The sequence below is a fragment of the Papaver somniferum genome, chromosome 6 (genome assembly GCF_003573695.1).
Source record: "Papaver somniferum cultivar HN1 chromosome 6, ASM357369v1, whole genome shotgun sequence".
Taxonomy (NCBI): domain Eukaryota; kingdom Viridiplantae; phylum Streptophyta; class Magnoliopsida; order Ranunculales; family Papaveraceae; genus Papaver; species Papaver somniferum.
The window spans coordinates 15880479-15934722 of record NC_039363.1 but is presented as its reverse complement, the minus strand read 5'-3'; the positions used below and the strand labels follow the sequence as shown (position 1 = coordinate 15934722).

Here is a 54244-nt window from a genome sequence, read left to right as displayed (position 1 = left end):
CTGGGCTGAATCGAACGACTACGATAGAACGTGCTCTGACTGACCGTTGGATTGTGTAGCACAACAAAACTGATGGATCCAGATGGAGTTAGGTGCTGTAGTATGTGTCGAGAGCAGCAAGTTTGATGTCCAACGAATACGAAACCGTAGGATGCGTAGATGATGGATCAGATCGGACGGATGAGAGCTGAGGCGGGCTTTTGGGCTTGGTCTTGGACTTAGGTTTAGAATTTGAGCTTGGGCCTTAATTTTTCTTAGCCCACTTCTTCTCTTAAGAGTAATTTCTTCCTCTTCAAGCCCACCTCTAGTTGATCCGGCTCTTGCGAACATCATTCTTCGATGCCTTTCTGCGGGGAGCCTTTGCCGTTTCTTTGCTCTTTTTGCTCCGTGAGTTAACCAGGCTTTATTTGGTACCTAAAAATGCAAAATTAATTAATAAAAGTAATTATTCTTGAAAACAACGAAAACACAGAATATGGGATAAAATGGAGCGTTAGTGCACAAAAGATGAGTTAAATGCCAACAAAAAGGGATAAATATATACAATATTTGGCACTCATCAAATACCCCCAAACCTGAATTTTACTTGTCCTCAAGTAAAACAAAACTAAGGAAATCCTAACTATACCACTGTCGCTGGTCTCTCGAATGCATTTAGCGTATGCACTAAGCCTTTTAAACCACTAAGTGTCCCTAGTGGACGAGTTGAAGTCTCGTGAAGGTTTACCAGAGGTGTGCCTACAAAACCTAAGGACAAAATATGAGCTCAGATTCCATCAAATGTGACATGTGCAAAACAGTTTAAGCTCACAGCAAAATGGAGATGTCAATCTAGCTATCAAGGCACAATCCTAGCACTGATAACAAATAAGGACATGTGATAAGAGTGTAAAGTGTATCTACACATGTGTAAAGAAAGATCTGAAGTTATGACTACTAATCACCAAGAGATAGTTTCTCAGGCTAAGAACTGAGGTCGAAATCTAGCTAGCTGTCCGGACTTTACGAGAATTGTGAATGAGTTGGAGGTATTTCACAATTACTCGCGTTGTACATCAATGGCATACACCCTCCTTGCTTATTACAAAAACAACAAAATAACTCTTTACATGACTCTTATTTACATTGACAAATCTCTTTTTATTTTTGGAACAAGAGATGGAATTGATAAATACTTGATTTTTTTGGTATTTTTTTTTTTTTTTTTTTTTTTTTTTTTTTTTTTTTTTTTTTTAACAAGGAAACACTTTTGATACATAACAAGAAGAAACAAAAAATTACATGACACTTTGCAAGAGGTAGCCCTTTTTGATGCACCCAGTTAAATTCGATGGTTGTCTTTCTTAATGTAACCTCCACCTTCTATCCCAACCAACCAAAGAACAAGCTAGTCAAGTTTCGTTCAGTATTCTAAAGTGATTGGCAATCGTAACTTCCTATCCAACACCTTGAAGATCGAGGCCATACATGTATTGGTAGATCGTGCGCGTGCAAATTTCTTATCACTATGTGAATTGTGCTAGAATCAGGGTGCCTAAATATCTAGACTAAGACTCCTAATAATAATACATATTTGCACAAGAGTCAACATTTCAAGGTAAATGAGCTCCATTTTTTTTATGATTTTTCATTTCATTTTTTAATTTTTTTTGAATTTTTGAATTTTTTCAAAAAGATGGAGTTTTGTTTTCAATTATAGCAATTATCATGGCATCTACTCTATACCCCCAAACCTAAACTAAACATTGTCCTCAATGTTTCAAAATATGGAAAGATTAAAATGCAACATATGGAAAGGGACATGCTGAGTAGAGTAAAAGGAGAGAGAATACCCGATTTCGGCGAAAGCAGAATTAAAACTCCGTTATTCAAGGCAAAAATCCAACATATTTCAGCCGAGATCATATTGGATTAGTAAAATATATACAAAAGGAACAAAAGTGTTTTTTAAAATTTTATCTACTGGATTATATACAAAAAATATTCACCATACACTAACAATCTAAAGAGTTGAGGATCAACCCAAAAGACGAAGTGTAGACATTTCAACAGCTTCACACAATAATAATAGGAAAGAAACGACAGTGAAACTGTGAAACAAAATGAGCTACCCCCAAACCTGGATTTTACAGAAGATATAGTTTTGAAAACAAAATCGCGCAGTTTCGGGGGTTCATCATGCACAAGGTCTAGCTCAAAATGAACTGTGCTAGGGACGGGCAAACATGCAATTTCCAACTGTGGTTCCTCAGATGTATTATACTTAGAAGCAAAATAGTCCAAGAGGACTTGGGAAGCACACAGTTCCAAACCTAGGTTGGGATTCAGAAAAATTGGTTTTCAATATTGGGTACAAACCAAATCTAGGTTGGGTGGAAGGCCATCAGATTGTGACTTAGTAGGACGATAGGCACATCATTATCAATCAAATCAAAATCTCCTAAATCATCTACACATGTCACATCATGCTCACAATCATCAATCAATTGGCAAGTTCACACTCAGAATCATCAACATCATCAACAATTTTTCTTATGCATTGGCAAATCAGGAGAAATATCACAATGTGACCTAGGTAGAGAATCAGACACATCAAATATATTTTCATGCATATTAGTGTCTACAGAAGATTCAACTATTCCTATGTCATGCTCATCTTCACAGAATAATTGTACGAATCCCATGTCAATATCAAAATCATATGAATTACAATGAGTATTAGAAAAAACAACATTCATGAAGGTCGAGGGCGAGAAGCCATATGTTATTGAACCAACAGGTTCCACAATATTTTCATGTTCTTCTAACACATCATCATAATCATCATAATCATCATCATGGTAGCATGCATATTGGTCCTCATTAAAAGTGGTGGTCGTTAGTCGATTCATGTTCCTCTAAATTAGGTTCATATTCAACATCATTTACATGAATGGGACTAGACACTTCATTAGGGACAACATACATTTCCTCATGAATTTCCTCCTTTTGTAGGTGAAGCAAAATCTGATCTAAATATGCCTGAATTCGTGATGTAGATCTATCGAAGTTTTGCTCACTAAGTCTGAAAGCTTCTGTGGTGGAGTCTAAATTCATGGGAGTACAAAATTCTTCATGTTCAAATTGTGGTGAATGGTACATGTATGCATGGTCATTAGGGTCTACAAAATATTGATCGCAACCCTCAAAGGATTGATTATGGTCCCAATGACTACCATTCTCACAATTCATGGGCATTTCATACCTTGGATTTTCTCTAGATTGCCTAAAATTATGCAAAATATGACAATTCTCAACAGGGTGGTCTAAACTACCACATGCAGGACATGCATAGATTTTAGGTTGCCTAAGAAAATTAGATGTGACAGATTCCTCATGTGATTGCATTTCTAAAGCTGCGATTCGAGCTTCTAATTGATCGATCAGTGATGATTGTGTGAGTGAGGCACTAGCAAAATGTTCATTTTCACGTTGTGGCGAATGATGCATGTATGAATAGTCATTAGGGTTCATGTATTGCGGCTCGGGACTTTGAAAATGTCCATAATAATTCCTATGACTATTGACATCATGGTCTATGGGAGGTGCATAACGTGAAGTTTGTCCACACGCAAGTTCTCTAAGGGATTTGTTGTATTCCCCAACTGTAGAAAAAGATCTATACATGATTGGGCTCAAAGGCTAAGTAAAGAGTTTACAAAGCTCAGAATTTGGTTTTTAAAGGGTTTGGATTTTTGGGAAAAATTTGGTTTTTAAAGGGTTTGGATTTTTGGGAAAAATTTGGTTTTGGTGGGAGACATTTGAAAATTTGGTTTAAAATGGGAGTAAAAATAAAAATTTGGTTTAGCAGTAAAAATTTGGTTTTAAAATTGGGAGCAGTTTTTTTTTTTTTTTTTTTTTTTTTTTTTTTTTTTTTTTTTTTTTTTTTTTTTTTTTTTGGGAGCAAGCCCACTGTGCAAGCCTCTAATGAAATGGAAGGAAGGCTGCGGCCCACAATCGGTTATCAGCTGGGTTTAAACCCAGAGTCCAAAATACAAGTCCAATGGAAAAATTTAAACAAGCCCACACAAAATAAACAAGCCCACAAATTAAACACAAGCCCACACATAAATTATTACAAACCCAAAATAGAAAAATAAAAAGCCCAAAAAATTGGGTTAATTATTACAAGCCCACAAATAAAAAAATTGGAAGCCCACAGGTTGGGTTCTCTCAATGAAATGGGTTTAGGCTTACCTTTGTAGCACAGCCCAGCTGCTCTGATATTGTTGCAAAAACCCAGTTGGGTTTTGGTTCTTTTCCTTGGTGGCGTCCCAGCAGAGGAAAAACAGGTTCAGAACAGCAGGTCCAACAGCAAATGAAGTGAAGCAGATGCAGATGCAAATGCTATGCAGTGAAATGCAAAATAGCTAAAAAACACAGATAAAACACAGCACCAATCCCCGGCAGCGGCGCCAAAAACTTGGCAGGCCAGGAAATGTGTATAGAAATTGATGCAATGGAAACGCGGGCCTACAGTAATACCGCAAGTGCACGGTCGTCAGTTGTAGCTCGTGCAAGTACGGGTCGATCCACAGAGATCGGGTGTGTTTCGGAAGTGTTTTAGCTAAATGGGTTCCTAGATTTGCTTTGGGCTTAGAAACCCTTTGGAAGTGTTGGGCTTAATGTACTATTGGGTTTGTTCTCAATAAAAGGAACTGAGCTTGGGCTCAGTATGTTCTTTGAAGTGCAAATGGGCTTAGGACTTAAACTTAAGCTTTTGATTAAGCCCACAGTGGAATTGGATTGGGTCTTAACCTTAACCTAAACTGGGCTTTGAGCCTTAGTGAAATGGGCCTTAGTGAACTAAACCTTGGGCTTTTGTTTCAGTCAAGAATCTGGGCCTTTGGGTTCAGTTGGCTTGGTTTAGCTAGGCCTTTGGGCTTCACTAGATTGAATTTGGGTTCAGTTGAACTTTGGACTTGGGCTGAACTGTGGACTTGGCTTGGCAGGCAGCAGCAGTAGTAGTGGTTTGATGCAGGAACTGCAGCTTTGGCAGCAGCCTTGGCAGGAGAAATATCAAATAAGGCAGCAACAGTGCAGCAGATGAAAGTGCACAGCAAGGCAAGTGCACTACAAGAAAAGAAGTAGCAGCACAAGCAGCAGGAGAAGCAGCAGACAGTACTGCAGGTCTGCACAGCAGCTGCACAAGCAGTGCAAGTAGCAGCAGCAGTCTGCAAGGCCAAGAGAAAAAGCAGTACTGCAGCAGCAGCACAAGGATGAGGCAGCAAGAATAACAAGTAACAGCAGCACAAGGCCAAGAGAAAAAGAAAAGGGAGCAATTAACAGGAAGAGAAATAGCAGCAGGGGAAACAAACAATGAAAGTGCAAAACAGAAAATGCAGGAAAACCAAACAAATGAAAGAAAACAATACTAACAGTTGAAGATGGATGGCAAACTAGGGCATTGATTCCACCTCTTAACCTAGACTAAGTTGGATATTCCAATTGCAACCAAAATGTCCTCCCAAGGTACTAGTTATCTGATTAAAGCATAACTAGTCTGAGGTTTGGACCATAAGCAATTCACATGGGTTGCTGCACTTTCAGTCACAGGGGGATCCTAACTACACTATATGCATGACATACAATGTGAGAGCAATGTGATGAGAGGCCAGAATTGTAGTCTCCTACACAGTGGCATTAAGGTTTCATCTTCACCCTAGTGGTGAATTTAGAACATTAAACTAACAAACATCAAACAGATACACACAACAACATCATACACAGCACAATAAAAACATATGCAAATGATTAACAGTGCAAGAACAATTGAAATTAGGCTAACCCAAATTGGGTGGAAACTTGGCTAGTCCAAGAACAGTTTTTACATCCCTAACACTTCCCTTTTATAGTTTACAAAAAATCCTAATTTTTCGAAACCCTAAATTGAAATTAGGGTTTTCTCAAATTCCCAAAATTACTCACTGATTTCGTTGTCCCCTCTGCCTTTTGTCGACAACCCATGCTCCCAATTGCTCTGCCACTCGTCTCCATCGTGTATGAAAGCCATCTGCTACTCGTACTCAAACCCTAGTTCTCTTAGATTTATCTCATAGGGTGAATGAGATAGAGGTGAGAGAAGTAGAGTGATGAGTGATGTTTATGGGGGAAGGGTAGAGGGGTTGTGTGGTTGGAGAGGCTCGAGATGGTGAAGTGGTACAGGAGTTCGAGAAGGAGAAATTGCAGGGGTCTGCAACTGTCGGGGGAAGAAGGGTTTTTGGGTGAAAACGAATGTTTGGCTCGACTGGTGTAGGTGATGGGATATTTGATGATACGGTGTTGAGCGGAATCATCTGAAGTTGATGCGCAGCGAGTGGATGATGATGGTTCGTCACAACTGGGCTGAATCGAACGACTACGATAGAACGTGCTCTGACTGACCGTTGGATTGTGTAGCACAACAAAACTGATGGATCCAGATGGAGTTAGGTGCTGTAGTATGTGTCGAGAGCAGCAAGTTTGATGTCCAACGAATACGAAACCGTAGGATGCGTAGATGATGGATCAGATCGGACGGATGAGAGCTGAGGCGGGCTTTTGGGCTTGGTCTTGGACTTAGGTTTAGAATTTGAGCTTGGGCCTTAATTTTTCTTAGCCCACTTCTTCTCTTAAGAGTAATTTCTTCCTCTTCAAGCCCACCTCTAGTTGATCCGGCTCTTGCGAACATCATTCTTCGATGCCTTTCTGCGGGGAGCCTTTGCCGTTTCTTTGCTCTTTTTGCTCCGTGAGTTAACCAGGCTTTATTTGGTACCTAAAAATGCAAAATTAATTAATAAAAGTAATTATTCTTGAAAACAACGAAAACACAGAATATGGGATAAAATGGAGCGTTAGTGCACAAAAGATGAGTTAAATGCCAACAAAAAGGGATAAATATATACAATATTTGGCACTCATCAATTTTGTCATTGGAAAGCATCACTATTGGTATTAAAACCAAATCCAATAACCAAGAACCGTCGTTAAAGGGAAGACAAGCCTCTACATAGTACATAAAACCACCATAGTAGTATAGATAAGTAAAAAACATAGCAACAACTAAGATAAAACTACTAACATACCTAGAAAAACAAGAAACAATGAAGAAATCTTCTCATATTCGTACCAAAATGGATCTGATCTGAGCAATGAATGGTTATTAGTGATGGTTTTGTTGAAGAAGAAGGAATGAGAGAGACGGAGAGAGGAGAAAATATATAAACATCTTCATAACAATGCCAGTGCTTGCTATAAGAACCATACATGAAAGAATAATTCTACATTCACCGAAAACTAATATTTCGTAGGAGGATCCAATGACGGAGAGAAGAATGACTCTACTGTTAGGATTGGGAGTGGTGGAGTGGGTTCCACCATTTCTCTCACACGGTAAAACATCCCGTGATAATCTCCCGATATGCTAATCATTTTTTCGTACAAAAATGAAAAGATAAGGAATAAATGCAAAATAAAAGCATTTCAATATACATTTCATGTCAAGTTACAAACCTTAACTTTTATTGGTTATGCTAGGCGGATCGCCCTTTTACTCGCCACTAGCTCGCAAGCTGAGCTGGAGAGTGAGAATGTGAGATGAAATGGAAATTAAAACTGAAGTGGTTACACGTCAGTTCTTGAAGAGAGAAATAAAGCTATTTTTTACTTTGTGAAATTTAAAGAACTCCTAAATCAATATCACAGATGAAGCTTTCCTCTATAAAAACAAAAACCTCTCTCCTCTTTAGTTTCTTCCCAAAATCAAAAATATTTTTCACCACCATTAAAACGTGCTGCCCAAATCTATTCCATTTTAGGCTAGGTCTGAGCAGGTTTCTTTCTTTTTTCTAGTTTTTTTTAGTTAGTAGTCTAGAATAGATTTATTTAAGTTTTTGTTTCAATCTCTATTGTTTTTAGGAGATTTTAATGGTATTTTTGTGGGTGTTTTTCCCATTTTGTTTGTGTTTTTTCCTTTAGATTTTAATGGTATTCTTGTGGGTGTTTTTCCCATTTTGTTTGTGTGTTCTTCTTTATGGAGAATCTTTATGCTCTCTTATGGAGTTTCTTTGTGATCTCAATGGAGATTTTAGGTGGAAGTTCAAGTATGGTGATCAAAATTCAAAGCTTTGAGAATATCACTCTCATATGTTTATGAGAATATCTCTTTTTCAAGAAAAAAAACCTCTTTCAAAATGGTTGGATTATAATTCCAAAACCATTCTCTCAATCTTAGGATTGCTTGGTACTCTTGTTGATAGTTTGTTACTTCTCTTCACAAATTACTCTTTGATCTTAATGTACTTGAAGTCCATGTAATCTCTAGTTTATCATGAATGAAATTTATGAGATTTATCAAAAAAAAAATCAAGTTTTACTTTGTGAATTTAAAGAACTCCTAAATCAATATCACAGATCAAGATATGAACTTTTTCAACAAAACGTTACTTAATCTTCGAACTCAAAAAACTCAAATTCCAGAAACTTGATCACTATTAAAAAAATATGATAATGATTTTAGAACGAATTGATAAGCTTTTCTATGGTGAGATTCACTGGATGACTCAAGTATAAGATCTAACTTGATAATAAATAAATAAAAAATGCATGCTTTATCAGCATATCCAACTATCGATTATTTCATATTGGCAATATCTGATGGTATGATTACACGAGTGACATCAATTTATTGAAAATTTAAGATTGAGTAGATGAAGGAGAACTGGGTTTCCAAAAAGTGAGTAGAGAGAAACGGTGATTCGGAGAGATGATCCAAATGAAGGGCTAATCATGATGAAAAAGATGACAGGTTTAATTTTACAGAATCATATATTTTGTCCAAAGCAGTGCAAATCTTTTCCGCCAAATAATCTAACATTTTATCGTGATAAGGGGATGGACGTTCATCAGTTCTTCATCTTCTCCAGTGTTTATCTTCTTCTATTGCTTCATCTTCATCATCAGCTGAGTTCCTTGAGTAAAATTATGACAGTTCTAAATTTCTGTTTCATGTTAATTTAATCAGAATAGCTATAAATTAAGAGATTTCGTATTAGGGTTTAAGAATAACAGTAATATTCCCGAATAAGAAAATAAAAAACAGAGAAAAATTAAGATGGTTAATTTAAAAAAAACATTTTTTTTTTTTGGAATTGGGGGTTAAGTTGAAGTGAGCTTATCAATGGGTAATGAGAGATTTTAAGAAGAACCCATCATCATGTTTGTAAATTAAATTCTTACCGCTGCCGGAAGAGATAATAGAGTCAAATGTAAAAAAAAAATGTGTTGTTTTCATTCTTATGATTTTCAAAAAAAAAACATAACAACATCTTTGAAACCGAAACCTATTATCAAGTTTCAGTTCGCAAATCCTTACACACGAAATTAAATGCAGGGGCTGAACTACAGTCAGATTAGGTCTAGCTTCAGCCACCTTTAGAAGCCCAAAAAATCTTTTCTTTCACTACCTATTTTAGTTAAGCTGATAAAAATAAACCCAAAAAATAGACTTAAGCCACTCCTAAAAACCCAAAACCACTCCCAAATTAGATTTCCAGCTCCACCACTTAAATTAATTAACTATAAGAACCATCAACAATTGGATCTTCTTAGATGGTTTGAAGCTAAAGTGAAGAAGAAGGGCCGAGGAGAGATTAGAGAGATAGAGAAAACTACTCAACAAAGAAGAATTTTATAGTAAAATAGAAAAATCAATCACATGGGCACCAATATTTGTCTTTCCGAATGTAGTGACGTGGGATACTAGAAATCCACGTCTGAAGGCGTGCAGGAAGGAGCGCATTTTCCAGCATCTTCAAACTTTAATAACACTGATATTATTCAAAGATGAATAATAGTGGACGATAGTACAATCGCACTCGACGATGGCATTTTTACCGCCCGCCCGGTATGTCTTAGCACTTATAAACCCATGGGCATGTCGAAAATATCCGGTTCCGCCAAGTCTTGAATTTGGGTCTGATCTTTCAGTTAATGGGTTATCCATCATGTACAATTCCCCGAAACTTGTTGCAGAAATGTTAGCTCCCGGTGCAATCTTAAAAGCTGTTGGATAGTCGCCTGTGATGTTTTCGTGGAGGTAAAAATGTAACTTTGTCATCATCTTCTGCATACGCATTTCGTATGGAACGGTTTCACTCCACCAATTTACATTCTGATCAGCCTGTGATTGTGTCATGGATAAAACCACAACAACAGCAAGAAATGAGAAACACTCCATGGCACCCATTTGATGACTTTCTTCTAGCTTTCTCTCTCTCTCTCAAATTTCTTGAATAAGAAGTTAAATAGGAAAAAGACAGACCCAATGAATTGAGAAAAAAATGGTGCGACTGAGAGTATAATGTGGGAATCGGCCCAATCAAAGTTTTGGATGGCCGATGGCCAAATCCAACATTCGAATTAATAGTGAACAATGGTAGAATTATAATCGACAATAACATTTTTTAATAGTAGACGAGTATGTTTTTGCAGTTACGAACCCACGAGCAAATTGAAAATATCCGGTTCCGCCAATAATCACAAATTCACGGTTGGTATCAGCAATCGGATTCCGAGTAAACACACTGATGGTAGAACCATTGGACTTCTTGCTCCCTGTAAAAACAAGATTTATTCCCATGGTTAGAGAAAATACGTTCCTATTTTAATAATTTTTTGGTGGTAATGAAAGAAGCAGTGGGTGGTGAAAACAACGGCGGGTATTTGTGAGCGGCGGAGGTGGTAACATTAATTAATAAATATAATAAACACATATTTCTATTGATAAACAGGTTTACTAAAAACTATATATATATATATTAATCGGTAAAAAATTTGTTGCTGGCGAATTTCGAGCTCAGGTAACTAGTATCATCACCCAATAATTTTACCACTGTATTACAGTGATCCCAATTAAAAATTATATTAATAATTTTTAATGGTGATATAGTGAAAGAGGCAGCGGGTGGTGGAAACATTGACGGTTTGTGAGTGGTGGAGGTGGTAAAATTACTGGTGGTGGAAAAAATAAGGGGCGTGGCTGGTTTTTACGTATGGTGGTGGATGTTAGTTAATAGTAGTGGATAATAATAGTTTTGTGTTTTTACCACTGTACTACAGTGATCCCAGTTAAAAATTATATTAATAATTTTTAATGGTGGTAGTGAAAGAGGCAGCGGGTAGTGGAAACATTGACGGGAATTTGTGAGTGGTGGAGGTGGTAAAATTACTGGTGGTGGAAAAAATAGTGGGCGTGGCTGGTTTTTACGTACGGTGGTGGATGTTAGTTAATAGTATTGGACAATAATAGCTTTGTGTCTTTACAAAATGGGCAACATTTTATTGTGATAGATGCAGTTGGTTGTTTTTAGCACAACTGAAAAGGAAAAAACACAAAAATTTTGAGGAGGATACTAAATCATATAAGACAATGTGATCATGACCGCTGGATCACACAAATTGGATCCCAACTATTTATAGTACCCGATCGCATAAATCACGGTTTTTAGTATTAAAATAAAATTGATTACAATTCCAGAATACAAAACAAAGTTTGGACAAGTCAGGCTAGATAAAGAACGATCAATTTATACTTGCAGAACATAAATCTACTGCTATAAATGATCACGTTTAATTAAAATTTAATTATAAATGTTCAATTGATATTTCATAATAAATGTTTCTTTAATTAATCAAATGGATATATTTTTGTTGATACATAATAAATTTATTTGATATTAACCATATCAATAAGCATCAATGGTGGTTGTGATGGTGGGCAGTGGTGGGATAATGATGGTGGGTATTGCTGAGACTGGTGGAGTGGTGACGATAATGTCGTGGTGGAAGAAGTAATGGTAGTAGGATGAGAAAAGAGGTCCTAAGATAGGTAAACTAAGCACTAATGGTGGTTTTGATGGTGGGCGGTGGTGGTGGATCGACGGTGGGGATAATGGTGGTGGGTATTGGTGAGACTGGTGGAGTAGTGACGATAATGTGGTGGTGGAATAAGTAGTAATAGTAGGGTGAGAAAACGTGTCTTAAGATAGGTAAATTATTTAGTCACCCTTGGTTAATTTGTTTTGTTTTAATTTGATTTTAGTTTTCAATTTACTTTTTTTTATTATTTTTTAAAATTAAAACAATTTTTAAAGGCCAGATTTTTCCAAAAAATAAGATGTTGTGATTTTAAGATTTGCCGAGTAGGGGGCAGGAAGAAAACTGAAACCTTTAAAAAAAATTGACCAAACACAAGGCTACACGCGAATTAATTGTAATCGGTTCAGTTTTTCACATCTCTCTTTATTCCCCCTTTTTGTCATGGTTTCTGTTTCTGTCATTATTTCTCCCCTACTTCATGGGATTATGCAAGGCTACGCATGAATTAATTGTAATCGATTCAGTTTCTGACATATCTCTTTATTCCCCTTTTTTGTCATGATTTCCGTTTTTATCATTTCTCCCCAACTTCGTGTAATTATGCATGCTTGAGATATAGTTCATGACAATAGATAAAGAGCCAAGAAAAGAAATGGATCAAGAATTAAATATTATTATAAATTTTAGAAAAATGAATAAACACAAATCTATGTAAATTGGGAACCCAACAATTTATATCAGAGAAAGATTAAATTCTAATGCTAACAGATTTTTGTAAGATTAATCTAATTGATTTAAAAGTAATTTTAGGTGTTTTTAGTTTTGTAACAAGTTTAGTGAATGATATTTTTAAATTGGTGAGACCTGGTGTATATATATATATATAGCGATTCAATAAATCCCGATTGTTTAACTAATAAATCAGCACCAAACACAATTATCATCGTGATATTATCTTTCCCTCCGTGCTACCAAAATTCTTCTACTGTGTTCTTTGAGAGCTAATTAGTTTTTACACTTATACAAACATTATTCGCGCATCCAAACATGGATTATCGTGTTGCAAAACGGGAATACCACAAACACTCACATTCGACCGGAACTGGACGACTAAAGATCAGAAATTATTTTTATTCAAATCATTTATAGACGAACCACTACAAATTTTAATAAACGTTCAGCGATCACGACTGAAACTCCCACAAACCGTTCATTCAAAAATTAAAATTTAGGTTTAGTTTTGGTTTTGATTTTGCTTGAACATTCTCTATTTCGTTTGGAGGGATCTTCTTGGTAAAAAATCAAAAAGGAATCTTCATGATACAAAATCAAAAAATAGAAGAAGAACTTAAACAAAACACGAGTGAAGGGTGTTGATCCATAAGAAAGATGGAGTAAAAGAAGGTGCAAGCTGGGTGATTAATCTGTGACTTAGGGTTTTTATTTTGGTTTAGTATTGGGTGGTTTTATTGTTGGGTGTAACCAAAAAGTCCAAGAGGTGGTATTTAGGATATCTGAAAAAATAGATGAGTGGTAAATAGGATAAATAGGGGTGGCAATTAACGAGAGTGGCAGATAGGCAAAGAGTTGGTGGCAAATAGGTGAAACCTTTTCTAATATTTAAATTTAATGTTAAACTCCAAACTGCAAATTGTGAAGATAAACAATTCCAAAACCGCTCCATGTCATAGCATTATCACTGTGCCCGATTATAGCACATGCCGGGCTAGACGGGCTTGTAGTCCTTACTACCCATTAAGTTTAACAGGCTAGGCCGAGCCGGGCAATTACAAAAATTTAATGCCCATGACCCGTTCATACCCGTGAAACAATACAGGCCAGGCCAAGTTGGGCCGGACAGACCTCAGGCCCAAGAGATAATTCAAAATTTTAAAAAATATATAGGTTTGTTTTCTGGCTTGATGAATGATGATATTTGTAACTTGTTCAAATGATAGTTCAAGCAATTCATATTCATTACTAAGAAATGTAATTCAAAAGTTTCTCTAACCCCAATAAATTAATCAAGTATGAAATTTAAGTTCTTGAGAAATCCATCACACTAGTAGAAAATTTTATTCCATACTATCGGAAGTAATGAAAGCCGGGTAACTAAACAGGCTACCAGGAAGGCTAACAGACCGGATTCCAATATTTGAACAAAAACCCGGGTCCGCCCACTTATAATTATCGGGCAGGCCGGGCAATACCATGACAGGATGTCTGGTGCCCATGAACTCCTTCGGACCCGGGCGTTACATAACAGGCTGTAGGCTTCCGGGCATTCTGTACTATCAGTGCGCACATAAATCACTGCGACTTACAAAATAAAAATCAGAAGCAATTTTTTTTTGAAGCATAAATTTTATTAAACTACTATCAGACTATTACACGAGGATATATAATACCCCAAGATTCATCAATTACAAAAAGATTGGCAAGCCATGAATCTCCAGTAACATGATATTGGAACAAAATAGTTATCTTCGGATCTGAGTTGCATCGGGTACGAATGTTGGTTTCGAAAGTCAAAAGACCTTCGATCAATACTTTTCACAAGAAAAATTATACTTTTGATGGATACGGCAGTGTCCATAGGAACTGAGGTGGTGGTAGAGGTGTTCGATGCAATTGATTGAAATTTCTAGTCATGCCTTTGTGTCTTGATGCTGCGGTGAAATGCTCGTGTGATATCTGCCTATTTCTTTGTTTTTGGGCTTGAACGATAATACTAATAACACTATTACACTCAAAGAAACTAAAAGTAAAAGTTACAGAAAATGGGAGCTACTAACTAAACTTAAATGAGACACTAGACTAAATTAAAGATACAAAGAAAGGTGGATTTTCAATCGTCCCATGGAGATAGTTACAGAGCAACTTTAGCTATATTTTTGATATTAGAACTAATTATCCTCTATTAGAGTTCATTCTTCTTGATCATGTTTCTATGGTGATGGAGTGTCGTCCTTCAGCAGCTTAAGTTTCCGAATATCCCAAGTGCTTCATAATCTACTATAGTTGATTGAGTTGCACAGGTGTTAAAAGATAGCTCACGCAGATGTACCTTAAAGGGTTTCCCAATCACAACACTAAATACTCTCCTTGCTACTCTCGACCATTTCAAATAATCAGAACATAATGAAGAAAAAAATAAAAAAACCTCACAGAAAATCCCGTCCGAACTTCCAATTAGAAAACAAGGTTGGCTAAACAAGTGCACAGCTAAGCAAAGTGCAATTATGAGACCACTAATCAAACAGTAAAACCAGCTATTCAGTGCTGAACAAGGGTATACGCAGGAAATTGAAAACTTTTTTTTTTTGGCTTTTCTTACAGTAAAGAGGCTCAAGTTCGGTGAATGGTTTAGGGATAAAGATGATAAAACAACCTCATCATTTCAAGAGATGGACATAGTGAGTAGTATTCAAGTTAAATCTGAATAGAAAGAAAAAGGAAAGTTCACTGACAAACAACATACAGGTTTTGAGAGCAAGGTTTTAATAAAAAAAATTTTTTTTTGATAAAATCAGATTATTAAGTTAAATCTAGAAAAAAAAATTGCAAGAAGACTACAAATGTTTGCACCGAAATTCTCATAAAGTTCAACATCCATCTCAGAAGTTCTAACTGTCTTAGCAACTTCATCTGCTACTTGATTGTCGTCTCTACTAATGAAAGTAAAATTGCATAAACTAAAACTAGAAGATGAATGTTTTATCTCTTTCAAGATATTCCTATTTTCCCATTGTATTAAAGAGATAGTTCCTGCAATTGATTGGATGACAAGCTTTGCATCTGTTTCAATGTGTATTTTGGTGAATGATTTTTCATTTGCCTAAACTAGTGCCTCACGAACTGCCATACAGTCTCTTTCTTTTGGATTTAGTTCTCCATTTGCGAAACTTCCTTTGATCCCTCCACATGCTCCTGTTTCATCAAGAATAATTACTCCGGTGCCTAACTTTTTAGAATTGTAGTCAAATAATGCATCTACGTTTATCTTAATAATGCCTGGTAGGGGTGGACTCCAGTGCGAAGTAATGCATTGTGTGGGTGCAGATGCAATGTTATGTGCCTTTAAATGAGAATACAAGTAATAGTTGTTCTTGTGCACAAAATTAAATGGGTTTAAGGATACTTCCTGAAATATTGAATCACATCTTTCTTTCCAAATGATCCAACCACCAATCATTAAGGTGTATAACTAATGTTCATTTGAAATTAACAAAAATTACTTGTAGACGGTTGTGAATGGGATTATAGGTACTAATTGGGGTATTGAATTTCTTTTTTTCATGTAGTGGTAGAATCAACTCTAAGAGGAAATTAAAGATTCGAAAAAGGTGTGAAGGTATAAAGGATTATACACACCAATTGACACATAAAGAAATTGTTCTTCAAGAGATAATATGATGGTGAAATCCATTTTAGGGATTCAATTGATTTACCTGATGATGAAGACCCATAATAAGGTTGTTGCAGTTGAAGTAAAACTACCGATTTTGGAACGATTTGATCATCATCACAAAGATCTAAAGACAAATCTAGGAATATATACAATTATAAGCCTGTTCTGGACCTTCGTTTTCAAATCTAAGTCTCTTTTTTTATTTCTTACAAATCTAAACCTATTGAACGGATTCCATCCAAATCCGTTAGCTTAGTCAATATCTCATGTTGACTTTTCAATATTTCGCTAAAATATCATGTACAGATCTTGTGAGAAGATTACTAAAAATGCCCTTTTCATATTGTGTAAGTAGTATAGTGAATCTAGCCCATGTGTGTCGACCTAAACCCCTAATCTAAGATCAGGAAATCTCGATGATAATTGAATGCTAATATATATCCAGTATACATCATCACCTTAGAATCTCTTCATTCAGTTCCCTCTTCCATATCTGTTCTTTGCCAGCCGTTTTTGAAAATAAGAGAATCAGAACCAGTGAACTATCCATGGTGGTATCTGTTATCAGCGAGAAATAAAAAAACTTAGTAGAATCAATGGATCGAGAAGAGGGTTACCAAGATCAAAGATTCGATTGAGTTAGGATTTCTTGTACATTGAAAGGGGTTGAATAAAAAAAAAAGAAGTTACGTTTTAGTTCCTGAGATGAAGGAATCAACAGAAGTTTTGGGATCGAGAGAAATGGAGAAAGATCAAGGAGTAGTTGATGGTGCTGGTGATTTGGTGAATTCAAACCTAACAGTAAGATAATTTAAATTAGGGTTTTCTTAATTGAAGATTTAATTGGTGAATTTGATTGATAAACTGAATAATAGTGACGTGTTTTAATTAAGTATGAAGTAGATATGTTTGCATGAAGTTTAGTTTTGATTTTACTGAGAATTAGGGTTTCTCATGTCTTTCCCAAGAATTGGAAGGGGGGATTGATTGAATAGGCACGGTTGTAATTTTTGAGTTAATTGAATGGATTAGGTTGATGTTACATGTGTGTTGGGGTTGTAATTGTTTTGGAAAGTTGGGTTGACGTTAAATATGAAATTTGATGCATGGAAGGAGATACAGGTGTTCACAAATCATCAGCAAGGTGTTTGCATCAAAAAAAAAAAAAAAATCATCAGCAAGGTGTTTGGGAAAATGCGTGAGAGACAAGTTCTTCCTGAGAAATTTCATTTCTCATTCAAGCAGTTGCTGCCATCTTCCACTCCATAACGGGAGATCGAGACTTCGCAGAGGGATGTAATAAACAGTTGGATGGGGTTGGTGTTAGCACCAACTGGAACACCGGTATGTGAAGATTCGCTGGTAGTGATAGTCATTTTACGACAACAATATCCACTGAAATTGGGGGTCTCTACAGGCGACGTTGAAATCTGCAGTTATCAAGAGAAGAACAACGAACCTATATTCTACAGGCGACGTTCAATTCTTCATTATGGGGTCTCTGCCATTCGTGATTTCACAGCAGCAACAATGGGTATTTGGGTGATTTAGTGTGTTGGTCGTATGGGCAGTTTTTGGTCAAACAAGGCCTAGTTTTGTGAGAAATAAAAAAACAGGCCTAGATTTGTAAAAAGCTCAAATATCTACACCATGAACCCAAAAAAAACAACAAATGAAACCGTGCCATCATTGCAATTGAGAGATATGAAACATGATCATATCACCGATCTAATAGCTAAAACAAATCTATAACATCTCTAGAGCCGGTGGATTGAAGATTAGCGGAGAAGGATGGAAGAAAGAAATCATGGTTGATTTAGGTCTAGGGTTTTTATTTTTCGCGGCGGAGTTTTTTGGTTTCTGCCTCTCAGAAGCAAAAATCATCTGAAGCAAATGAACGATATGAGGTGAATATTTCTAAGCCAGCAACATCAACTGCTAGGAAAAAACGATTCATCAAAGTTTTGGATGGATGGCCAAATGAATGTTTATGATTTTGTATTATGCAACATACGAATTAATAGTGAATAATAGTACAATTATATTCGACGATAGCATTTTTAATGGTAGACGAGTATGTCTTTGCAATTACAAACCCACGGGCAAATTGAAAATATCCAGTTCCACCGATAATCACAAATTCACGGTTGGTATCAGCGATTGGATTTCGAGTAAACACGTTGACGGTAGAACCATTGAACTTCTTGCTCCCTGTAAAAACAAGACTTATTCCCATGGTCAGAGAAAATACGTTTCTATCGGAAAACCCATATAAACCTTGAGCTCGACCGACGAGTCTAGAATTTGGATCAGGTCCGACAGTTAATGGACTATCAATTACGTACAATTCACCGAATAGCGTCGATGAAGAGTTGGATATTCCCGGTGCTTCGGCGATCTTAAAAGAGGTTGGATAGTCGCCGGTGATGTTATCATGGAAGTAGAAATGTAACTGTGTCATCTTCTCCATATCCATTCTGTACGGAACAGTTTCACCACACCAGGCTTGTGAAAGATGAGTCATGGATAAAACCATAACAGCAAGAAACGAGAAATACTCCATAACAGCCATGATGTTTCTGATGATTTCTCTCTTAAACTACCTGAAACTCTTTTGATCAAGTATGTATAGATAGCTACGGATGGGTGGATGACTTTTTTATTAGGAGCAGTTGGGGACAAGTAATATTGACAAAGACTTGCATGATTGCAGGGATATGACAAACTAACGGGAAAAAAATGTACAATTGACCACGACTGTTGCGTGTTAGAATTTTCAATTGCAACTACCTTGGGTATGCCATGATACGCGATCATCAGGGGCTTTCGTGTTTACATGACGTTTGAGAGTTTGGATCTGTGTTAAAAGTTGTGTACAAAGACGCAACTTAAACTGAAGAGCGAAGAGGCTAGGTTGAAAGAAAGTCAACTGCCAACCTTACCTCGCTATATGTCCCTCGGGAATTACATGTAATGGGTATCTTTGTTTGTATTTGGGTTTTAAATTTTTTGTATTTCGATGTTTTTTTCTTGTAAACAATCATGTAATCACCTTTTTGAATTGAATGAAGTGTGGTCCGATTGTTCATGAAAAAATAAAAATAAAAAATGTTAAATATATTGAAAAATGCACGGTTTGAGGGTCCTTGCCTTCACTACTTTAGATGAACTCGGGGATGACACTATCACATTCCTAAAGAGGCTTCGTAATTATATGGCCATTAATGATGCAAATGTCAAGGTTGGAGAGTTTCTTTTCCACTGGTCAGGTATTGTCATCCAAAAAACGGTTGGGGCTCAGCTTGTTGTTAGACTCCCTTCCAATTTCTTACCACTTGATGATGTATCTGATAATTTTATATGATTAATATAAGCCTGCTTTCGCGTCGTTCAAAAAAAAACGAATAGCCTATTTTTTAACATAATCAAGAGGTTTTATAACCCCATCCTAGTTTTGAATTTTTGGAAAGCCCATGCCCAAATAAACATGCCTAATTTGGAGCCTATCCATTTTATTTGAGATTTGTCACTACGAGACAAAAGCAAATATGTAGAAGTAAAATGGAAACAAAAAGAACGCGCAATTGGGGATATGGAAACTAATTGAGGGATATGAATTACTTCCCCCAACCAAAGGTGTCTGTTAAGGGGTGTTTTTTGGGCCGAAAATACTAAAATACCCTTAGATTAATTAAAAATATTTTGAAAAGACTGTTATACCCTTTCAACTAAAACATAAAATCAAAAACCAAATCAATGATCCTCCATGTCTACACTATCAGTTCCGGCATTCTCAGTTAGGTTAGGTTTCGAAAAAAAAAAATCTTCATCGTTCTTCATCGTCGATTAATCGTTAATTCAAAATTTTCTTCGTCGATTAAAACCAACCCATAAGAATGCCTCCACGAAAGAAATCAGATGCCCAATCGAAATCAAAATTGATTGCTCAACAGAAATTAGAGGAAAGGCTTGCTTTGATTGCTCAAGAGCAAGAACACGAAGAACAAGAGTTATCGGACGACCAACTACTCAGAAATATGGCTTCTGTGAGAAAGTAAGTCATTTAAAACTATTTAATTAGTGTTTTAATCGATTTGTAGCTATGGGTTTAGGTCAAAATCGCGAAACCCTAACTGGAACAGTTGAGTTTCAGTTGTTCCGGCACTCAATTTCGTATGAATACCAAACTGGAAATCGGTACCGGCATTCAATCTAGGATGAAGACCGTACCGGTAGTTAGTTCCGGCATCTAATTTAGGTTGAAAACCGCACCGGAACTTACAGGGACGGAGCCAGGATTTTTATACAAGAGGGGCGAAGTTAAAAAAAAAATTACACAAACTATTATAATCTTTTTTAATTAAACCAAAGCTATTTAACTTGATAATTATCAAAATGTTACACGACGTTCTTTTAGATCTCGAAAATCATCCATAATGGAATCTATGCTAATCTACCTAACAATTTCTTTTTTATATGCACAACCAAAAAGTCTCCAAGGAATTCATCGTCCATTTTACCGTGAAGTCTAGTTTTGAGAATTTTCATTGCCGAAAAAACTCTCTATGCTGTTGCAGTAGAAACTGGTAAGATAAGCACAAGTTCAATCACTCGGCGTGTAATATATTCTTTAAAAACACACTTATATTTTCTTCAAATCAAGAAAAATCAACCAACTATACTTACTCCAAATCAATACTACTTAATTCAAACAGTTTTTTACCGATAAAAAATCAATCAATTATATTACACAAAGAAAGAACCCTAGATTTTGAATATGATTCTATGAACAAAAAAAATCTAATCTGCAATTTGAATTTTACATCCAATTCAACTATTTAAAATCAAATAAATCAAAAAAGGCAGGACGATACCTTTAATACGATTACTCACTTAATCGCATTAGATAAAGATAAAATTTGCAGAGGTTTATTTTATTTGTCAGGTAGTTCTTTTTTTTTCCCCAATATTCCCTCCCTTTCCGAGATTATTAACACTGTAAAGCAGATAAACGATAAACAAATTCACGTATTTAAGCTAATATAACAAGTCACGTCCCAAATACGTGTAATATATAGGTCAAATTTTCGAGTAGTCATTTCCACATATAGCGGCCAAGTTATTAACAAACTTGGGAAGAATCTGTAAGTCATCCTTATATATAATTGATAATTAATTTTAGGGGCCGCGGATGCTTGATTTTCTCCCTAAAACTAAGGAATTTAACCACTATTAATGGGGATTTGCAAAAAACTAGAGGAGGCGACAGCCACCTCTACATTATACACAGTTCCGTCCCTGGGAACTTAGTTTCAGCATTATATTTAGGATGAACACCACTTCTGAACCTAATACCGGCATTGATTTGAACTTTTACGAGTACGCCGGTAGTAAGCTTCCAATAAAAAGAAAACTCTAGGATTTTGTTATTTGTACCGGCGTACATTTTAGGTTAGATTCCATGCCGGTACTTGAGTTTTGGTATCCAGAAACTTTAGAACTACTACCGGCGTCCTCGACAATTTTTTTTCGATGCCGGTATTGTGTTCCGGCATTTGTTTTTATTTTACGTAGCTGCCGGTACTGGTGTTTTCTTATCCAGGAATTTCCTATAGTGTGTCGGCATCCTAAAAATGTATTTGTCAATGCCGGTAGTTACTCCCGGCATGTAATCGTTTGAATTTACAATGCCGGTATTAGCTCCCGGCATGTTCGATATTTTTTTCAGGATGCCGGTAGTGATGATTCTATGCCGTAATGTAGTGTATATATGCCGGTATTAGAAATGAAAGTTAGTTGTCTTATATTTATTTCGTGCTTCTTTTGAAATAGATCTAAATCAAAGGAAGCTAAAGCAAAAGAGGCTAACAAAGGAAAAATTAAAGATGCTGTCACTAAAAAAAGAAGGAAGGATGGTCTTGATACTCCTCAGTCTCTGCATCCTCGAGAGAAAGACCAAGGTCGTAAAATCCAATTGGGGGATGATACAAGAGGTGAAGTTTGGGATAGTGGTCGTGACCGTAGTAAACTCATAATACGTGAATCTACCGGAGCAGTTGAGGAGGAAGATGAGCAGGATGAAGAGGAAAGTAAGGAGGAAGATAATGAGATTGATCCAACTCAATTAGCAAACCAAATCCAAGGAGTAGTGGAAGAAGGTGGTCCAAGTCAACAACTAAAACAAGGCAAGGGGAAAGGCAAAGGAAAAGTAAAAGTTAAAGGTTCGCACCTTCCTCATGTTGATGACATGATACCCAACCTTGATCGTGGTAGAATTTTGGGCGCATCTTCTTTTGATCCGAGGTATATATTTGGCTACAAGGACTCGTGGGCTCGTACTATATATCAGACCTATGTAAGAGTTTCTATCTCGTGCATATGTATTGTTTTATATTTATGCAAAATCTATTAATCGTATTATCTCCTAATTGTAGGATCATAAGAAAGTTGTGCGTGTTTGATGAAACCAAGCCGCGTCTCATTGGGATTTGTCTAAGGAGCATGAAGAGGTCCAAGCAATAGTAAAGGATTCTGGTCTATATCCTTTGATTGAAAATTATGTGAATCCAGATATGGTGACAGTCAATTGCTTCGTCGAAAGGTATCATGGTGAAACTGATACCATGCACTTCCCGTTTGGAGAGATGACCTTGATCCCTGATGATGCTCAGAACATTCTAGGCTTGGATGTTTTCGGCAAATCAATTGCAGAACGAGACGGTCATTATTTTGAGCTAGAATGAACGAAGTTTCACGAGCTTACTAACAAATTGCTTGGTTGGGACTACAAAACTTCAGTGGAAAGCTTCTATGTATCTAAGGTTAGTAGGACAAGGACCATCAGGCTGACCTTGCTTAAGGAGAAGTTTAAAATACAAAAGAAAGAAGTTTGAAGGATGGATGGATGGGACCCCGCACATATTCGTTATACAGCCGTTGCGTACCTGTTATTCATCTTTGGCACTAGGGCATTCCTTGACACTAGTAGCAACAGGCTTAGTGCAAACTACCTTCAGTACTTGGATCCGTTGGAAGAGGTCTTTACCTATTCATGGGGCACCGTGGCAATCTCCCATTTGATGACGGAGATGAGAAGGGCCTCTAAGGCGGTTGCAAACCAATTTGTTGGGAATTTCACTCTACTCCAGCTATTTTTGTTTTTAAACTTATGTTCTTATTTATATTGTTCACATGTACCCTTATCATGAATTTAGAAACAAAATTTACTGATTTTTATATGTATCATTTCAGATTCGTATAGGTGTGGGCTTATGAACATTTCCCAACATTGTTCAAGGACAACCTCTTATTGAAGTTTATTCCCGTTGATCACCCCGAGGAGCCTAGAGACAATAGATACGAGTTCAACAGCCATGCAAAGCCCCGTAACAATCATCGACTAGCAGAAATGAGATTGGCTCTGGACGCGATGACTACCAAAGATGTTGTGTTCGACACTTACAAGGAGGCTAGAGAGAACCGCCAATACAAGTGGTTTTATAACGTTGCACTTTACCAATGGCCTTTGTTCCACCCAAAGGGATACGTTATGGCTGATCCTCGACGTGTGATGCGGCAACTTGGATACAAGCAATTACCTAGATGCATGACAGCCTCTCATGAAAGGTACATTATTTATTTTTCTCAGTGCATGACTAGTTCCACAAAGTTGAGAGTAGAGTATGATCCAACTCCAGAACCAACACATTAGAGGGATATGGAACCACGTCGTTTGGTAGATGCTACTAATTGGGAGCCTGTGAAAAACGGTGATAAAGACGACCCAACCTACATTGATGATTACTTGGAATGGTCACATCCTTTTTTCGTGCGCCTGGAAGACGTCGAAGTTCCACCCCAGAAAAATCCTCTCGTTCCAACTCCTATAGAGGCACCACCTACGATGACCCAACTTAATAAGACTATTGGATTGCTAGTAAGTATTGTTAATTGCTTACTCGTTTAATGTACACATAATTTTATGTTAGCATATATATACTAATTATGTGTTGTATGTATGAAACTAGTGGCGTCGGCTTGGCAAGTTGAAGAAGATGTTAGGTTGCATGTACGAGGAAGGAGAGGTGCTATCCCTTAAAGAAATGAAGGAAGTGGTGGAAAAGCTCGATAAAATTGAAGACCCAAGTGAAAGAACTTTGCTTGGGGAAAGAAGGAAGGTGCCCATTTCCAAGAAGAAAAAGACCAAGTGATGAACTCTATAGTTGTGTTTCGTTATTTGGATGGTGGTTGTTATGTTTTGAACAATTCTAACATTGTTGGACTTTATAGTTGTGTTTTTGGTTGAACTCTTTATTTGTTTGGTTTACTTTTGGTTTATGATACTTTGATGAAGAACATTTAAGTACGATTCAGTTGTTTGGTTTATGTTGAACATGTTTAGATTTCTAGTAAAAGGTTGTCTCTGTAAGTTTTCTTTACACGAGAAGCGCCGGCATTCAAATGTTTAAGTTCCACGGCACCGGTATTGGTTCCGTCATAAAAAATCAATTTAAATTCTATGCCGACATTTGTACCGGAACGGAAAAGTATTGTTTGGTAACATACCGGAGGTATTTTATAGTATTCGGACGTATCCTGACCGAGCGGTTTGGAATTTGTTGGATCAATGTAGGGAACAATATAAGGAATGAATGGAAAGAAAATTGAATTAGTTCACAAAAAAATTAAATTACTATACTAGTTTCGGCATGCTCGGCGACGCTTCGGCCAAAATAACCAAAGCCGGAAACAAGTGTCGGTCTTCAGGAATAATGTTTCGGCATTTCGTAAATAAACTTGAAAAAGAGGACCTAATTTTAAAAACTACCGGCATTTTATTTTCATGAATATTAATGCCGGAAAAGATAATACCGGCATGCACGATCCACAAGGATTGAAGCCGTAACATGGTGCCGGCATGCTTGATAAATTTAACACCAAGCCGGAAAACTACTACCAAAGTGACCAATTTCTGGATGTTTTTTTAGTGGTACCGGCATTTCTGAATATGTAAAGTCCCAAGCCGGTAGCCGTTCCCAGCATGGTACTTAATTTTCAAATCATGTCGGGATTTAGTACCGGCGTGCTCGATAAATTTTATACCATGCCGGTACCTATGTTCAAAATTCAATTAACTCTTGGATGTTTTTCTTTTGGTACCGGCATGGAAGGTTAGGAGAGAACCATGCCGGTTTGAATATTCCAGGGAGTATTCAGTGGTAGATAAAAATTGAATTGCTTGCCGGCATGGTTGTTTTGGTTGAAGACAACGCCGGAAATTGTTTCAAAATAGGGGATATTTTTCGCCGGCATGGAAATAATATGAATATCGTGTCGATTCCGCTAGTGCCGGCGTGGTAATCATACTAAGGGTATGTCGGCACCAATCTTTTTCAGAGGAAAAATGGCGGTTTTAAAGAAAAAAAAAATCAAATTTTCGACCTCTTAGCAGCATTACCTGTGTGTTGGGGTTGCTTGTATGTTGAACATGTTTACTTTCTTGGGTTGGTTCTTTAAAAAACACTTCATGCTCACGAAAATCATGATCCAAAGGTGTTGGTTCATCATATAATTCCAATTCTGAGTTGTTATCATTAACCGAAGATTGAAGATATGATTTTTGTTGTAGTTGAGCTAAAGATTCAGCAGCTACAATTCTCTCCTCACAATTATCTTCCATTTTCACAAAAAAAAATTCCACCCAAAAATAATTTTCCCTCCTTCTACTCTCACCTCACTCACAAAAATTCAAATAAAAATACACACTAATCTATCCCTCAAATACTTAAAATTTTACTAATTATTATTTACCACTAAACGTGATTAGTGAGGGTTAGATTAGAAATTAAAAAAGTAATTACATAAGGGGTGACCCAGATTTGATATTAAGATCCCTATTTTGTCATGTAGCTATATCCCCCAATTAGTTTCCATATCCCCCAATTGCGCGTTCAACAAAAACTCTAAACGTACCGCATGTTTAGACAACCCAAAAACAATCTTCTCACGAAATTTCCAATTGTAGGGCGTAAAAATGGACCCCTGCAAATTCCAAGGATCCACTCTGATGTGAGGAGGTTGTTTTTGTGTTGTTTTAATGAGCGGTGTGTATAGGACTATTGAAATGAAAAACTCCATATTCAATTATTTTATGTAATGGCTAATTTATCCCTGATTAATTAGTGTTAATTCGGATGATTAATTGATGTTTAATGATGTTAACCTAGAAATCAATTAATCTGAAATCATCGTCAAAACATAGAAATATTTTGATTTTTTTTTGAAAACTCTCAACCCAGAATCGGTTTATAAGACTTAAAGCATGTTTGTTTTTTGCTGACTCGGAGTCTGGATCTGACTCATCCCGAGTCAAATGTCAGACTGTTTGTTTTTTCTTTTGAGTCAAACTTAATCCCTGACTCGGACCCGTTTGAGTCAGGTAATAAAATATCTCTGACTCATGGTAACAATTTGCTGGCTCATATTTTTGAGTCAGAACCAGATGAGTCAGGTGATTTCAGCTAGATCCAGATGAGTCAGATTCAAACGAGTCAGGTGAGTCAGGAGAAAACAAACATGCTCTTAGAAGATAGGCCGGTTGTATAATTCAAAAGGTTTCTTGTGATTTTTTTTTTTGGTTGAATTGGTTTACATAAATGCCCACGTAAACCAATTGTAAATCTTGGCATTTCTTCGACTATTTTGCCCATAACTTCTTCGTCTGATATCGGAATGACCTCGGTCTTTTTACGGTCAACTTGTATTTTCATGCTCTATAATATAAAGATAAAAATTTCAGGGGTTGCGCAAAAATTCAAACATGGTTAATGAATCGATTGATATATATGCTTTAACGTATACTGATTGTTGTTGATGTTCATCAACCACGAAGAACATCAAACCCAGAATTGGTTTAGTTGTACCATATCCACTGATTATGGGAAATGTTCTTCGTGGTTGATGAACATCAACAACAACCGGTATACATTAATGCATATCACAACCGATTGTGGTTGCTTTTCAGAAAATTTTGATGAGAAAATTTCATAGTTTGATTCTTAAATCATTGATGAATCTCTCTTCAAAGGAACGAATTAAAGAGATTTAACTCAATCATTGAAAAGAAAATCGCCGAAAATATTGTTTGAAGAAACAAAAAACGGAAAATTGAATTGTTATTTTAGATTAGCTAAGTTTTAGTTTTGATTTTGATGGATTCAGTTTAGTTTTTTTATTAAAGATTGTTAATAGAAATAATTTAGGTTTTTGTATTTGTTTTAGATAATTAGAATTATTAAGTTTATGTAAATGATAATTTAGTATTTTAACATACTTTAGACACCCCTTATCTTTTCTTATTGGGCAGATGAAAAAATTCATAGACCTCAAATAAGAGCCTTAGGCCTCAAACTAGCGAGGCAAATAAATATCTCTGACTTATTATGCATTTTTACAGCTACACCAGCATGTCGTAGAGGTGACAAACCCACAGGGATACATGAAATTCTCGGTTCCACCAACGATAGTGAAATTACCATCAATATTACTCGTCTAATTATTTGTGCTCAGCACGTTAAGACAAATGTGGGTCTCTAAACCGAATTTAGCGTAAATTAGAGATTTTTTGCAAATTCAATATCATGCGAGGAAAATTTGGTATATAAAGGTTGAGAAATATATTGTCTATGGGGTTAAATATACAAAATGATACGAAGTAACAAATGTTGACCCAAATGGGAAAAGTTTCTCCCTCTGTCACTGTTGGTACTAATTCTAGTTTTGTTAAATGGCTTTTTTTTTTAATTTGGAAGCCCATTTTCTTAGGAAAGATCTTGGCCAACTGATACTTCCTTGGTCTGAAGGTTACCAAGATTTTTCTTGGATTGTTTATGCATCAGACTAAGTATGCTCTATATCTTGTCAAAAACACTGGCATGGTTGCTCTTCACCAACTACTAATGTTCAACTTCGTCCAGGTGAAGGTTCTTTTGGCAATCCAACATATTATTAGGGTTAGAACTGAAATATGTTTTGATTATGACTTCATAACATGCCTAACTGAGTCTGAGCCACGGACTTATCGGGAATTCATGATACATTTTGATGCTTCTACTAGAAAGAAGCTGTAAATTAACGAAATAGATTCTGTCCAACTAAAACAGCCATTGGAGATTTTAATTTTAACCTCATTGTGTAAGACCACGAGTTCTAATGGGTCTTTAAGAAGAAACATAAGGTAATGGAAAATATAAAGTCTAGATTGGTAGGTAAAGATTATAAGCTGGAAAAAAGTGTAGATTTTTTTTTGATACTTACTCACTTGTTATGAGAATTACAATTGAAACTCCATTAACTAATTGATGTGTTGTAGAAGTGGTGGTAAATAAGATTCTATTTTCGAACTTGTAAAGACTAGGTTTTAAACTTAAATTTCTAAGACTAAAAAAACAAACTCAATTATAAGTTGATATCATGGTTGTAGAGAGACTGGGATAAGGATTCCACTGATGTTTTTTCCAATTTCAAAATGATTTAAATTCACTAATTATAATTATTCAGTTTGATTCTCAAATATTGCAAAAGTAGATTTTTAGAAATATTAATTATCAATCGAAAGTACGGGACATCAAAACCTAAGTTGAGCATGTTCCATCAATTGAAAACAAAATTGTTTAACAAAAATCATAAATTATTTCATCTAGGAAAATAATCATAAACATAACTGCACAAATTAATTAAGATAGAAAAATACCACTTTTTATTGGTGAAATAGTTTCCTCCATCGCTCCTGAGATTGGGTTTAGCTCATCATGTTGGAAACACGCTCAAAAGAATATGTCATTACTCAAAATGGTGTTTATAAAGGTGAAAAGAGAGAAAAAACAGTGAAACGGTCACAAAGAACAGTTGCTAAAGAAAAGTTCCAGTTGTTGAAGATCTTTGGCAAGAGATGTTGAAAAACGATAATTTATTTCTGCTGTAGAATTAGCGACTATTCTGGGTAGGCTATTTTTTTTATATTGATAGGCTTTGTTCTTCGTGTTCTTGGTGGAGCAGCAGAAATAAACTTTCCTGCAACTCGGATTTCTCCTATTTTAGCTCTCCAAACTTCTCTCTATCCCTTCGTAAGATTTCCTTAATCTCTCTACACCCTTTATATACCCAACAAATTGAAAATATCTCAAGAAAATCTACTTTTTTCTTGCACCCAAAGTCTCGGACTTTATTTCTGTTTTTTTTTCTACCTGTATGTGTCTGGGTTGTTTAATTCCTTCTTAAACTCTCTTCATGACGTAATAAAGCAGATATCTTCCTTTAATCACAAGTACTTTCCGTACAAAGATGAGGTTCTTACTTTTTTACCATGGATACACTTTTGTTCCCTGTTTTAAAAAACTACCAAATAAACGAAGATTTTATTCCTTTCTTTTAGTCCCAAAACATGTCAATTCCCATGTTGATTAGGAAACAACATAACCAGACCCTAAAAGTCATCAAATTCTCCATGAAACTTCCAAAAATTCCAGGGTACCTTTAGTACATTTTTTGGGTGTCTTTATCAATTTTTTATCCGGAGGTTCAAATACCACTTTTCGAGCATCTTTTTTTGCAATAGTGTATTTATCCAAAAACACAGACAAATTCATTAAAACTCATAATAAGTACAACAATTGAGCACTAATAATATGTAGAATTGAGACAAATCAGACACAAAAATTGTGTCTATCAGTAATACTCGATTATTTAATAGTCTCTCTAAAACAATATAGTTCTCGAAACCCAACTAGGCTTACAAAAGCTGAATTTTAACTTGTCAAATTAATAATTTTTCTTATTAATAAATAAAAAAATTGGTTCCCAATGGTATTAATTTATAGAGTTTAAATTTTACTTACATTAGAATGTTAATTGTTATAGCTATCACTCATTACTTAGATATACAACATACTCCCTCTATTCTAAAATTTATGTCTTCTATTCTATTTTCGTCTGTCCTAAAATACTGGCCAGCTTCTGTTTATAGTCATATTTTCTGGCCAAACTCTCAAATATATCCTTCAATTTTTATAATTATAAGATTATTTTTAAATATAACCAATCAAAAATATTAAATGATATCTTCCTCAGTAAGAAACAAATCTACTAAATCAATCCATAAAATATTTTAATTTTTATCTTCTGTTTAAACGTCTTAAATGATATCTTCATCAATAGGAAAAAAAATTATTAAATCAACCCATAAATGTTTTTATTTTTATCTTCTATTTCTATAAATAATAAAATTATAAAATATGTATTTTTCTTACATGCTGCATATACTCCTTTTATTTTAGTAATAACATAACATTTAATAGGGATAGTTTGGTACATTCCTCCGGTCTCCTTAATATGTTGACTTAGTCAAAGCGGACTAATAATTTAGGACGGAGGGAGTATATGATTATAAAGAAAGTAGATGAGAAATCTACATGCACCAACCTGGGGTTTTTTTAATGAAAGATTATGAAGACAGAGTTCGTAAACTGAGATCTTTGTATGGTTTGAAACAAGCACCTAAACAATGACATAAGTTTTTTATCATGTGATGATTTCTAGTGGTTTGAAAGTTAATGAATCTGACAAGTGTAATTACATTAAAATTTTGATATATGCATTTGTGATTGTATGCTTGTATGTTGATAATATGCATATACTTGGTATAAACATAGATGTAAATAATTAACATGTTAAATGAGAATTTTGACATAAAGTACCTGGGCCCAGCTGATGTGATCCTAATTTGAATGGTTATTGAAAAGGGGAGGGTAACAAGTATACCACCAACTTTTCCGTTAAGAAATCTACAAACTATTTTCTTGCATGAACTTCAATAAAAGATTAAAGCAGACAAAAAAATATCCTTGGATAATATCTTAAAAGAAACTCTTGAATAACTAGGATTGATTAGCGCACAACTTGCTTGTACTTTTAATTATAAAGATAAAATAAATGTTAATGCGGAAAATAAATATTGTAAGATACAAGAAACTTTGTTAACGAGGAAACCTACAAGCTAGCAATCCTGAGACCTCCTCTAGTTTGAACACCCACTGTACTAAGCCGCTACAAACACTAGCCTCAGACTTCAGTCTAAAATATAGTTAAGACACAATAAATACTCCAAGCTACTCTGGTGCAAGTTGTGCCCCTTGATTCTCTCAAGAATGTATACACTTAATTACTCTAGTTGATGTCCTTTACATCCCTAGGAGTTGCTCCATAGTCCTTCGTAAAGACCAGCATCACCTTGCCTCAAACACGATGCTCAAAGATTTCCATTTGATACTACATCAAGGATAGAAATCACTTCCCTAATTTTTAGGCGAATATAAATCCAAGACTAAGAATTATTCTCTTCAAGACTTATAAAGATACCTAATCTTCAATTTACACAAGAAACAACTAGAACTTAATCTAGAATAAATTCTTATGTTTAACACACAAACATGATTTCAATAAATAAGAGTTATACTTGTTAGAGAATTGCTCGGTCGAACTCGCATACGTTGCTATCTCAAGCATGTTTGTCAATGTTAGTGATCAAAACTATAAGTCTTGATTTCTAGCCTATTTGTAGATGTCTCGGACTAGGACATAGATAGTGTAGTTGAGCTTAAATATCTCGACGTTCATCTCTTGAAGACGAAGAACTATTAACGGGAGCTTGTGGAACTTCTTCGACAAAAGGTATGTGGAGACTTGAACTTATCTATCATTGGGAAAGTCTATTTCTAATATCTCCAATATTGAAACATAAGTCGTGTTACGATATAGTTTTCTCTATACACATTTGAGATTTCGAGATGAGTATATCTCGCTTACATATTTCTCGAAATATGTGTTGGTAAGCTTTCGCTTCGACCAAGTTCATCTTATATCATGAGAAAATTGTCGAGTAATATCTTACATGGTTTGTGTGATACAATCATTTGGTGTAAGACTTGTAAGTTTTCAATAATGATTATTTCAATATCTTGAAGAAAAAAGTTGATGTTAATAGTGTGTGAAAATGGCTATTGACATTATAGAAGAATGTTTCAATGATTGAAATAAAGAGTTGATGATGTAACCATCTTTGGATATAATCATAGATAGTGTGTCCGCACATTAGTGTATAAGTCCATAAACCGGAAGACAAGAGTATGCATGTGTGTGTATACGAAATTGGTGAAGGAGAAAGGTTAAGTATGTGTACCGGTACACATACATACTGGCGGAAGTTCTCGAACCGAGAATTTCTGCTGAGTTTGGTTTTGGCAAAACTCTTAACTAGTCACCTTAAGTATGTGTACCCGTACGTATACTGTCGGAAGTCTTTGAACCGAAAATTTCAGCTGAGTTTGTGAACTTTACAAACTCAAAAACCGGTTGCTTAAGTATGCATACTTAAGCTGGTTACTTTGTCAAATCGGTCAATTCCATGAACTTAAACATTTAAATAATATGGAATGCAATCTTTTCAAACCATGTCTATAATGTTCATGATTGATTCAAGTGAATCAAACCGATTTGATTTCAATCGTGTTTTCTAAACAATTGAACAACTCTTAACTAGTTTCACTTGAGTCATTTGAACTAGTTATGGTTAAGATGAATAAGGTTGATATGAGAGTAATCATATGGATAACCTCGGTTGACTATTTGTGAAACAACATAGTGTACACGTTTAGGTACGGTTACATAAACCTAAATGAGGGTGCATTTCATTTGTGTGTAACAAGCTAAGTTTGATCTAACGGTTGAAAGATATTAGCTTGGTTGAATCAGGTTTTTCATCTAACAGTGAATATTGAATGCTTTGTTACCAAGGTAACTTGGATTGCAAACCCTGATTTGAAAACTATATAAAGGAGAACTCTAGCAACTGGGAAACCTAATCCCCACACCTCATGTGTGTTACTAGTTGCATAACTAGAGTTGATTCTCCTTTAACATTAGGTTTCTTCCCGAGACCCTGTAGGTTAACGACTTTAAGAATTCATTGGGATTGTGAAGCCAGACCCAACTATTATCTTTGTAGTTGCATGATATGATTTTGACGTTTCTATCGTGTTGAGTGCAATTGAAATAATTGGCTCGAGATTTTATATCTCCGATAGGCAAGATAGAAAAGTAATCACAAACAAACTTCATCTCATCGTTTGTGATTCCGCAATAACTTGTTTCGCTAGTCGATTAAGTTTATTGTAAGGTGATTGATAATACTAGGCTGTTCTTCGGGAATATAAGTCTGGTTTATCAATTGGTTCATGTTCACCTTGGTTTATCAAAAGACGGAACAAAAACTCTTGGGTATTTCTGTGGGAGACAGATTTGTTTATCAAGTCTTCGACTTTGGGTCGTAGCAACTCTTGGTTCTGGGTGAGATCAGCTGGAATCAAGTGCGTATTATCCTGCTGGGATCAGAGACGTAAGGAGCGCAACTGTACCTTGAATCACTGTGAGATTGATTAGGGTTCAACTACAGTCCAGTCCGAAGTTAATTGATAGTAGGCTAGTGTCTGTAGCGGCTTAATACAGTGTGTGTACAGTCTGGACTAGGTCCCGGGGTTTTTCTGCATTCGCGATTTCCTCGTTAACAAAATTCTGGTGTTTGTATTATTTCTATTCCGCAGGTTGAAATATCACAGGTTGTGCGTTAAGATCAATCAATTAGAATATCCAATCTTTGGTTGTTGATTTACATTGATTGACACTTGAACATTGGTCTTTGGTACCGTTCAAGTAACTCATCTTATATTCAATCAGGCTCGCAGATTTTTATTTGTTGATTGCGGATTGAATTAAGAGTTAGAGATATTAAACTCTTTGATTTACTTTATCTTAAATTGAGTCTGACTGTCTAGTTGATTCTCTAGAAAGTGTATTGGAGTAAGTCCTCTCAGATTTCCAAACGAATTGTTGGGTGTGGTTGTTAGACCCCCGCATTTTCAATACTCACTCTAATTTGTGGTTTCTATCAAATTTGGATTTGATATGTAATTATTGACTGCAGGGTCGTCTCTACCATTTTAGAGGTTCGGCGCGATCTTTCAAATGTACGAACAATCCATTTATGCATGCTCACACCGTTATAAAAAAAAACTAGCGGTCGAAGGGATCCCATGTTTTTTTAGCATTTTTATCTTGCTTTTTTCTTTAAAAAATTCACCAAGATGCTACGCATGTAGGGCGACCAACCCCCCCTTGGCCTATGACGAGCTGCTTGAGTGGCTTCACGTCAGAAAAGAAGAACCTTAAAATATATAACAATTATTAAGCATCACAAATACATATACATGTTTTGAAACTATCCTTCTTTCGAGATAGGTGAACTTGTGCTTCACAAATCCCAAGTCGAACCTTCAATCATAAAGATCTTTTAGGTTTGGAGGACAACTTTATAACAACATACACTGGAATGTAGGGATTAAGTTTTCTGTGATGCTAATGTCTCCAATTTATAGTGATCAGTCAAGGCTAGGTTAGTTAGGATCTAAGCAATGAATTTTTTTCAACCCAAGATAATTATTAGTGGCCTAAACCAAGTCGTTTTTAAAATTATTTCGTTGGAAGGAGTTGGACTTGTAATTAATTTCTTTTCATGGTTTGAAGTATTTTGACAGTTATAAGCCCAAGTAAATTCTTACGAAAAGAATTACTATAAAATAATTTCAAACTTTCATGTAGAGAAAATAGACTTTCTAACCAAAAGAATTAAATACGAATTAAAATTCGTAAGACTGTAGAAAGTTTTCCTTGGAATCTGAAGAATAATGAATGATCCTAAAGATATAAACGTTAAGGATTTATCTCAGTAAGCTTTTAGGTCTATGGAATCGCGGTTGAGTCTTTAGAGCAAAAGAGATAAAATATAAATTATTATCCTTGTAGATTCGCAAACTCAAAAAGGTAGGTTCACGAACTCATATGCAAACAAAGTTACAGGAGAAATCAAAACTTGTTAGGATCGCGAATTCACCGTAATAGGTTTGCAAACTCAAAGTGAAAATAATCTTATTTGAAAACATATATATATGTTAGGTTTGAAAATTCACCATGTTTGGTTCGAGAACTCAAATGCTTTTAAAGTCTCAAGAAAATTCTCTTGTACTAGGTTCGCGAACTCACCGTAATAGATTCGAGAACTCAAAGTGATATTAAAGATCATGAGAAGTTTTTCTTTATATGTTTTCGAACTCAAATGAGAAAACTTCCTTAGAGAAATTCTCTACAATAGGTTAGTGAACTCACCACAATAGGTTCGCGGACTAAAAGACCTTATTTTCCTTTAGTTTTGAGTTCTATAAGCTTTTAGATTCACAAAATATATTCAGGAGTTTAGGAACTCAAGTGAATGAACTAGTAGTAAACTTCCAATACAGTACATTAAAAACTCAAAAATGAATCTGCGGGTTTAGAATTTTCAATAACGCTTGTGTTTATTCTCCCAAGCTTATTTTCGTTCTGCAGTCAAGTGCTTGGAAATATAAACAACACTATACTTAGAAAGATGCTAATATGTGATATGATTTTCTTTGAATTAGTCCTCGACTTTTGCTACGAAGGAAATGAGTTCAACGTATAGGAAAATGGCTAGTCCTCATTACTTACCTTGATGAAGCTTCTCCAATCGATGTCTCCGTGTGATCTTCAATTTTCCATCCTCCTTGGGTAACTTGGAACATCTTAAGAATCTGGTAATTCCAAACCAAAGTTGACTTTAATTTACAAAAAATCAAGAAATAGCTTCGGCACCAAGGTATTTAGGCTTAATCGAGCGTTCACTCTAACAGTTCTAACCTTAATTAGTCTATCTAATTATGTTGAATTTACCCTTAGAAAATATAATCAGATTGATTGTAAAACTGTTTAAAGTTTAAACTTTGTATTATCCTTCTTGTAAACTTAAAAAAAATAAGGGTAATTGAGTTTCAATACTTGAATACTCAATAAATTATTAGAAGTCTGATGTATTTGATGAACATTTTGAGACCAGAAATTTCCTTTGAAGTGAGCAGGTTAAGCAGGTATACATGCAATCCAGTGAAGTAACACTAGGATGCGCTTCTTAGAGTGTTCAGGTGATTGAAGTACATTTTTACCCTTTGTTTGAATTACGAAAGATATCATGTCGTCCCTAGGGATTTTGTGATGCAAGCGAGATAGCTAATTCAAAGGTTTCGAAGTCTACAAGTGGATATACTTTCACACTAAGAATGGGTATATTTCTCCAAAATCCTCTAAAAAGACATGTATAGCTTGATCCGCTATGAAATCTGAGTTCATTGCATTATATAAAGTAGGAGAGGAAGTCGAGTGGCTAAGATACTTTTTAGAATATATCCCCCATTGGCAGAGGCCTGTGCCAGCTAGACGTATACATTTAATCGTCAAGTTGTTACAACAATCCCTGAAAACAACATGTATAATATGAAGTTTACACATATTTGTTAAGGACATATATAATTCTCTAAAAATACTCTCGGTTGTCATTATTTCTATGGATTGTGTGAATTCTAAAGAGAATATCGCGAAACTTTTGATGCAAGACCTGTACGAAGATATTGATAGTATTGCATCCAGAGGGACCAGACCTAAGCTCATAAAAGAAACACACCGTGAAGGATACTCAACCTTGCTGACTGGAGGTCCTAAAATCGATGTATCAAATGAAACAACTCTGTGGTGAGTTAAGGTAAATACTATCATAGAATTTGATTCTCTGTCCATCCCTATGGAGTGGATGTGATACTGAGAATACATGTGAAGGATGACTTCTTTATAAGTATTAATGAGATTTAATACCTTCATTTGAAATAGGGTGTAACAAAGCACTCTTGATGGACTCACTTTTCTGAATGAAGAAAATGGACAACACGACACAATCTTGGTAGCACCTAAAGAGATATCATGCATGAAAATTATTGACAAACTACACCAAATGATGGCATATTCTAGAAACAGGATACTCTATGGACAAAACGGCACAAACTTGGTAGCGCCTAAAGAGATATCATGACTGAAAGTTATTGATGAAGTACATCAAGCAATGGCATTTCAAGGCATCACGTTATTGACCATCCAATAATTCGGATAAATTTCTCACTAAGCAACGCTTCAAGACCCCATGTACACATTTTGTCTATGGTGGTATTTCTCTTTTTTCTGATTTATGATTTGGTCGCAAAGGCTTGAAACTTTTTTGGTGGTCTAATTAATACTTGTAATCGAATTTCAAGTTAAACTCAAATCCCATGTCAAGAAATACATAGAGAAGGGCCTTAATTGTACCTCACTATGTATATGAATTAGCTTCTTGTTAGCTGAGGGCCTAAGGTAAGGTCCCAAACTAAATTAGGTCTTGTATAATTGACCATGGGCATGGATGAGAGAGTTTTGAGGAGAGTAGTTCTATAATTAGGAACTAAATTTTGGCTAAATTTGGGCACGGTACAAAACAAGGGAAAATGTTTGGACATGGTGATAGCCATATTTAGGGGATATAACCAAATGTGTCCATTTATAGATTCAAATGTGATAATTATAGGCAGACCCATTGTTAACGGAAAACAAAAAAATGAGAATTTATAAATGATCAAATTGATAGACAACAACGGTACTCACAAGATCTTTTTTTTTTTTTCTCTTTTGTGAGTTTTTCTTTATATTTTCTCATTTCAATTCTCGGGTTGCAGGGTCACAATGGCCAACGTTAGAATAAATGCCGCTGTGATTCTCTTGTTTCTACCTTTAGTTTTTTCTAACGTGGCCGACGCCTTAGGTTTTGGAAGCAATCCGGGCGGCCCTCCTCCTACTGTTTTTAACGTTTTAAAATACGGTGCTGTGCCTAATGGTCACGACGATTGCGCCGAGGCATTTGTGCAAGCATGGCAGGCCGCATGCCACCATCCCGGAGGCAACGCCAGACTTCTTGTCCCAGCAGGACACTATAAACTTCTCCCAGTTGTATTCCAGGGGCCATGCACTACCTCACCCATTGTTGTTCAGGTGCAAGGAATTGTTACAGGATCAGATCAGGTAAGTGATTACGAAGAAAACCAATGGATCCTATTCGAAAATATTAATGGCTTGGTTCTTACCGGCGGAGGAACTTTTGATGGTAGCGGTGACAAAACATGGAAATACAACGACTGTCACGTGAATCCCGATTGCCAACTTCTTGCTGTTGTAAGTATACATAGCACAAAAATTCATTCCAAAGATGTATATATTTTTTGCGGATATTTAATGCTCTCTTTTTCTTTTTTTTTTCTTCAAAGGGGTTGAAATTCAGCCATGTAACCAAGGGAGTCGTTAGACAACTCAATTCTCTCAACCCTCAAGGATTTCACATGTCACTCTACAAATGCGATGATTTTAAGATACATAGCATGCACATTACTGCCCCAATGACTAGCCCTAACACTGATGGAATTCATGTTAGTACATCAAACAACATCAGAATTTCCAGAAGCACTATTGCAACTGGTGACGATTGCGTCTCCGTTGGCCAGGGTTCCACCAATGTGTCTGTCTCCAAAGTCACCTGTGGCCCAGGACATGGAATTAGGTAATAATCTGCAAAACCACAAAATTTCTTGTATCACCTTACTAATATCCGGATTCATCCAAATTAATTAATTTATTTTTTTTTGTGAACAGCGTTGGAAGTCTTGGAAAACAACAAGATGAACTGGATGTGAGGGGTCTTATTGTGAGGAACTGTACTTTGAGTGGAACCGAAAACGGTCTTCGAATCAAAACCTGGCCTGCCTCACCTGCAATCAAGGCTTCTCACTTCATTTACCAAGATATAATCATGAACAATGTCAAGAACCCAATCATCATTGATCAGTGTTACGGAAGCAAGAAGAAGTGCGTTTCACAGGTATACAACCGATCCATCATTGACTTAATTAATCTTCACTCATTTGCTCGCAACATACTGAATTGTGTGTTTATGTTTGTGACGTGACAGCCTTCTAGAGTGGCCGTTAGCGATGTTCACTTCATAAACGTTCATGGAACCTCAGTTTCAAATGTTGCTATAAATATTGGATGCAGCCCAATGGTTCCTTGCCAAAATGTAGACTTGTTCAACGTCAACTTGAAGTACACTGGTCCTGCTAACCATGGCTCAGAATCATCTTCCGTGTGTACAAACGCGAAAGTTGGTTTCCGAGGAATCAATTATCCTGCACTTTGCAAGGCTGTCGCTTAAAAAAAAAAATGATATTTCATCATTTCTAGGCGGTGTTAGTCCTCTACTGCTGCATTGCCATTGATGGTGTCTTTTATGAGAAATGCTTGCTGCGTTGCCATTAATTAAATTTATAAGATAACTTAGAGAAAGTCGTGTCTTTAACAATTACACAAAACATTGTAACTTATTACACAAGAAAAAACAGAAGCAAATTAATGATATCGGGTGAGTAATTTTAGGTGTGCAAACATCAATTGCTAAGAAGAAACAATTCATGAAAGTTTTGGATCTTCAGTAAGCCAATTGCAACATTTCTGACTCATTCTCCAACAACTGGAACTAATACGGTTGTTACAGGGGTTACTAATCAGGGATTGTTTTATTTTATATAGATTTGGTGACCCCGTGTAGCAGCTTCGTAAATCAATAGTGAACAATATTACAAGTATATTCAACGATAGCATTTTTACCACTAGCCCAGTATGTCTTTGCAGTTACAAACCCCCGGGCAAATTTGAAATACCCAGTTCCACCAACAATCGCAAATTCACGGTCTGTATTAGCGATGGGATTGCGAGTAAAAATACTGATAGTAGAACCATTAAACTTCTTGTTCCCTGTAAAAACAAGACTTATTCCCATAATCAAAGACAAATCCTTCTGTGCAGAAAATCCAAACAAACCTTGAGCTCGACCGATAAGTCTGGAATTTGGGTCAGGTCCTACCGTTAATGGATCATCCGCCATGTACAATTCCCCGAAAAACGTCGACGAAGTATTTGATACTCCGGGTGCTTCAGCGATTTTGAAAGTGGTTGGATAGTCGCCGGTGATGTTGTCGTGGAAGTAAAAATGTAACTCTGTCATCTTTTCCATACCCATTTTGTATGGAACAGTTTCACTGCACCAACTCTTTTTCTTACTAGCTTGTGCAGGAGTCATGGATATAACCATAACAACAACAAGAACAGATGAGATATACTTCATAACACCCATGATAATATTTTGATGATTTCTCTCTAGCTTTTTCCTGAACTATTTGCGACTATCTGTTTCAAGTTTATATAGATAAACTGCTCATAGCTGGATGAACATAAGAATAATAGATGTGAGAATGGCTATGCACTTGGGGACAGCTACTAGTGAATAAGACTTGCACGATCACAGGGATATGTCAGATCAAGGAACTGGAAAATTGGTATAATTGACCATAATTTAGAAATGGCCACGAGTGTTGCGTGTTACAAGTTTTAATCAGAACTGTTATGGGATATGCCATGTTATACAAGAAATTTGCAGCTATATTATTATTATTGAATTGCATTATTGTAGATGTCGACAAATTGAATCCGATTTACTCAGCAAAGGAGGAAGGGGCTTTCATGTCGATACACGACAAATAGCTTTCCGCGAAGAGGCTACTTGTGGTTGTAGGACAAAATACCAGATTTAAAGTTTAGGACATCTTGCTGCATTGAAGTTGTGAAACGCGCCCTAGGCGCACGAGTCGTGCAAGGGGCGCCTACACAATAAAACGCCCAAGGCGCAAAAGTGAGTAAATTTCTTTTTTCTAAAAAATTTTCTGGGCGCCTTGGGCGCACCTAGGCCTCGCCTAGCGCCTAATACAACATCATGCTGCATAACAAGATTTCATAAGTACACTTCAAGAAACCAGGACCAGAAGTTAGGGGAAGAGAACAGACTGCATAATCTATGGAAGACTCGCGAAACTTGCAATCTGGTTTACTAAAAAGAAAAAGGAAAAAATTGCCGGAAAAAATTGCTAGGCAACAGGAAAGCACCTACCATGAATACATGAATAATTTTAATCTGGCAATGTCCGTTGAAGTATTCAAGAATTACACATTATCAAAACCATGAAAAAGAAACGATTCTACATACACACAGATCAGATGTAACGAAGATACACAATTCCTTGGTGGTTGATGAAATACAATAGGCAGCTTACACGGGAAAAACCAGGAACGAAACAATGTTGTCAGGTGAATAAATTAATTGTTCAACATCAATTGCCAAACCTCAACTGCTAGAAAGAACCAATTCTTAAAAGTTTTGGATCTTTGGAAAGTTGATGGCCCAATAAATATTCTAACATAGCTCACCATATCCGATTCGGGTCATGTCAAATGAAGATTACTGGATCTTCTATTGAGCAGTATGCAATTTAACTGATGATAGAATGACTGACCCTAAAAACGTTCACAAAATCAATAGTAAAGATCACTACTAGTCTTTGTAATCTTTGATTGGCCTTGCCTGGAAGCCTCCTTCAGGTCGCTTAACAAGATTGTAAGGCATGTGGGTCCCAAGTAGTTTATCCCAAATTGGGAAAAATGGTTGTGAATAATTAAATTTTGTTCCCTGTAATTGATGATGGATATCATGGTAAGCAGTGTTGTTCTGGAATAAAAGATGGAAGATGTTACCAGGCAGCCAGAGACCACAATGATCATCGACAGTTTTCACCACAGCAAGGCAGAAGAAGATCACAGCTGTCCGTGCAGTCATTCCTGAAATCAAGAATGAGAAGACCCCACCAAATGTGTCGAGCAAAAGCCCCTCTAGAGGGTGGTTATAAAGAGCCCCAATTGCATATGGAACAACCAGTCTGTGATGTTGAGAGTGAACATGTCGATAGAGGAACTTGTTTTGGTGCATGTAGCGGTGTACAAAGTACTGCCATGTATCCATGACCAACATGGCCACAAAAATCTGCAAAAGCTGAATAGGAAGAGAAGGCTGAACCACAACCTCAGATGTGCTCAACATAGAGGTTATCTGTACAAAAACAGCCAATTCAATACAGGATTACTATCAGAGCGGAGAAATATCTGTACAAATATTTACATCATAGACATATTTTCTAAGTGAAAATTTTTCGAGTGGACCTCTGCAAGATTGGACATTTTCCTGATACCTAATAGTTTAATTTACAGCTTCTTTGAAGCAGATGTAGGATCAATTCAAACTCAAATATAAAGCTTCCTTCATAACAGTACTCTTTTCACATTTGAACTCCATGAGATATCAAGATGGCTTTAGTCACTAAGGAACTGGGATCTAGCTGAAATAAGTTCAACATATCAAACAACAACCTACCTACTCTGGATTAAGAGAAGAAACCCACCTTAACACTTCGTTGTGGGTTACCTTAAATAAGACCCCCGTGCAATGGAAATATGCACACCCCTGTCACAGATCTATATATGCTGAGGTGACAGAGACATTTTCCTAATCGGTTAGTTATCACTTGGGTTTGGGTTTGACATTATCAAAATAACTAGATCAACTAATAAATCAGTGGTGCTATCAGGTTACAAGAAAATATTGCGCATTTGACACTTCTATCAGCAAATCACTAGTTCTGATACCAAATTCTAAATGGATATTTAGGATTTATACATTACTGCATCATACTACAGTTTAATCAAATAGGCATAACTGATTGCCTGATAGAGAATGGAACCAAATTGTTGTTTCCTGCTCAGATTAGACGATGGTTCACCTAACTGAAAGACACAACCAATCTCACCCTAACACAGCATATGCAATTTGCAAAATTTAATCTTCATAAAGATATTAAAAACACATCCAATTCAAAGCAAGCCACAGCCACATCGGCTTCTAGGCTTGCATTCATACTAGCTACTGCACTTTAGGTACACTTGCAAGTCCCATTTTGCAAACGGATCAGTCATTCATACTAGCCTACTGCAAAAGGAAAAAAATATATGCTAAGGAAAAATTATAAGTACGGGGCAAAGAGAGTGATGCTAGTGCAATCATCAGAGAGGAATTTATGCTGACAACAAATCATCAAACCCCAACAGCTAAGTCCGAATACAATCAAGAAGATATAACTTGCAGCAGTGGTCACCAAGAACTCGAATAACACACAGTACTTGCAATTGATAATTGTGACAACAAGATAATAAGGATATCCTAGCATGACCTCTACAACCACAAATCCATTATCATCTACCCTTCTTAACACAAAGAAACAACCTTAAAGATTTAACCAAATCCCAAACTATGGAGTCAACCTAGTATCAGTATAAACTTGGTGTATCAAAATCTTAATGCATCCTCATCAATATATGCAATAAAATTCAAAATGAGAGTAAAATTAGGGTTTGGAAATAGTAATACTAACCAAGAAGAGTACATGGGCAACAGTAGCTTGAGCAAGCTGTTGTAATAAAACACCTTTAATCACAGTAGAGAGTGCAACACAATTCTTCTCATCAGTCTCTTTTCTTGTATGTAAACGATATTGATCTAATGGTGGTAATAACTGATAAATCCCAGCATATATCCAATACAATACTATTGGTGCAAATGTACCCATTACTTCATCACTCAAATAATCTTCCCAGAATACCATCTTGCAGTAATCCAAATTCAATCAAAAAATCATAAAAAATTATACCTTTTTTTTCTTTCAAAATCGGTACAAAAGTCTACACCACTGTACTGCAGATGTAGATCTCAATTGCCTCATTTGTAACTTTGAATTCTGAAAGAACCCCAGAGCACAAAAACCCCTTTAGATCAGTCAAAATGGTGATGATTTTAAGATGTCATTTATGGAAAGGAAAAAAATTGAAATTTTTGGAAATGAAAGTTTCTGATATTTTTGTAATTTTTAGGGTTTGGGGCAGTGTATTTCTGTTGTTGTGTAAGAAAAGGGTAGAATTGGAAAAATGGTCTCATTTTTTGTTTTGTTGCTGCTTTTCTAGCTGTCTCTGAATATAGTGAAGATTAGTAACAGTAGTGGTGTCTATGTGTCTGTACTCCAATTGTTAATGGTGGGTACTAATTTATTTGGGGTATACCAAATTTCATATAAGACATAACATCCTTTACCTATAGAATGATACACCCCCAAGCGATTATTACCCCCTATTAGCATCCATGAGATTTCAATGGTGAATCTCCTGATTCTGCACCAGTTAGTCAGAGACAGATAAGAGCCACTAATTTGTGTTTGATCTTAAACTGTACACGCATCACCTTTGCTACACTCCCACTATTTAAGCTAACACTCCATTGACACCCTGCTTGAAAGTTGAGCAGTTGACCTTGCTACCAAATTGCCAATGCCAATTTGTCATCAACTGCAACATTCAACTCAACTACTGCTGCACCTAAAATGCAAAGCATGTAACAGTGATGCATCTGATTCAGCTTAAGATTTTTAGTTATGTACTCAATAAAGAGTTTCCATGGAGCCGGTGTCGTTGTAGTACAGTGGTCAAGTTACTGGATGATGATACCAGTGAGCTCGAATAGCGCCAAATTCTTTACTGATCAAAAAAATAGAGTTTACAAGGACAAAAGCTATTGACCATGGGGATTGCCAGAAAGAGCTAAAGAGAAGGAAGGCTTTTACAGAGATTAGGTTCTAACTTTCAGTTTTACAGTGGGTTGCATTATGTATCACAAAATATTTAAACAGCAGAAAAAGCAGCAAAACGCGATTAACTTGAAATCGAGTTGCAGTTGGAGCAACTCTTTTTTATTTACAGAAGATATGTACAGTTAAAACATTGACGAGAAACCAGAATAAACCCAATTACAATGAGAAATCCAAAAATAGAAAAGCTACTACTAATACAATGCTTAGAACAGAGTAGTATTCGTGTTTTTTCTGCTTCTCTCAATAATGATGAAATTTGCAACAACATAAGTAAACCCAACACTAGATATTCTACAAATGAACCCCTTGCACGGCATACATGATACAAATTACACAGAACACTAATGTGGGTCTGTCTTGAACATCCAAAATAGACCTCCACCGGACTAACTAATAATACCTTCCTTTTGAAATGATATCTTAAAATTGGGAATCACACAAATATGCAGATAAAAATTTACATACCGGCGAGAACTTTCTTCATAGGTTCAGAACATTGTTAACATTCCCACCGAGAAAAGACATGAGCCCTCCACCATGGACCCTTCCTTCTGGGATCCTTAGATTGATAAGGTTGTTGTTGTTCACACCAGCTCCATTGCCTCCTGCAGCACCACCCAAGAGACCTGGAGAGGATGATGACGACTTCATTGACAAAGGAACCAAAACCTGCGGCGGGATTAAAAACTGCTGTTGTCTTTTTGCTGGCTTTTCTGCTGTATCGACACAATCAGAAACTGCACTCACGCCTGAAGAAGAGCTGCTACCAAATGTAGAAACAGATACAAGACCACGAAAGAGTCCTGGACCAATCATGCCGCTCTTTCCTGGATCCTTATCCTGTACCAAACTGCCATGTGCTGCACAAAGCCCACTTTTCCCTCTTGCAAACTTCTCGCAAGCTCCTTGTCCCCACATGCACCTTTTCCCTCCACCGTGAGCCTTGCAGTAATCTGTACTCCCTTGAGCACTTTTACCGCAGTTATCGAACCGGCAACGTTTTCCACCGCCGTGTTTAACACAGCAATCAGTGCGGCCACGTGCACTCTTTGTACAGCCCGCAACAGCACAACGTTTTCCTCCACCATGGGCAACACAGTAATCAGTCCCCCCATGAACACTCTTCGGGCAGATACCACCACCATCATAAAGGCAGCGTTTTCCTCCACCGTGCCCTTTGCAGAGTGGTGTGCTCCCTTCAGCACCTTTTGTACACCCTTGAAATACACACCTCTTTCCCCCACCATGAGCCTTACAGTGCATAGTGCTACCTTGAGCCCCTTTGGTGCAACCGGGATGCTGGCACCGGCGGCCCCCACCATGAGAGATGCATAATCCAGCCTGACCCTCAGCACTGCGGGTACATCCTTCCACTTTGCATCTCTTGCCTCCACCATGCCTGATGCACAGACCTGACTTTCCCCTTGCTGCTTTGGTGCAACCCGAATGTCCACATCGTCTCCCACCTCCGTGGGCTATGCAATAATCTGTCTTTCCTTCAGCACTTTTGGTGCAACCCAAAGTTTGGCACCTCCTTCCTCCCCCGTGAGCTTTGCAGTATGCAGTTCGGCTTTCAGCACCTTTGTTGCACCCTGGTTTCTGACATCTCTGACCTCCTCCATGTGCAATACAGAGACCAGAAGCACCACGTGCACCCTTTGAACACCCATCGTACTTACATTTCTTCGGATGGTTGCGCTGGTCCGTAGTTGTTCTGGTAGTTGCGGACTCGGAGATTGTACCCATGGAGTAATCTGTTGTTCCCGAGCGCTCAGGGCTCACTTCAGCTAGACAATGATGATGACGTTTCTTGGTTATCGGGCTAAGATCCAAAAATTTCTCAGTCTCCATCAAACTTTTATTGTTATCTAGCCTTGGAGCAAGGAGAAGAGATGGCATATAACCACCTGATTTCTTGGCCGAAGTGGATCCCTCGTCAACAATCGGAATAGACGTTCTGTTCTCGCCAAAAGATATTTGGCTCACAAAGGGCGTGTTCAGATCATTCCATGTAGAAATTGGTCCATGCACGCTGGAAACATCTCCACTCTCTCTAGACAAGCCAAGTTTCAAGAGTCCAGGATCACCATTAGAAGCCAACCCTTCACCAAATATGATGGAAGATTCCTTGCTTTTGTTAACCCCCATAGAAAAATAATCACCAGAATATGAACTCGCTGTTGGACCTAGTCCAAGAACTAACCTACAAGTGTCATCAGGAACTTGGACAGAAAGAGCATCATTAATAGCGCAAGAGTTTGAAGACCTACTCATCTTGCTTGTGCTATAGCCAAGACAATCCAAGCGCAGAGCAGTATCACCACAGTGGTCACTCTGGCCAAGTTCACGATTGCTAGGAATGAAAAGACCTGACATGCTGTGTTGCATTTTGTATAGAATACGTATATGCAGTGAAAAACTAGATGCAGTTTGATTTGAGAGCGCTAGCAAACTAACACCGGATGAGAAGAAGAAGAGAAGATTCTAGCAGAAATATAGTGGAACTGGAAATTGAGAATACTGGGAAAAATCTAACAAAAGATGACATGTCAGAGCCACTGCTTACGAAACCAGACGTGTCTGATCTGTCCATTGTTACTGAATCCAGTTCAGGTAAGATGAGAACCTGTTACCAGTGCACTTTAGTTCCTAAAATATCCGACCACATTCCTCGAATAGACGTTTATTAGAAGCATAACACTTTGACACGCAGAGAAGACCTGCAGAATATCAATTTCCACTTGCCGTACAATCCCTAAGCTTCATTAAACCTAACAGAAAGAAAACAATCAATAAGAACTTAGAATAAAATCAACTCAACTCATTTAACATTAGCTGTTTATGCTTAAGAGATTTGAGAATCGAAATAAAAATATATTTATCTAATAACAAGAGGGAGATGATGCTAATTCAACGACATTATCGGCCAATCTATTGTCCAGAATCATGTCAGCTTCTTGCAACAGTTAGTGTTACAGCTAGATTATCAAAGCCACAATTACCCCGAACATTAAAATCAACATTTATCCGACTACTGACAGGTGATTCCCCCACAATCAAAAAAGTCCTACACAAGCACACCAAGAAGGTTGCTACAACTTATTGACTAGTGAACCAGACCTACACAACCTACAAGAAACAAACCTACAACCTACAAGAACCAGACCTATAACCTGACATTTTTAGCGTTTATGCTCTAGTTGGATAACTCAATCCATTAAATGAACAAAACTAGCAATAGATTCCCTAAATATGTCATACAAATTCAAAGATGCACGGCAGATCTATGAGGCACACAGCTATAGAATCATCATACACCCAGTAATCCACCGCTACTCAATACAAAGTCTAACAATTAGAGCATTCATTGAAAAATAACCAGGGAAGCTAAACAACGTTTCTACACCTCTTAGATATTTGATACATACACGGCGTTTTTCACCACCAGTATATGGTGTTTCTGACCACCTAATAAATTGAGCATGTACTAACTGTTTCAATAACTATGATAGCAAACTCAACCCACTTATCCCTCCAAAGAATTAAATGAAATTCCGCATCAAAAATCAGTAACTGATTTTTTTTTCTTTTACGGTTTTCCTTCCATACTACCAACTACTACTCTAATTTGTGTTTCTTTCAGAAACCTACAAATCTAAATCTTAAAAAAGAAAAACAAATTCAACATAAAAGTTATTTGCCGCTGAAAACATCAATATCCACCTCAGTAGATAAAAATCATGGACATATCCATTTCTCAAGATCAACTTGAGCTCAAGCTTTTGATTAAACATATCATCATAAAAAATATATAAGAAAACCTTACAATTTGAAAAAGAACATCCAACAAATCCAACTTTAAAGCATCATACACAAAAACGAATTCAACGAAAAACCTGAAACAAAAGCTAAATACAACTTTCATTAGACCTCTCCAAACCCCATAAATTCAAATTCTGTTATAAACCAAACCTTTCTCTCCTTCCTTGATAAGATCCCTTTGAGTATTTTGAGCCATTTACTGTAGTTTAACCTTGTTTCCAAAAATAACCTTCTGAGAAACACTCATTTTTCAGATCTGTAGTTTAATCACTTATAATATCTCTAACAAATCAATTACCAAAGTAAAACCATTAAAATTTCTCAATACAATTTCAGAGGAACCATTAAAATCTCTAACAGAGATTTTCATAATTGAACTAACATAATCTTAAGAACTCAAAGAACAATACAATTTCAGAGGAATCAAACAAGAAACAAAATCAAATCAAAGAACAATATAATTAAAATCAAACAATGACTTAAAAAAGAATATATTCATGAAGCATAAAAGCATCATAATAAAGAGAATATAACATGGAAAAAAAAAAAGTGAACCCTAAAATTACAAAAAACCTTAATCTCTTCCATTAATGAAAGACAACAAAACTCTAACCAACTCCAACTGCGTACCTGAAAAAACTGAATTGCGTCGCCATTTAAAGCAACTTTGTAAGAAGCTTAAAGAATCAGCAGGAGTTACGAAAAAGGCAAGAAATCAATCAGTGGAAGAATGAATGATGCAGAGAGACAGACAGAGTAGAGAGAAATGAAAAAGGGAGAAGATTAAAAAAGAATGGCAGAGAGGAAGAAACTATATATAAAAAGAAATTAAATGAGGGACTTCATGTTTAATTAACGAAAATATCAAGGTTACGGAATATAATTTTAGTAAAAATTAGTTTAGCTGACATTAGCTAACGCCGTCTTGTTTTTTCTTTAATCATTTAATGTACACGGCTTCGTTTGTTTTTCTGTGACGCGCTGAGCCGTTTGGGCTTGGGGCCCGTATTGTGCGCGTGCTTGACAGGTTCTCGTTTTTAACTATCCCTAGGCCGTTTTTTGTTTCCGACCGGATGTTAAACTTCCGACAAGGTAAAGTTTGATTATTTGTTATGTGGGATGACGTACGTTTGCCGACCAAATTTTGTGGTGTTTACTATACTGAAAAATTCAGCAACACTCTCACTTGTCTTGTTTGGCATGCTGGTTTAGGTGTTTGCAGTCAGTTATCTGAATTTGCACGCCTCAGATTGTCGACCCAACATTTGGACAGGTCCATACTAGGTCCGTATAAAAGAAAAATATTGTGCCATCAAACGAAATAACTAACCTGCAACCACCTATGGAATTATCAGGCAGATCTAGATCTACTGATGAGGATTGTTCTGTTTTATATGGCGTAAACTTAAACCATGCAGATATTGGAGTCATAAGCCAATGTTGTAATTTAAGAGAGAAAACCTGGGAAGTTAAGAAAGCCATTGCAAAGATTTCGGATTTGCCTGTTTCTTCTTCTTGTTATTTTTTCTCTTCCTGAGATTTTTGTATACTAATGCCAATTGTTGTTGCTAGAGTAAGATTTTTGGTGACAAATATATTTTGTCAAACCATAAAATAATTTTTCGATAAAAGTTTCGAGTAGATATACAGTCAATGTATGATGTTCTTTCTCTGTTTTGATCTAATCGATGTATGAGTTTGATATCGTGTATATCAGAATCATGCGCAACACAAAATATTCAAATGCTTTAAAAGAAAAAAAAAATCTGCAATTGGATGGACCACTCGATGCATATGTAAGCTAACTACAGAATTTCATTTAATAAACCAAACCCTGAAAATGAATGAATTAAAATGTATTAATCTGATTCCACTGAATAATGTTCAACACCCTTACAGAAGATGCAAAGGGTACTGCTAGATTCTATTTTATTTTATCTTTTTTCCGCTGTCGTACTAAAAATGTCGAATTCATTGGAATCAGTCTACGCTACTCTGATAGGCTTTGCATTGTCATCACAGTTCTATAATCAAAAGAAATTATAACTTCGTTGTAGGCTTCGTCAGCAACAGTTCTATAATCGAAAACGATTATCATCGCTTGATCGGCAAACTACACGTCTATAACAATCTCAAAATAATGGAATATAAGCGAAGTCAAGCTACTTTGATATTTAGGATTATAACCCTAATATCTCTCTTCGATTATTATGGATAAGTAAGTTTATTGATGTGCTCACGTATAAATGCTAGCTAGCTACATCATATCATTTTGGAAGAAAAGAAAAACGCCCTTATCGGACAATAATGTAAATGCAGTTCCATGAACACACTGCTATATATATCCTGATATCTTTTTTAGGCCTTTCTTTCACACGGTATTATTGCAATTTTAGAAGAGTCTTGGAGAACTTAATGTCACAATCGATATAGAAAGTAAGGAGGAATAAATAGGTGGTTGATCAAATGCGGAACCGTGGGAGAACTGGGAGTTAGTGTGCAAAAACCTAAAAAATCTCAGTGTTGCTAGCCATGCATGAACCCATTTTTCTTTGTGTTAAATGCTTAGATTGATGACTCATTTTCTAGTGGTGTCGCTGTAGATCAACTTTTTCTACGATTATGACACCCAGACTTAAAATTCAAATTTACTTTTCTTCTTTTCATCAGCTTCAATCTTTCTCTTTAATGGAAAGCTAAACTTTCTGTTGTTTGTTTCAGCGTTTTGTTGAATGAGAAGAGTTTTTGAGGCCCCGATTCATTCTCTTCCACTCGCTGTGGCCTGTGGGTCTTACTAAACTTAAGAAATATCACCAACTAAATTAACCATCCATGATTATGACATTGCGTCTGCCCTTGGGTTGTTTCTTTTCTTCTTTTAATCATCCAAAAAACTATATAGGAATAGATGCATCATGCATGCATATGCATTCCCATTGCCCATATACGTTGGATGGATGGAGCATGGAGGTCCCAAAGTGATATACTCTTAAACTGTATGTACATGTGCAGCTATCCTTCTTTATGGTGCAAAATCAAAAGTAAAAAGGCTCCCCTCTGCAACTTGCAAGTGGGAAAGTTTTGTAAAGCATATAAACTGATAAAAGAAGCTCATTTTTGTTTATAGTACACTTTGTTTTGGCTTTCTATTAGGGTTAGAAGATGATTAAAAAATAGTTCGATCTCTACTAGGTGTCGATGTTTTATTGAACTTTACGAAAAGCCAAGTAATTGAATAATAGAGTTTGTAAAGTTCTAAAGATTTCATATACAGAATGATATCGATTTTGTACATCAATAACTGCAATTCCCATGTGAAGTTGTGATTCTTGTAAAACATTAAAAGATCTTCGGGTGCTTTATTCGTTAAGTAAGGTGCACCGAGGGCTTTAATTTGACTGTGCATGGTTAAGTAATCAATGGTACTCATTAAAAGATCGATAGAAATTTCTTATCGATCCAGTAGTAAGTACTCTCTTTATCCGTTGAGGAACATGACTAAACGTTCGATCTCACGGGATGACGCGATGGATGTTATCCGCTCGTTTTTAGGCCTCGGTAGCTTTAGGTTGATGATCAGTTTTTTAGGTACAAACAATAGTCTTCTGGTTTTGTTTTTTCATTATCTTCCCACCTGAAACGATCGATGCTTCTCGTCCTTACAAATCATGGCATTCTTACAATATGATTGTCGAGTCTGTTTCTTCGGTTTCACCAATAAAGAGTGGAAATATGGTTAAATGGCGCCCATCTATTTTTTAAAAAAAACGTACAAACCAGCCCCCACGCAGTTAACATCCGAATAGAACCAAAATGACAATTTTCTTTCCACATTACGTGTGTCTATAGCTTAAATCGTGATTGGCACAAGCATCTTTTTTCTGAATGATCAAGTTGAATAATAGGGCCGTTTTTTTTCTTTTTTTTTTTATGATCGGTCGTTAATCAACTACAAGTCTATGCAAACATTGCCAAAACTATAACAGCAAGAACCGTAAGTGTCCAACAGTCTACGCTGACGTATAAAAACATTATTGACTTTGTGTGGCCATTCGAGAAATTTTAGAACGTGTATGATCGAATTCGAGAGAAGTCATTATCGTATTATTAAGCCCCGATAATCAATAACCTATGTCGTAATAGAAAAGCAAACGAACAAGTAGACTACACATCATAAAACCGTCAGAAAAATGGCTTAGCGGTGCGATACTTCTTCATAGTCACTCTCACGGTAAATACTTCAACCCGGACAGAATGGGGAGGTTCATCGTCCTAATTTGCTTCAGGATTACTCAGGTACTCTAGCACCATGTTTGTTTTGTTTTTTATAGATCCGACTCACTTTGATTTGATTGAAATCGCTTGATTCATCTTGATCTGATTCAATATGTTTTGTTTTTCGAGTCATCAAACTCAGAAATATGTGAATAAGTGGTTTGGTCTCATAAGTCGGGAGCATTTTGTTACTTGACTTAAACAGACCCGAATGAGGGTTAGATTTGACTTAAGTAGCCGGTCAGATCTAACTCAAGTCTGATATCTAACTCGCGTTGGATCTGGGGTTAACTCAGATTCAGATACCAAGTCGGATACAAATAAACAAGGTGTAAGAATCCATCTAGAACCTCTAATTTGTAAAAATATTCATTTCAGATCCCCTTGGATATTTTGCTATCCGATAAACAACCTTACCTAATTTCCAATTAACATTCCGGAGAGGCAACTAAAAATCTGTAGTGCTAATTACTCAAGAAATGATTATGCAACGACAGCTTCTTCTTCATCATTTACTTTAGGAAGGACCACATGAGCACCAATGATATTATATCCGTCACTGTTTTGTGTGTGGAAAAACTTTGTTTATACATGAAAGTGTGGCTAGCAGTTATTTGATGGTCCATCAAGTATTCCCTACGGCCTTTTTGAAGAAAATGACTGGTTGCTTGGCGTTATTAGGAACACCATTTATTGGGCTAAGGGATCTATTATTTGCAGCCAAAAGGTGGCAATTTAGTTTGGTTTGACATTTTATCTCAACAGCAAAGGGGATTCAATGTGGGGACTTGGTGAGTAAAATAGCATTGCTAAACCTTTGTATCAAACTCTTGAAGACCGGTAGCTAGGTTGCCGTGACATTACTTAACTAGAGAAGGGTCACTTAATAACACCCACCAAGAACAAATCTCGAATCTCAGCGTGAGATGACGTAACCTTTGTTATTTCCGTCGTTGAATATTCCAGATTGTTAAGTAATCAGTTAATTAATGTACCATAGAAATTATTTATAAATAAAATAGAGTGACGTAAGCTACTGTACTATTTTAGCTTAGACCGGAGGGATAAGTTTGCAATGCCTAGTCCTTCCCAAGACCTATCAAAACGATGAAACAACAAAAGCTTACGCATATAATTGGTGTTTGTTTTGTGAACACATTGAATCTACATATAATTG

The 54244-nt window shown here is 36.4% G+C and overlaps 5 protein-coding genes across 7 annotated transcripts; 1 reads left to right on the top strand and 4 right to left on the bottom strand.

Annotated features, from left to right (window-relative positions):
- Window positions 1-18275: 18275 nt before the first annotated feature.
- LOC113287033 (dirigent protein 11-like) lies at window positions 18276-18960 on the bottom strand. Its single transcript, XM_026535692.1, has one exon. It carries the CDS (start codon window positions 18876-18878, stop codon window positions 18324-18326), a length of 555 nt encoding a protein of 184 aa, XP_026391477.1. The 5' UTR covers window positions 18879-18960; the 3' UTR covers window positions 18276-18323.
- Window positions 18961-37956: 18996 nt separating this feature from the next.
- Window positions 37957-39841, top strand: LOC113287031 (exopolygalacturonase-like). The gene is made up of 4 exons (XM_026535690.1): window positions 37957-38515; window positions 38608-38897; window positions 38990-39215; window positions 39306-39841. The coding sequence occupies exons 1-4, from the start codon at window positions 38030-38032 to the stop codon at window positions 39546-39548; spliced, it is 1245 nt and encodes a 414-aa protein (XP_026391475.1). The 5' UTR covers window positions 37957-38029; the 3' UTR covers window positions 39549-39841.
- Window positions 39842-39902: 61 nt separating this feature from the next.
- LOC113287032 (dirigent protein 2-like) lies at window positions 39903-40718 on the bottom strand. The gene has a single exon (XM_026535691.1). It carries the CDS (start codon window positions 40524-40526, stop codon window positions 39954-39956), a length of 573 nt encoding a protein of 190 aa, XP_026391476.1. The 5' UTR covers window positions 40527-40718; the 3' UTR covers window positions 39903-39953.
- A 582-nt stretch (window positions 40719-41300) lies between these two features.
- On the bottom strand, window positions 41301-44257 carry LOC113287030 (sphinganine C4-monooxygenase 1-like). Its single transcript, XM_026535689.1, has 2 exons — window positions 43705-44257; window positions 41301-42329 (listed from the first exon to the last, which is right to left on the bottom strand). The coding sequence occupies exons 1-2, from the start codon at window positions 43933-43935 to the stop codon at window positions 41778-41780; spliced, it is 783 nt and encodes a 260-aa protein (XP_026391474.1). The 5' UTR covers window positions 43936-44257; the 3' UTR covers window positions 41301-41777.
- A 774-nt stretch (window positions 44258-45031) lies between these two features.
- Window positions 45032-49579, bottom strand: LOC113287029. 3 transcript variants are annotated; one of them, XM_026535688.1, is made up of 3 exons: window positions 49423-49574; window positions 48943-49003; window positions 45032-47741 (listed from the first exon to the last, which is right to left on the bottom strand). In XM_026535688.1, exon 3 carries the CDS (start codon window positions 47356-47358, stop codon window positions 45451-45453), a length of 1908 nt encoding a protein of 635 aa, XP_026391473.1. In that variant the 5' UTR covers window positions 47359-47741; window positions 48943-49003; window positions 49423-49574; the 3' UTR covers window positions 45032-45450. The 3 variants fall into 3 exon arrangements, with proteins under 3 accessions (XP_026391473.1, XP_026391471.1, XP_026391472.1); XM_026535686.1 differs by lacking the exon at window positions 48943-49003 and having other exon boundaries at window positions 49423-49579; XM_026535687.1 differs by lacking the exons at window positions 48943-49003; window positions 49423-49574 and adding an exon at window positions 48797-48906.
- Window positions 49580-54244: the final 4665 nt, after the last annotated feature.

Excerpts from the sequence above, each read along its gene's own strand:
- LOC113287033 (XM_026535692.1), bottom strand. The coding sequence starts at position 18,878 with ATGGCTGTTATGGAGTATTTCTCGTTTCTTGCTGTTATGGTTTTATCC.
- LOC113287031 (XM_026535690.1), top strand. The coding sequence starts at position 38,030 with ATGGCCAACGTTAGAATAAATGCCGCTGTGATTCTCTTGTTTCTACCT. Across the intron at positions 38,516-38,607 it reads ATTGCCAACTTCTTGCTGTT|GGGTTGAAATTCAGCCATGT; the intron begins GTAAGTATACAT and ends TTTTCTTCAAAG. Across the intron at positions 39,216-39,305 it reads AGAAGAAGTGCGTTTCACAG|CCTTCTAGAGTGGCCGTTAG; the intron begins GTATACAACCGA and ends GTGACGTGACAG.
- LOC113287032 (XM_026535691.1), bottom strand. The coding sequence starts at position 40,526 with ATGGGTGTTATGAAGTATATCTCATCTGTTCTTGTTGTTGTTATGGTT.
- LOC113287030 (XM_026535689.1), bottom strand. The coding sequence starts at position 43,935 with ATGGTATTCTGGGAAGATTATTTGAGTGATGAAGTAATGGGTACATTT. Across the intron at positions 42,330-43,704 it reads TTGCCCATGTACTCTTCTTG|ATAACCTCTATGTTGAGCAC; the intron begins GTTAGTATTACT and ends GTTTTTGTACAG.
- LOC113287029 (XM_026535686.1), bottom strand. The coding sequence starts at position 47,358 with ATGCAACACAGCATGTCAGGTCTTTTCATTCCTAGCAATCGTGAACTT.